Source organism: Spinacia oleracea, chromosome 1 (genome assembly GCF_020520425.1).
Source record: "Spinacia oleracea cultivar Varoflay chromosome 1, BTI_SOV_V1, whole genome shotgun sequence".
Classification (NCBI taxonomy): domain Eukaryota; kingdom Viridiplantae; phylum Streptophyta; class Magnoliopsida; order Caryophyllales; family Amaranthaceae; genus Spinacia; species Spinacia oleracea.
In genome coordinates, this window is record NC_079487.1 from 80,625,483 (window position 1) to 80,686,430 (window position 60,948).

Consider the following 60,948-nt stretch of genomic DNA (forward strand, 5'->3'; position numbering starts at 1 on the left):
GGAAATATTGCCGGAAACGGAAATATTGTCAGAATCGGAAATATTATCGGAATCGGAAAATAATTCCGGAAACGGAAATATTAAATATTTGTTCGAAACGGAAATTAATTCCGGAATCGGAAATATTAAATATTGTTCGTATCGAAAATGAATTCCGGAATCGGGAATTTAATCGGAAGCATATCGTACGAATTAGCATCGGACGAGGCTCGCTAGACGTGTTAGGTTATGATACATATGAAAAAACATAAATCATGCGGAAAAACCATAAAGCCAGGAAACATATTATTCACACATAATCATTTAGCATAATTCAGATGCATACACTTTGTTGCGTGCCCTCCCTAGCTGCGCCCGAACCGAACAAGAACAAGTCTTTAGGACTCCAAGTGTCGTCCCTCTATAGATAGTCCACAGCACGTCCGGATCCGCCTTAAGCTTGACCAACTAGAATCGCCCTTAAGGTTACTAGGATTTTCGGCTAATAGGTTGCAAGTGTTTGGCTGATTTTTGTTTCAAAATCTTACCTTTAGAATACTTCAACTGTCCATGTAAATATGTGACCCTAGGCACCTATTTATAGAGTTTATGAAAAGGAATTATAAATCTACTAGCATATGGATTTATTAATTAGAATCCTATTAGAACTCTAAATAATAAATTTAATCTTTTAGGATTAGGATTTAATCAATGCACGAATTCCGATAGGATTAGGATTCGTTACGAACACGAGCGTCGCACGACTACGAGCATCGCACCACCCGCGCAGGCCTTGCGGCCCACACGAGCAGTCGCTGCTCGCAGCCCACGAGCACCTGCTCCGCGCGCGCCTTGCTGGGCCTGGCGAGGCTGTGGCCTTCGTGTTGGGCGCTTGGCTTGCTGGGCGCGGGCCTGGCTTCGTGCTGGGCCTACGTCTAGCAAGCCTCGTCCGATGCTAATTCGTACGATGCGCTTCCGATTAAATTCCCGGTTCCGGAATTCATTTCCGATACGAACAATGTTTAATATTTCCGATTCCGGAATTAATTTCCGTTTCGAACAAAATATTTAATATTTCCGTTTCAGGAATTATTTTCCGATTCCGATAATATTTCCGATTCTGACAATATTTCCGTTTCCGGCAATATTTCCGATTCCGGCAATATTTCCATTTCTGATAATATTTTCCGATACGTACCATGTTTCCGTTTCCGGCAACATCTACGACTTGGATAATATTTATATTTCCGATACGATCCATATTTTCGTTTCCGGCAATATCATCGTTTCCGGAGTATTCATTTCTTGCTTGTGACGATCTCAGCTCCCACTGAAACCAAGATCCGTCGATTCCGAATATCCATAGATGGAGTATTTAATGCCATTAAATACTTGATCCGTTTACGTACTATTTGTGTGACCCTACGGGTTCAGTCAAGAGTAAGCTGTGGATTAATATCATTAATTCCACTTGAACTGAAGCGACCTCTAGCTAGGCATTAAGCTCACTTGATCTCACTGAATTATTAACTTGTTAATTAATACTGAACCGCATTTATTAGACTTAACATTAAATGCATACTTGGACCAAGGGCATTATTTCCTTCAGTCTCCCACTTGTCCTTAGGGACAAGTGTGCATTTCCTACTTCCTTCGTCACTCGATGCTTGCTCTTGAACATAAGGTAAGAGTTTTCATCCTTATTATGTTCAGAGGTGTTTCTCGGTTTCAGAGTTCAACAGATCAAATAAACAGATAATCATAGCCTATGATTCATCTAAGCACGGCCATGCATTTTACAGTTTCTAGCTCTCCGAGTGGCCTTGTACAACTTTTAAGCATCTCATCCCGATTTATGGGAGGACAATCCCAATCTTGTGACCTTGAGATTAGACTTCGTTTGATAGGTGATTACCGGAGCGTTGCCTTTATAGCCTCCTTTTACGGTGCGACGGTTGGTCAACGTCAAAGCAACCAGTTCTCAAACAAGTAATCTCAAATCACTCAGGTATTGAGGATTTAGTGTCTAATAATTTTAATGAAATTTACATATGACAGATTTTCATCTCTTACAGTAAAGTTTCATAGGTCTGTCCCAAAGTAAGTATCTATGCAAATGATTACGACATTGCCATGTCCACATAGTTCAAGAAACAGAACTACTAGTCAGCTTGCATTCCAGTCGTCTAACGTTTTCTATGCGTCCAATTTTATAGAAAACTCCGACCAGGGACCATTTTCAACCTTTGACATTCAAGTTCACTTGATAGACATTTCTTAGTCACAGGACTGGTCCTGACAGTCTATCTTGAATATGTCGTCAAATTGAAGGGACTCATCATTTAATAAACCACAAATTAAATGGAAAAAATGAATTCTATTCATTTATTGTGAATGATTAACCAATAATGTTTTACAAATAATTAAACTCTAAAACTTTAAAACATTAAATAAGGACATCAAAGCCATTCTCCAATATGCTTGATTCCCATAGCTGCAGTGTGCGAGTTGTGCTTCGCCTGCGGCAGAGGTTTAGTCAATGGATCAGAGATGTTGTCATCAGTTCCAATCTTGCTTATCTCGACTTCTTTTCTTTCAACGAACTCTCGTAGAAGGTGAAATCTACGAAGTACATGCTTGACTCTTTGGTGGTGTCTAGGCTCCTTTGCCTGTGAAATAGCTCCGTTATTATCACAATACAGGGCTATTGGTCCTTTAATGGAGGGGACTACACCAAGTTCACCTATGAACTTCCTTAGCCATATAACTTCCTTTGCTGCTTCATGTGCAGCAATGTACTCCGCTTCAGTTGTAGAATCCGCAATGGTGCTTTGCTTAGCACTTTTCCAGTTTACTGCACCTCCGTTGAGGCAGAAGACAAACCTAGACTGTGATCTGAAATCATCTTTGTCGGTTTGGAAACTTGCGTCCATATAGCCTTTAACAATTAATTCATCATCTCCACCATAGACAAGGAAGTCATCTTTGTGCCTTTTCAGGTACTTCAGAATATTCTTGGCAGCAGTCCAATGTGCCTCTCCTGGGTCTGACTGGTATCTGCTCGTAGCACTGAGTGCGTACGCAACATCCGGGCGTGTATATATCATAGCATACATTATTGAACCAATCAATGATGCATACGGAATCCCATTCATTCGTCTACGCTCATCAAGTGTTTTTGGGCACTGAGTCTTGCTTAGAGTCATTCCATGAGACATGGGTAGGTAGCCTCGCTTGGAGTCTGCCATCTTGAACCTATCAAGTACTTTATTGATATAAGTGCTTTGACTAAGTCCAATCATCCTTTTAGATATATCTCTGTAAATCTTGATGCCCAATATGTACTGTGCTTCTCCTAGATCCTTCATCGAAATACATTTCCCAAGCCAAATCTTGACAGAGTTCAACATAGGAATGTCATTTCCGATAAGTAATATGTCGTCGACATATAATACTAGAAAAGCAATTTTTCTCCCACTGACCTTCTTGTACACACAAGATTCGTCTGCGTTCTTGATGAAACCAAAGTCACTGACTGCTTCATCAAAACGTATATTCCAGCTCCTGGATGCCTGCTTCAATCCGTAGATTGATTTCTTTAGCTTGCATACCTTTTTAGCATTCTTTGGATCCTCAAAACCCTCAGGCTGTGTCACAAACACAGTTTCTGTTAATACGCCGTTTAAGAAAGCGGTTTTGACATCCATCTGCCATATTTCGTAATCGTAATATGCAGCGATTGCTAACATTATCCGAATAGACTTTAGCATTGCAACTGGTGAAAAGGTTTCATCGTAATCAACACCGTGGACTTTCCTGTAACCTTTTGCAACCAATCTAGCTTTGAAAACTTCAAGTTTCCCATCCTTGTCTTTTTCAGTTTGAAAACCCATTTGCTTCCAATGGCTTGGTAGCCATCTGGCAAATCGACCAAATCCCATACTTGGTTTTCAGACATGGAGTCTAATTCAGATTGCATGGATTCTTGCCATTTCTTGGAGCTAGGGCTCGTCATAGCTTGCTTGTAAGTCGCAGGTTCATCACTTTCAAGTAATAGAACATCATAGCTCTCGTTGTCAAAGTACCTAAGTACCTTTCCGGTTGAGATCTATATCTCTGCGATCTACGCGGGGTTACATCTCTGGATTGACCATGATTCTCACCAGATACTTCTAAAGATCTCTGAGTTTCATCTTGAATGTCATCTTCAGCATTCTCTAGAGTTTGTTTTTCGACTCGAATTTCTTCGAGGTCTACTTTCTTTTCAACAGCTTTAGACGGAGCTCTATTTATAGTGAGTGCAGCTGAATTTAGTGCATGTCCCCAAAATTCTATTGGAAGTTCGGCCTGACCCATCATTGACCTAACCATGTCTAGTAAGGTTCTGTTCCTCCGTTCCGACACACCGTTCCATTGTGGTGTTTCAGATGGTCATCAAATTCATAGCTCAGATATTCACCACCTCTATCAGACCGCAGTGCTTTAATCTTCTTGCCTAATTGATTCTCTACTTCACTCTGAAATTCCTTGAATTTGTCAAAGGATTCAGACTTATGCTTCATTAGGTAGACATAACCATATCTACTGAAGTCATCAGTGAAAGTGATAAAGTAGCTGAAACCACCTCTAGCATTTGTACTCATTGGTCCACATACATCTGTATGGATTAAACCCAATAGCTCATTTTCTCTTTCTCCAACTTTAGAGAAAGGTTGCTTTGTCATTTTGCCAAGTAAACATGATTCGCACTTACCATAATCCTCTAGGTCAAATGGTTCTAGAATTCCTTCCTTTTGAAGTCTTTCTATGTGTTTCAGGTTACTATGGCCTAGTCGACAATGCCACAGATAGGTGAGATCTGAATCATCCTTTTTGGCCTTTTTGGTATTTATGTTATAAACTTGTTTGTCGTGATCTAATAAATAAAGTCCATTGACTAATCTAGCAGATCCATAAAACATCTCTTTAAAATAAAACGAACAACTATTGTCTTTTATTAAAAAGGAAAATCCCTTAGCATCTAAGCAAGAAACAGAAATGATGTTTTTAGTAAGACTTGGAACATGGAAACACTCTTCCAGTTCCAAAACTAGCCTAGAGGGCAACGACAAATAATAAGTTCCTACAGCTAATGTAGCAATCCGTGCTCCATTTCCCACTCGTAGGTCGACTTCACCCTTGCTTAACTTTCTACTTCTTCTTAGTCCCTGTGGATTGGAACATAAGTGTGAGCCACAACCTGTATCTAATACCCAAGAAGTTGAATTAGAAAGTATACAGTCTATAACGAAAATACCTGAAGATGGAACGACTGTTCCGTTGTTCTGATCTTCCTTTAGCTTTGGACATTCTCTTTTGTAATGGCCTATTCCATCACAATAAAGACAACTTGATGTGGACTTGTCCTGCTTTGATTTAGAATTGCCCTTGGACTTTCCACTTTTCTTGAACGGTCTCCCTTTAGCCTTGAGTAAATCTTTGGCTTCGCAGTCCAGTATTATTTCAGCCTTTCTGACAAGGTGAACAAATTCTGCAACTGTTTCTTCTCTTGGTTCACTTAGGTATAGTTGCTTGAAGCGACCAAACCCACTGTGCAGTGAATTTAGCAAGATAGAGACTGCCATCCTTTCGCTTATTGGTGTTCCTAGCAGACTTAGGCGATCGAAATATGAAAGCATAAGATCCACATGGAACCTTAGTGGGACGCCTACCCTTTGTTTAGTGCGAAGGAGCTGAACATGTGTTTCTTGGACTTCCATCCTATAACACCTGTTGGGAGAACTAACCTTTAGACCAGACATTGATTCAATCAACTCATGTACGTTCAAGTCCCTGTCCTCCATGCTTCCACGACAGATATCCCTCAGATTCTAGATGAGCGTAAAAGGTTCATAAGCTACAAACCTTCTAGCCCATTCATCAGGGATATTGTTCAGCATGAGACTCATAACCTTTTTGAGATCCGCATCCCAGGCGGAAAATCTTTCAGGGGTCATGTCTCTGGCATAGTAGCTTGGCATGGGATGTAACAGTACATACTCAAGTCCATTGAGTCTGACTATTTCAACTAGCTTAGCTTCCCATTCAAGAAAATTTGTTAGGTTCAGCTTGACCATAAGCTCAGAACCCGTGATGATGTTTTGATTGTTGTTTGCCATAGTTAAAACTACAATTGAAAAGAATAAACAAATAAATAATCATTCACAGTTTATCTTAATAAACTTAAATTCTAGCATACATGCATAATTCAATGTTCATTAAGCATTTTATTCAAGTTATGTGTTCCGGCAGGTGTGAATAAAATGATTCCAAGATCCTAAAACCCATTGAAGAATTAAGCACATTATGTATTTAGACTCAATTCTAAAATCTTTTAGGTAAGCAAAAGCCTTTTGCTAATAGTCTAGAAACTACTCTTGGTTGATAGGTACGTCTAAGAACTTATTAGGTAAACCTATCGATTTTGCCACGACATAAAAGGACTCCTTACTTATATCGTTGAGTTTCACCAAAACTAACATGTACTCACAATTATTTGTGTACCTTACCCCTTTAGGACCAATAAGTAACACCTCGCTGAGCGAAAACTATTACTAGATTGATGTAAAGGATATCCAAGTAAGTGTTTATTTTGGCATGGCACCTTTTAACTCAATTTTTAAGTTTGGAACTTAAGACTCTTACTATGTTGGTTAGATTTTAAGTGAACTAAAATCCTTAATCATGCAACATAATCAAGCCACAATCTCATGCATAATTAAGACATATTTAAAGCAATAAATAACTTAAAGCATGCATAAGATAAATGTGATCTAGTACGGCCCGACTTCATCTTGAAGCTTCAACTTCAAAGTCCGTCATGAAAATGGATTGAAAACTCCGTCTTGAGAGGCGCCATTTTCTTCAAATAGGATAAGCTATAATTAAAATAATTATAACTATTTGATGGTACGCAGACCATATTTAAATTGAAAAACAAATTTGGTGCATTAGACCAATTACATTCAAATAAATGGTACGCAGACCATATTTTCTATCCTATTTGGGCCATACTAGTCACTCCATAACCTGCAAAACAGTACATATACAATATATACCATTCATCCATTCATTATCATGAATGGCCCACATAGTTGGTTAGTAAAACACTTTATGCATCATATAAATATTTGCAACAATTAATCAAGGGCACCAATAATCTACCAATTATTCAGTCCTTATTAATTCTAATCAAGTTGTTTAACCTAAAGGATTTGTAGACCTAATCAAGAGTTTATGACTAAAAGGCTCCCACTTAAACCAATAAATTCATATGCTTTACTAATTTTAAACATAAAAATGTATTTCTAGTCTAACCGGGAACATACAAATTTAATTAAAATTTAAAGCTCATATAAAATTTATAATCGAATCCATTAATTTAATTTATTTCAATTGAATTAAACGAATTTAAATTAATTCAAGGTTTAGTAAACTAATTAGTATAAATAAAATTTATAATAATTATAATATTCAAAATTAAAATCCGAGAAAACAATTTAAATTATTAATTTTAAAATTAATTAAAATTATTTCCGAACTGAAAATTCAAAATTACATTTGAAACGACTCAATCGAGACATGACAAGGCACTTGGGCTTGCGCCCCAAGCCCCATCGAGTGCACGAGGCTTAGCGCCCCTTGATTGTTCGTACAGCAACACGCCATCAACCACACGCAATGCAGCACTGCAGGCCACGCTGCGCGCGCGCTTGCTCGCTCGTCGCGCCTGCAGGCGACACGCAACGCAGCACTGCAGGCCACGCTGCGCGCGCTCGCTTGCTCGTCGCCTTGCGTCTTCTTGCTTGCTGGGCGTGGCAGCACATGCTATGGCGCATCACGCTTGCTGCCCACACGCGTCTGCCACTGGCTTGCGCCTTGCCCTTCGCCCTTGCCCACTCGCCCACATGCGCACAACACTCGACACAGGGCAGCGTGCTGCCTTGTGCTCGTGTGCCATGGCCCTTGCTCGTTGTATCGTACCGCATGGGCGACGAGCTCCCTTGCTCGTCGTCGCATGCCCGTACTATACAACACCCCTTAAGGGTAACACGTAGCGTCCATTGCTTTGTGCGTGCAAGTTTTATGAGCGAATTGCATAAAAATTTAAACTTTTATTTCCAAAATTAATGACAAATTAATAACTCATATTAATTTCATAATTTTAGGGCGAAAAATCGAAAATTCATTAATCAATTAATTTCCGATTAACATGGATTCAAATCTAGGTCATAAAAATTTAAAATTTAACACAAATTAACAATTTTTATGGTGGTTTTTAATCATTGGTACCTAATTAAATTATTAATTAATTATGAAAATCAAATCAATTCTAAATTATTCGAATTTCAACAAATTAATCATAATTACAAATTAGGTTGTATAATTAACAAGGCTAGGCATTCAAACTTGTTAAACATATACAGTAGGTCAATCAAAGATTCAAGATTTATCAACAAGAATCGCAAATATTCAATTTAACATCTTAAATTTACAAACTTTTGCGTTCGAAAAACTAAAACCTCCGAAAAGTCATAGTTAGGCTTCGAATTTGGGAATTCTAGTTATTCAAAAGGTAAGATTTTCAAGCAAAAATCAGCCAAACACTTGCAACCCAAATAGCCGAAAATCCTAGTAACCTTAAGGGCGATTCTAGTTGGTCAAGCTTAAGGCGGATCCGGACGTGCTGTGGACTATCTACGGAGGGACGACACTTGGAGTCCTAAAGACTTGTTCTTGTTCGGTTCGGGCGCAGCTAGGGAGGGCCCGCTACAAAGTGTATGCATCTGAATTATGCTAAATGATTATGTGTAAATAATATGTTTCCTGGCTTTATGGTTTTTCCGCATGATTTATGTGTATTCATATGTATCATAACCTAACAGGATTTTATACGAGGTTTTTCAGCACTCAACGCATAGTTAGCATGACAAAGATAACTCAAACTCAACAATGGAAGGATGAGACGGTCCTTAAGTACATCAACCTTTGGCGCGCGTTGAGTCTGGAATACAAAGATCGTCTGACTGGAACTTCTGTTGTCGAGATGTGCATCAATGGAATGGACTGGGATCTTCTTTATATGTTGCAAGGTATAAAGCCAAGATCATTTCAAGAGCTGGCAACAAGGGCTCATGATATGGAGATTTCAATCAACAACAAGAAAAAGGGGACTGTGAGGGGGTCGAAAAACACGACGGGGCACCTCTTAAGGAGAGTGTACGACCCGCATGACTTTTTCCCTCTGGATGTGGCAAGCATATTAAGTAAACAGGGACTAACTATGGGCGTTAGCCTCTTTTTACTAGTCTTTAAGAGTCACCATTCAGTTTTTGAAAACTGACAAAACCCGGTTATCGTGATATGCCTGGAGTGCAAACATATTTGATTCACGACGGCCATATATTCCCTTGTGATCCCTGGTATGGAGATCCCTCAACGTACATCCAGCGGAGCAGAGATTGAGAGTTCGGGGGACGTTTCCTAATACGGGGAGTGCCCAGCATTAGCCCACGCGGCGCGGTCCTTACTAGTTCAATTGTGACGATGATGGGACATGCGTTATGCCACATTACTACTCTTGATTGCTTTTAATGCACAAATATTACTAAACAGATGTCAAAACTCTGATTTAGGTTGATTTAAGGATACTCAACAATAAACCGGTTGTCTAAGTATTATCTGATTTATGCGTGAGCTATATAACAGATTAAAGTTAGTAGATTTATATGGTGAGGAAAGCAATAAAAATATAGATTCACGTTACAACATATCGTAGGCTTTCCTGCGGTTTTCAGGTTCACTTAGCACTCTGTAGACACCTACTTTTGTCCCCATTCCCGAAAGGGAAGGTTCGATGATGAGAACATAAATCTCCATTTGGCAACGCATCTCCTATAAAATAACGAATCTCAATCACCCTTTCATTTCAGCCAAAACTGCTATTTATAGAAACCTGCTAAGAATAGTAACTGCCGTAAGAAGTAGTTGTTAAAAGTGGCAAAGTCATAAAAGATAGAAATCTGTCAGAATTAGGTGTTGCACTCCAACATAAGTCCTAAAAGAGATAGAATTGGCAAAAGGAATTCTATTCCTGCTATAATTCGAAAATAAGAGTTACGTATTAATTAAATTCCTAACGAACCTAGAGTTCGTAACGGGCCCAGACGCATTCCGTCATAATTTATTACGCACTAAAAACTCGGATAAGTCTCAAAAGCTCCGTGTTTAAGAGTCCAGATCTGACAAAAGGCTCGGCCCAGATCCTATTTTCAACGCCTGGGTCTGGGCGCCGAAATCTTCGGCGCCCAGCCCTGGGCGCTGAAAATACCTGGGGCTGTGTCGTCTCCGAATTCTTTTTGGATTCGAATTCTAAAGATCTATCTTTCCACAAACTCTTTCCCTATAAATACATCCTAAAAACCGACGTGAACACAACACACAATTCCATAACATGAGTATTGACTCTAGCCTTAAGCCTAGCCTCACGCTGCAAAATTGATCCGTCGTTCTGTCGCAATCGACCCAAAAATCGAACAGAACGCATCCTGTCCCTTGTAGCTGATGAATTAAGCCTAAATACTGGAACATTGCTTGGAAACCCGAGATTTGTTAAATAAAAGGAGAAATAGCAAAGCCAAGTGGTTAGTTTTCTGAGAACCGTGACGCACCTCTCAAGGGTGCGTCGTAATGTGTCCCTCATATGATTTAATCGCTTTCATCACCCTTTTATAAAATTGTCAAACTATTAACTTGATTGATATATCACGCCTAATAAGATAATACCCTGGACAATTGAATTATCATGCTAGGTACCTTAAATCAATTTAAATAAGATAATCACGATCGATTTAGTATTATGTGTTGCATATTGCTAAAATCAATTCAGAATAGTTTAATAGTTTAATAGTTTAACGCATGTCCCTTCAATTCTTTATGCTGAGCTAGTAAGGATAACCTGCCTCTGGAGTTATCGATGAGCACTCCTCTCGGTAGTTACAGTCCCCCGAACTCTCAATCTCTGCCCTGCCGGTGTACGTTGAGAGATCCCCACACCAGGGATCACAAGGGAACCTATGGCCGTCGTGGTCGAACATAATTGCACTCCCTTTATGTCACGATAACCGGGTTTTGTCAGTTTTTCTCATTGTCGTTAAAAACTGAATGGCGACTCCTATATTACTAGTCGATCGGGTGTAAAATCACAAGAAATCTAACTACACTTGATCTGACGACGTCACGCCCACGAGGGACGAGGTCATGCATTAGCCTCGTGCTTTTTCGACCCCCTCACAGTGGCGACTTCACTGGGGATCGTTAATGAAATACTCGTGCTCGTAGGTAATCAAAATAGCCGAAGGCTGAAACGATCCTACTCCGCGTTTATTTACTTATCAAGTTGGGACAACCTGAAAATCAGCATATTAATGTGAACGGACAGAACCGCATAACGAATCTCGGCTCCCTTGGCATGTTTCATCTCGGGAGTTGGGACTAAGGATACCCATCGCCAACCGGGGGGTGCATACGCTTCGATTGTTGTCCACTCGGCACTTTTCGCTAGTAGTACACCCGTCCCAAACCCAATCGCTCGCCCACTAAGGTCCCTCTCATTGGTGCATGCCCCCTTAGCTTACATCGTGATTGGCCTCTTGGGACGAAATTCGTCTGTTGAATGCACTACCTCGACCGGGGCATGTGTTGGATCTACGATAGAAGCGGTACCAAGCCAGGCGCAAATATTACCCATATAAGCCTATCATAAACTACGTGACATATTATTTTGGCTTCATGTTGTAATGTTAGTTATGTGTAGCGAATTACGTGATTATGTTGTTATTGCGTGTGACAAATAACGCTAGAAAACCAACGACCCTAAAAGTTGCCCAAACATTCATAAACACCAATTAGCCAAAGAGTTATACCTAAATACGTGTTCCGCAGTCCCGGGCGATCGCCACAAAAATAAGCGACGCCCAGGACGGCCTGTAACGGATCCCACGACGCTGCATAACGCGCAAAGGACGTTATTGGGCAAGCACGCAAAATTAAGTCGTATGTACGGAAGAAAATATAGAAGAACAGAATACGAGTTCCAGTCAGGGACGCATTTTCAGCGCCCTTGGCTGGGCGCCAATTATTTCATCGCCCCTGGTGGGCGCTGAAGTTGCTGTTTGGCCTTTTGGCCAGGCACCGCAGCCTCGGTGCCCGCGCACAAAATATACGTAGCAATAAAAATTCGTAACAAATTTGCTACGAGGGCGTATGGAAAAGGCACTTAATTCTAAAAACGACTTATAAAATAAATAACTCCTTGCGTCGTCATTAGGCCTCCTATGACGACAATGTTCGGTACCAAAACCAAGCATGCCAATTAATGTAACTTTGAATGTCACGCGGGCAAGTGTTTCGAAAATCTAAAGAATGACCAAAAGAAAAGCCAAAATATACCAACAAGAGAGAGAATAGAAAACCGATAGGAAGAGTCAAAAGTCTAGACTAACTAATGCTTAACTTTGGGCCTAAACTTTAGCTTGTCTTATGCATAGGGCTGGTTCTGCCACTTGGCGTCGATCTGAAAATCAAAGGTTAGTACGTCTCGAAGATACATCACCAACACAAGGTTTAGCAACTCCAAGCTCCATTCGTCACTCCCCCTTTCAAGGATCTCCGATTCCCCAACCTCGATTCGCACCCTCAAACATGTCCATAGAAGAGCTGCGGGACCAAATGGCCCAAATGACCCTACTTATGAATCAACTGAAAATGTAAAACAAATCCTTAGCGGCTGCGCAAGCCAAACATGACCTCGATAACGAGAAGAAGATCGAAAAAATGGTTCTGCAGCAAACTATGGGGAGCAAGTATTTCTCCCTCGATCCTGAACCTTTTCCCGGCAAACTACCAGAAAAGTTTAGTTCATCCGACTTATAGAAGTTCAAAGCCACGGACAATCCCCGTGATCATCTCTTGAGCTTTGTGAATGCCATGAACTTGAAAGGTGTGGACAAGTCCATGTATCTCCCTGCCTTTCCTTTGTCCTTGGAACCTGTGCCACTAAAATGGTACTACCACCAGGACCCTAAGCTCTTCCCCACTTGGGAGGACTTTGTCAATGTCTTCATCAAGCAATACTCGTCGAACATGGATTTTCAAGTCACCATGCGCGAGCAGGAAGTCCTCTTCCAAAAGAAAAATGAAGGTTTCACGACCTACTTCGCTAGATGGAGGGACCAAGCGGCCCAACTAATCAATAGGCCTCCTGAAACAGAATTTGTCCAAAAATTCATTGACAACCTAGACCCAGCTTATAAACAACATCTTAGATAATTGGGCCTTGATACCTTCAAGAGGGTTTATGATGTAGGAATAAAGATCGAAGATGACCTCACAAAAACAGTACAAAGCAAGCCTGCATACAAAGGTAATACCTACAACAGGGGCCACACGCCTCAAGCCCAAGAGGTCCACGCCGTAGAAGAAACCCCAACCCGAAGGAGCCCCGGAAGGTGGACCCGAGACCGAAAGTTTGCCTCACTCGAGTCGACTCTAGTACAAGCCTTCCAAAGACTAACCAACCAAGGAAAACTAAGGCCCATAGGCCCCACACCCGACCCTCCATTCAAAAATAAATACTGGGTCGAGGGCGCCCGCTGCGAGTTCCATCAAGGAAATGGGCATGATACTGAAGACTGCTGGAATCTAAAAAACACGATCCAGGATATGATAGAGGATGAAATAATACCTCTCCCTAACGTTGGCAAACCCAACAACAATAAGAGCCCACTCGGCTCTTGTCACATCTCTCTCGATCAACCAGAAAATATGAACTTTGACCCTACGGTGTATATTACGCCCCAAGGTGCACCACTCGCCATGGTCCCTATGGATCAAATCGAGAGAGAAGTGTACGGTGTGTGGGATGATGATGCTGAAGATATCTACCTGTCCCAAGTATCGGGCCAGGACCTCTTTACTGAAACTTGGCCCGGGCATGCTCCCATTGACACCACCCCTCAAGAGCCCGAAGTTGACAATCTCACTCGGTCCGGAAGGGTATACCAACAGGATATTCGCCCACCTCCCGTGGATGACATCCCAGTCAGACAGACTCCTGAAAACGTGCGGTACACCACCGTCGCAGAAGTCATCGAAAATCCTCTCTTGAAGCAACTTAAAAGAACCAAAGCCGAGATTACCATCTGGGATCTCATGTGCACTTCAAAGGAACATCATGAAAAACTTATTCGCTCACTTGACCTCATCTCAGTCCCTACGGACATCACACCTGACTCGTTGGTTAGCCACGTCACGAGAGATGTTGAGGAAAAAACAATAGTATTTACTGACAAAGACTTACCTAAAGAAGGAGGAGCCCACAATAAGGCTCTCTATCTAGTGGTTGGATGCAAAGGACAAAACATCCCCCTAGCACTCGTTGATAACGGTTCAGCGGTAAATGTTTGCCCATTGCGAACCGCCCATTGCTTGGGGCTAGGAAATGATGACTTCCAAACCTCCACGCAAGGGGTGCGAGCCTATGATAACTCTCGAAGGCCTGTGTTGGGAAAAATCAACCTCACAATACAAACCAGGCCTGTGACACGCACCACGGAGTTTCAGATAATTGACATCAAGCCCACTTTCAACCTCCTCTTAGGGCGCCCTTGGCTCCATGATTTAGGAGGTGTGGCTTCTACCTTGCACCTGATGGTTAAACTTAACCATAACAGGGTAATTCTGGAAATACGCGCCCCTCCACTCGACGTCAGTTGTACTATGGTCGGAACGACTGATGCTGCAGAAGACCTTTACGGTTTTCAAGTGGATGAAGTCATCCAAGTCATTGAGGACTACAATTTAGCATTTCTAGATCCGCGAGCGTCCCTGGTCATCCCTAAAATATTGCTAGCTCAAGGCTATTTCCCGGGAACCCCATTGGGCATAAGGAAGAAGAACAACATGTTCCATCCCCCACCCAACAAAACTACTCCCTTTGGTCTAGGCTATACACCAACGGAGGAAGATATTTCTGACCACTTGTCTAGGCTACGCCTTAAGCCAGCCAAGATGAAACAAACCACCCTTCTTCCCCCATACCAAAGAACCCTTAACGGTATGTTTGTCCGAGAAGGAGAAGAACACCCATGCTGCGACTTCCCTGAACCCTTTGTTCAGAATGGCCTGCTAAAACCCGGATTTGAGATTTTCCATGACTGTCATACTATGGATGAGGCACCCAACCTCACCAAGACTGAAACAACTGAAATATTAGACAACCAAGCTCTATGGATATTGTTTAACGAATCGAGGCCTATGGAGGTTGAGACTATAATAACCACCCTAGCCTTGCAAGATGAAGGTTTCAATCCAACCCGGTTAATCACTCCTACATCAACACCATAAGGGACCGAGAACGGATGGGTGAAGACATATCAGTGGGTCAATGCAAAGGGAATAGAATTCAAGATGAGTACAGGCGAAGGACCAAAGTTCTACGAGACTAAACCCAAGGCTTGAGCCATAGAGAGCACTTTAGCAAAACGCCTAGTAGTTCTTTAGATGATAGAAATAATAAAACTCTAGAGATGGTCCTAAGACCCGTTAGAATATAGGCTAATTTATTTCAGTGTGTTTTCCTTACTTTCCAAATTAATAAAGGCGTAAGATTTCTCTTTAAAAAAAAAATTGCTCTAACACAACAAGCACTAATCATATTTGCAAAAACAAAATCAAAAAATATAAGGAAGAGGCCCACTTTAGGCCCAATAGCAAGGCCCACTCGGTCTTGAATCGTGACATCAAAACCAATTCTCGAAATCCACAAAATAAACCGTACCTCCAAGACATAAAGGTCAATCCGTGCAATCATAAAAGTCAACCCATGCAACCCAAAGAAATCAAATCCAAACGATGCAAATGTTGCTCAAAAAAAAAAAACATAACCCCCATTATCCACATCATTAGCAACACGCACCTCAACCCACCCAAAAGCCCTACACAAAGATCTTCACATCTTTCGCACCCTAACTCCATTTTCAAAGCCGTTTTGAGTCACGAATAGATAAAATTAATCTGGACGAAAATGCATCTCACGCTTACAGTCCAAAAAGCTTCCAAAATAGCGTCAAAATTGATTTCTGACGAATAAAAAGTAAAATAAAACAAAGAAAAAAGAAATAAAAGCAAGAAACATGTGAAAGAAAAGAAGCAACATGCCAAAAATCACCCCAGAAATCATTATCAGCGCCCAGAGCTGGGCGCCGAAATCATTAACGCCCCAGTATGGGCGTTGAAACTCTCTGCTTGCCGAAATTTACCCAGAAGTGCTCGTCATTTTATCCGCACATACACGGAAAAATAACCAACACTTGGGGGGTACAGCACGTGTTCACGTATTTAGATATACATACCACAAAAAAAAAACGATGCGCAAAATACATGTACTCAAAAAAAATCATAAAGCAAATTTTGACTTACGGCAAAGCAGCAGATTAAAATAAACTTCGCCTCGCCTATTCTACCGTTTCAAATAATTTGTTTCCATCTCAGAACATACTTATCAAATTCGGCATCCCAGAATTCATTCTAGCTAGAACTACGCGCGATCTAATTCTAAGTTAAAGTTATTTAACAAGGATACGTAGGCAATCCTATTTATGGATTCGGTCCAATCAAAAAAATATATAATGTGCATAAGTGTTGGAAATGAGCGAATAAAAAAAGAGAAGCAAAGTGAGAACCAGAAAGCAAAAAACCAGAAAAATAAAATCACGCCTTTATTAATATTTAGAAATAAATAAGAAGGAAAACAAAAGTGCTAAGGAATGAAAAACAAACACAACTGAAATAAATAAAGGGCACCTACACCCTAACAAGAACTACACTACTCGAGTTCTTCCGGATCATCAACCAAAGTTTTGTAGAGGGTAATGTTCGCAGGGTCCACCTCCACAGGCTTCTGCGCTGCCCCTATATCAATCTCCATAAGAACAGGCTCCTTGACACTAACTTCCAAGGATGCCAAGGCCTCAGAAACATTTTCAGTTTGAACAGCTATAGCCCGCTCAGCCTCAAGGGCACAAACAATAGTAGGGGAAGAATTATCGACATCAATTCGATCAGCCACTGGTTCTACTGGGGGCTGAACTTTCGTAACCCATACATTATTCCGGCGACGATCTTCGCGAGAGCTTGCATTTCTTTTGGGAACAACAGGCCCCTTCATGTTAGGTACCTTTTTAGGCGTAGAACTGGAACGGGGAGGAATTTCCTTTCGCTTTCGATCAGGGCGAGCTTTCACAGTCTTAATGCCATTTTCGCGAGGGTTAGCAGGATTACGGTTTTCATACTTAGCCCTACCTCGAGGCATCAATAGTTTAGCCGGCTCTTCATTTCGAGCCTTAGTTCTCACATCCTTATCATCGGAACTCATCCACAACTTATAATTCTCGGAAAGACCCACAAAACCATATGTAGTCACGGTCCAACGCGGGAGGCCACCATAATACTTAGCCCACGCTTGAACCCGTGCTCGTGAAAAAACCGCTACTTTAGGTGGTACCGTATCAGCAAATGGGATAGTCTGCCTTAAGCCGTATTGTCGCATGACTCGGTAAGGAAACATGTAAACAGGCCGAGATAATCCCAACAAAGAAACATGAACTAACGTCTCAGAACCCCCCGTCATATTAGTCAAACCCCACCGCGGTACCACCCACTTAATAGAGCATATGCCATGAGTAAAATAGGAGGCCCATTCGGCCTCGTCCTGGCCTTGGTGCATATACTTTCGGTTGCCTAAAGCTATAGGGCGATAATGTTTAAGATCGGCAGGAGCCTCTAGAAGCCTAAGTCGTTCCATGAGCCAAGTCTGCGAAAAAAAAACGGGTACGATCAGAAAAATAATAAGGCTTGGGACGCATTTTCAACGCCCATGACCAGGCGCCAGAAATACCGACGCCCATCCCTGGGCGCTGAAAATCAGCTCCAGGCAGAGGAAAACAAAGAAAAAAAATAATTATATGCGCGCTAATAAACGATCAATTACCTGCAGCAATAGGGGGCTTCCCTTAAAATTTTCAGACTTGGCATCCTTCTTTAACTCATCCGCACCCAACAAGGTCTCGGCAACAATCAACAGCATAATAGAATAGCAACTCTCCATCTGACTGATCAGGGGAATCAACCTTATGTCACCAAACTCACCATTGTTATTCGACAGTAAATAGTGGTTCAACAAGCAGAATACAAGTGCCCGAATATTCAATTTCTGTTCAGTGATATTTTTACTAGGCCTAAAGTGATGTTTTGCAAGCTTCGCCAAATTAACTTTATCACCCAAAATAATCTCAGCAAGCGTGTCATCATCTAGTCCTAGGAAAGCCCCTATAGTTGTTTTACCCTCTTCAATAGTGCCAGGGGTAGCAGGAGTAGCATTGGTAGGATAACCCAGGATTGCGGCAAATTCATCTGGTAAAGGGCATACCTCATTGCCCCGAAAAACAAAAACATGGTGATCAGAATCCCAAAAGTTTAGGGCGGCATACAGAAAGTTATAATCAATGTTAATTTGTTGTAAGCCTAAAAGTGCCTCTAAGTGGTATCCTTTCAACAAAACCTTTTCTGTGGAATTAAGGGTTCTAAGCCAGCGCCTAACAACTCGTTGGAGGGAGAAAGGAGGAATCGACATGGCAAGAGTAGAAAAAAAAATTACAGCTAGATAATTGTAGGAGAGAAGAAGTTGGCAGTGGTGAAAAAGAAAGACGTACTTAACCCCCTATATATACACAAAATCATCCTGATCCCATTCGGAAACGCGTTGAGAAATCTGGAAAAATAAAAAAGGCTGCTAAGGTAGCATTTTCAGCGCCCGAGGCTGGGCGCCGAAATATCTAACGCCTGGCCTGGGGCGATGAAAATGCAGCCCAAGGCCCAACTCTTCCAAAACGCGAACCAGGAAAATGCCTAAAACCATGTTAGTAGACACGGGGCCCTGTTGTAATCAAGATCAAGCCCAAAGCACTTTTAGAGCCCAAATAGTGAAAGCAAATGTCGAAACTTAGACTCGTCTCAAAAAATAAGTGTACATTTTTCAAAGCAATAAAAAAAACATATAATAATCAAGGTCATTCTTCGGAACAAAAAAATTACGTCGTTGGTTTCTCAAAATAAAAGCGTTTATTTGTCAAAAAGATCAATCCGGGCCGAAGTAAGCTCGATGTATTAATCATTGAAAAATGAAGCAAACTTTGTCGCCCGGAAAATGAAGTCGCACTCCACGATTTCATCAAAGTAGCATACCACTACCAAGGTCGCTCGCACTTACGAGCACGATCCCAAACACAATCAAGGACGTTATAAAATACGCACTTTTCTTGGCAAAGAGCGACCACCAAGTACGAATGCTAGGGGGCTCGAAAGAAAGAAAATACACGATGCAAGTTGAAACAACGCTTCTAGGCTGCGTCCCGTGCTTGGACAAATTCAAAAACAGACTCGACCTCAAAGCAAAGGTCTCCGTTAACATTCGCATATGGTCCCACCAGTCATTTCGCAAGGACCCAAGTAATGGCATAACTAGGCCAGTTCTAAACGGTGACATACATCCTATGGGCCGCAAAGACTTGTTCAAAACCATGAAAGGCAGACGACCACGAAACGATGGTCCGTTTAGACACGTTGCCAACCCACATTCAAGTTACAACTAAACCCGAGCATTTCTCGAGAGAACTCGCACTTACAAGAATGAATAAAAAATTCTCAAAATATATCCCAAGGATAAATGAAATAGGTTCTGGCCCACCTCGATCAAGCAGGATCGCGTCAGAACCATGCGAGTCCCAAATCAAGAAAAACGAATTCAGGTTCGCCCACCTTCAGCGGGCGGGGTCTGTGTCACTAAAACGCGCAGGTCCTCAGTTTTCGAAAAAAAAAAATCTTCATAAATCAGGCTCGCCATCTTCAGCCGGCGGGGTCTACGTCACAAACCGCGTAGGTCCTTATTTTCAAAACATCAAAGCAGATTCGTCCACTTCTATCGGACGGGGCGTCCACCCTCAGCAGGATAGGCTCGCCCACCTTCAGCGGGCGGGGTCTGCGTCACTAACCGCGCAGGTCCTTAGTCGCTGCAGCGATAACTTTTCCTGGTTTCCCTTTTCCGAAAATCAAAGGATGGTTTATCTTTTTCCAAAAATCAGAAGATGGTTTCCCTTTTCCAAAAATCAAAGGATTGGTTTTCCGCTTTTCCAGAAAAGAGCGATGTGCTGGATTTTCCTTCGTTTTATGTCCTATAAAAACAAGGGGGATTTCTCGTTTAGCTAACCCTGAAAATGAGAATCTTTAAAAACTTTTTTACCTCGTGATCGGGCTTGGCCAGGCCTGGTTACACTTTATAGCTTTGATTTCGAAACGTCTGTAGATACTTCCAATGACAAAGTGAGGGAGTTTCTATACATCTGTAGGTACTTCCAATGACAAAGTGAGGGAGTTTCTATACTTAACAAATTCCAATGACACGTGAGGAATGTGTTAACACTTCAAGTGATGACCCTTAAGTCAAATGTTATCACTCGGGGGCTCATGAGACCCTCGCAAAACAGGTCACATACACCATGGCTTGTATGACGCACTCCGTCTGATACTTTGACCATCGTCTTACTCCAAGACTCGGTCAAAGTGGGGGCTAACTGTAGACACTTGCTTTTGTCCCCATTCCCGAAAGGGAAGGTTCGATGATGAGAACATAAATCTCCACTTGGCAACGCATCTCCTATAAAATAACGAATCTCAATCACCCTTTCATTTTAGCCAAAACTGCTATTTATAGAAACCTGCTAAGAATAGTAACTGCCGTAAGAAGTAGTTGTTAAAAGTGGCGAAGTCATAAAAGATAGAAATCTGTCAGAATTAGGTGTTGCACTCCAATATAAGTCCTAAAAGAGATAGAATTGTCAAAAGGAATTCTATTCCTGCTATTATTCGAAAATAAGAGTTACGTATTAATTAAATTCCTAACGAACCTAGAGTTCGTAACGGGTCAAGACGCATTCCGTCATAATTTAATACGCACTAAGAAACTCGGATAAGTCTCAAAAGCTCCGTGTTTAAGAGTCCAGATCTGACAAAAGGCTCGGCCCAGATCCTATTTTCAACGCCTGGGTCTGGGCGCCAAAATCTTCGGCGCCCAGCCCTGGGCGCTGAAAATACCTGGGGCCATGTCGTCTCCGAATTCTTTTTGGATTCGAATTCTAAAGGTCTATCTTTCCACAAACTCTTTCCCTATAAATACAGCCTAAAAACCGACGTGAACACAACACACAATTCCATAACCTGAGTATTGACTCTAGCCTAATAAGATATATCACGCCTAATAAGATAATACCCTGGACAATTGAATTATCATGCTAGGTACCTTAAATCAATTTAAATAAGATAATCACGATCGATTTAGTATTATGTGTTGCATATTGCTAAAATCAATTCAGAATAGTTTAATAGTTTAACGCATGTCCCTTCAATTCTTTATGTTGAGCTAGTAAGGATAACCTGCCTCTGGAGTTATCGATGAGCACTCCTCTCGGTAGTTACAGTCCCCCGAACTCTCAATCTCTGCCCTGCCGGTGTACGTTGAGCGATCCCCACACCAGGGATCACAAGGGAACCTATGGCCGTCGTGGTAGAACATAATTGCACTCCCTTTATGTCACGATAACCGGGTTTTGTCAGTTTTTCTCATTGTCGTTAAAAACTGAATGACGACTCCTATATTACTAGATTGGGTATAAACTCACAGGAAATCTAACTACACTTGATCTGACGACGTCACGTCCACGAGGGACGAGGTCATGCATTATCCTCGTGCTTTTTCAACCCCCTCACACACTCGCTTTAGCAGAGCCTCCTTTTAGCTTTTAGAACAACCTTTATACTGACTTTTCGATTTTTATCCTTCCTTTAATTCCGGCAGAGTTTCCTCTTAGATTACTTGGTTTTGGCTTATGAATTGGATAGAACTTCGGTAGTAATTGAGATAGTTTGAATACTTGTATGGAAAGAGTTCTGCTTAACAAGAGTTAATACGACAGAACTGTTACGAATACGGGGCGGGACGTCAACAAAATTTTAGTATACTAGAGAGGGAAGAGAGATATCAGAATATCAAAGGAGTGAGACTGAATTGATGATTGAAAACGGGGTGCAGAAGGGCTGTATTTATAGTGTAGGTAGTCGAAATAAGATAGATATTTGAAAAGTTCGAGCGCCGGAAAAAAGTAGCGCTCAATTTGTAAGCTTTCAGCACTCAAAACTGTAGCGCTAGAATATTATAGCGCTTCATAAGATAGGATTTGAAGAGTTTCAGAATCGATTTGCAGCGCTGGAAAAAAACATCGCTTGAATTGGGAGCGCTGGAATTTTCCAACGCACGAAATGGCAGCGCTAGAAAATTCAAGCGCATGCAGATATGCAGATTTCTAGAAAACTCAATCTTTAACAGCTCATAACTTCTTCATACAAACTCGGATTCTTGCAAACAATATCTTGTTGGAAAGCTACGGAATGCAGATTTCCAATGCCGCTGGTCTCGCATCAATGGGCTTCGTAAATCTCGAGTTATGGCCCAAAGAGTGGAGGTTGGTTTGTTTCAACGAAGCCCAAGTAAAAGCCTTATAACTTATTCGTTTTAAATCGGATTTGGGCTTATGATAAGTCTATGAAAAGCTTATTCCAAGGCCTATGGAATCATGTGATGTGCATGATCCAAATCAAAATTTATAAGCCAGACTTTGACTTTGTAAGGACGTATCATTTGCTAAACGGGCTAACGAGCGTATTATAGGCACTCGTGATCATTTAAGTAATTTGGGTTAACATTTACATGTATTGTGCCCAATAAGTATGAGTTAGAGAAGTGTTATGGTTTAAGCTATGTTATTCTAAAGCCTGAAGGCAAGCACTAGAACATTGTGGCACGTACAGGTGTGCCGTAATGCGGACAATCATATTCTATCTTTCTATCGATGCAACCACATATTAAGCCGTATCGAAATGCGAATGCGACTAAATATTTGTCCAGTCTATTTCAGGAAGCTTTCTATTTATTAAGGAAAATTTGGTAATATTAATCCAACCTTTGGCCGGTTTTCTTTTATTAATCCCACCTACGACATATTTTTTAATAATCCCACCTTTACTACCCAACGACTTTTATTGGGCTTAGGTGACCGATAACTGGTGAAAAAATCATCGAGATGGTGATGAATTGATGATGATGACTGAATACATCTAGAGAGAGTACTTCCACGTAGTGATATATTACCGCCGACAATAGGTTTATGACGTGTTGGGCCCAATAAAAGACGTTGGGTGGTAAAGGTGGGATTATTAAAAAATATGTCGTAGGTGGGCTTAATAAAAGAAAATCGGCAAAAGGTTGGATTAATATTACCAAATTTTCCATTTATTAAATTTTACTATATTTAATAGGTTCTGCTCTGGATGGTCTCTTCAGTCAGTCCAGGGTCGTTCTTTAGCTAATCAGAGTGCATTGTTGGCGAGCGGGTTATAGTTTCATCATCGAACACACCGTGCCGAGCCTAGGGACAAATGCATGCGTCTACAGGGACTTCTTCAGAAGTAAAGTGTAACGCCCCGACTTTTCGGCTCCTTAATTATCGGTAATAAACCGTATATTAGCAGAGGAATTAGGCATAAAATAATCCTGGGACCTGTGTGTTAGTTTAGATGAACAACACAAGAGGGGGGGTGAATTAGTGTTTGTAGATGTTGGATCTACTTTTTCGCGGAATTAAAAACATTAAGAGATTGCAGGAGAGATTTTAGCGTGGAAACCTCTCTACCCTAATAGAGAGGAAAAACCACGGCCCCGTAGGGACTTAAACCCTTTTACTAATTAGGAAAATCACAGTTCCCTAAACTCAACTCCCTTATGAACAGTCCCTCAACCGTTCCTTCTCAACGATCTCTCTAGAGATCTTCTCTCTCAACTCTTCAGCTCGACTCAAGCTGATTCTCTCAATTACAAGGTTCACTCAAACCCCTTCCCAACTCTCAAGTATAAAAGATAGAATAACAAATAGAATCTGAAATTCTGCTGGAGCAGGAACTACGTATGTGGAACAGGAACTGACGGTACTGACGTGGGTTATAATGTAGATTTAACTTAAGCACGTAACACCACTAAGTCAGACAATTTTTCCTAGACTTATGAATGCAGTATATATAGTGATGCATGTTACCTATTAACCCTAGAAGATATATTTTATGTTTATCTTTTATTTAGGAATCCTAGACCTAATAGAACTCTATCATGATAGACTTTTATCCTAAGACTCTAACAAACATATGATCGAATAATAACTCTTTATGCAGTAGATATATTAATGAAAACTCTATCTAAACGACACTCCTTTCCTATCATGACTCTTAAATAAGATAAACATTATTTAACCATTAACTAATGCAATCCTAATTACTATCAAACACATAATCCTAACTATACTAAAACTCCTTAGTACATGACTTAGTATTATTATGTTTCGACTTCTATTAGGACATAAACTCTAAGGTAACGTGATCTAAATACTATACTCATGCAATCCTATATACTATGTGCAGACTAGGACCAGTACCCTCGTCATTGACACTGTTTCACGTACGTTGTTCCACCAGCTCCGAACTTTCAGTTTCTAAAACAAATCTATTAAGCACACTAATGCTACTAGATTTTCTTCTCTTCTCTTTCTCTGTACTTGTACTCTTAATTCTCCTCGAGTCCAAGTTCCTCTTCTCTTGGATTCTCTAACTCGTGAATCCTCGTTCTTCCTGTAAGTCTTTGGGTCTTCTTCAAAGTCTTACCTACACACGTCATTTATCATTTATTTGCATGCATAATAAACCACGTTAGATATTGAGTCAAGTATGATAAATATGCATAAATCATATATTATAATATTTGCTTAACTAAAATACACATAGGATAATATGGAATATAATATACTAGTGGATAAATACTATTCCTATCCTAATATGAACTTAATATTTACGGCAAGTATTATGTGACTCAAACTCCTAAAATACATTGAATCTAGACAGTCCTATATTATGCATAATACTAATTATAAAAGCTTAAACTCTAAATATTTAATCTTTCCTAACATGCTTATGCAAACTAAAACTCTTAGACTCCTACATCGTCTACAATGCACCATAATATATGATAAATGAGACCAGCTATGATATGCATTCCTAGAAGACTCCTAATGCATATATAACTATATGAAGAGTCCTAATCACACACAACTATATGTACTTATGATAGGATATTATAAGAGACCTAAACTAATGCAAAGTCCTAAGTCTAATAAACAACTTATCCCAATATGGACTCTTAATTACACATGCATATAACGAACATATTAGGATGCAAATATGAAAGAACTATATGCACTCCTAAACTCTATTGATGCACGCATTCGTATCTCGTACAGGTGACTGGGAACAGGAACAGTCAGACAACTAGGAACTCTGTTAAACTGTTTGTGATCTCTTTCTTGTTGTTCCTGCTGGACCATATAAAGTATCATTTCGTTCCTCCTTTGCCACTTTACTTACCACATGAAGTTTACCAATGTAAATGCTAATTTACATATAAACAACATGTATAACGTAGCCATCTCCTCTCTCGTCAACAATAGCTTATCATTGCTCATGTCCCTTGTCTCTTGGTTTAATCATAGCTTGTTCTTCCTATGCACATCTTAGCACACATGTTAATTAGATAATCATCATTTGTTTATAATCATCAAAGTCCCACAAAAAAATAATCCTTAATAACATTCCATAAATAATACAATATTCCAAAATATAATTATAATTCAATATTCTCATAATCAACTCAATAGCTGGATTTCCATGATAAATAATTTCCGATCTCGATATCTCCAAAATAAAATATTGACTCCAATAATAACTTTCCTCTTGAGCGAGCTCCTTAATCGAACTTGTACATCATCCAAAAATGAGGGGAAAACTCAGTAATATTACTCCAGCCCGTCAAAACGGTTTTATTTTCGAAAATCATTTGGCACATATCAATCATTAGCATTTATTATTAGGAAATAACTCAATCTCGTTATCTGGAAAACATGTGTCGACAATGAATCATTTCCTTACAGCTCATTGGCAAGTACAGGCTTTGGCGGGACTTTTCTTTCATCATTCAGGGGAAATTTATCCCATTTAGCTTTAACTTAACATGGCCTCCACCTGTAACTCACCCATTTACTAGTTCAATTCACTTTTCCATGTCAATAAAAGCATCATCGTCTTTCTTTTAAAATAACTTTATAAATATTATCAATATTTTCGAACAACGTCTTTAACATCATAACATATCATAAAATAATGAAGTACATTAACATACGATCGTAATACTTTAAATCATACATCACGCCGTTAGCACATAAATCATATAATAATCATATAGTCACACATAATACAAATACGGGCATATAAAGCTTAAATGTTGGACATAATAGGTATATACCACATACGAGGGCATGTAGGCTAAAATGCTAGACATAATAATTACCTCAGTCGCTTGATTCATTCGGCTTAATCCTTAAATATCAACATGGCATAATCTCAAAGCTAGCCCATTGGTCGAATCCCAATTGCATTTTCACGGTATTGCTTCATATCAATTATCAACCATAATTACCCAATTAGAAATAAATTACTCAATAGAAATCACCTATTAAATATCCTACTTAAAAAAATACTTACCTATCTTTAGCTTAGTTTGTGAGCAAAGCCCATAACATGATCCTTAACTTATAACCCATGGCCCACTTCCTTTAGGAAAAAGAAACCCATATAAACTTTAGTCAACTTTAGTGGAAGGAAATAATCAAATAGAGAAGGCTTAGTTGCATATCAACGAAAATAACAGAGGAGAAGGCAACAACTCCAATCTCACGATGGAGGACGACGCAAAACAGAAGCAGCACTTGCACAAATAAACTCTAGTGGCTGGCGAGGTGGCCTGAAAAGGAGGCGGCGGCAACGACCAAAAGGTGGTGTCGTCGCGGTGGTCAAAATAGAGGAGGGAGAAAATCGGTATAATTCAATTGATATCTCATTGAAGAATCGAAAGAAGGATGAAAATAGAGAGGGAAACAAATTAATACATTAGAAAGCTTATTTGGGTTTTAATCTTGCATAAAAATGGAGTTTGAAAGAGCAATTTATAGAACAAGATGCCATTTGATGAGTCATGGGAGGAGAAAAAGAAAATTAGACACTTTGTAACTAAGGTGTCACGCATGGAAGAAGGAGGAAGAAAACTTGATTTTTCCTTTGTACTTGGACTGATTAATGGGAAAAGTGAAGTCAAATAAATATTTTCCCATCAAGTTCTTCTTAGGGAAGTTGCACGTATAAAATGAAAGGAAGAATAGGAAAATGGGCTTTGGTATTTTATATGACCAAGGTCAAAATTATAAATTCCCACTTAAGAGAATAGAGAACATAATTTTCTCTAAGTAAGAATGGGCTTGAACGAGAAAATCACGAATGAAAAATGATAAATAATTGATATTATGTCAAAATACATAAAAAGGTAGACAAATTAAAATAGGATAATTAAAAATAGATCAGAAATAAATTAAGGACGTAATTACGTTAACAATCGTAATTACAGAATAATAAAAGAGGCTTAAAAATACTGGGTGTTACATCCTTACCCTCTTATAAAAAATTTCGTCATCGAAACTGGATATCTCCAAACTTAAGGTTAGTCTAAACTCAAATAATCATATTGACATATTCTTATTTAATAATCCCAAAATGCCTTTCACTTTTCTTAAAACTCCTTTTCTCATAACTTAATATCTAATATCCCAAATAGCAATTTAAACCACAAAACTTTCTCATATCCCAAAGATCATACCTAGGCAGTGCAGAGCACTTTCGGCTGGGCTCTACTCTGATACCATCTGTAACGCCCCGAATTTTCGGCTCCTTAATTATCGGTAATAAACCGTATATTAGCAGCGGAATTAGACATAAAATAATCCTTAATAACATTCCATAAATAATACAATATTCCAAAATATAATTATAATTCAATATTCTCATAATCAACTCAATAACATGATTTCCATGATAAATAATTTTTCATCTCGATATCTCCATAATAAAATATTGACTACTTCCCTCTTGAGAAACTCGAGCTCCTTAATCGAATCTGTACATCATCAAAAAAATAGAAAACAGAAAAAACGCAGAAAAATTCCAAAGATGAGTGGAAAACTCAGTAATATTACTCCAGGCGTCAAAACGGTTTTATTTTCGAAAATGATTTGGCACATATAAATCATTACCATTTATTGTTGGGATATAACCCAATCTCGTCATCACCTCCGAATCGTACCTCCACCTACCATCTCCGTTATCATATTCAAGCCAGTTTGGGGTACCGTCTGCCTGACACAGATCCTTAAACTTTTCCTTGAAGGATATGTAGGGAAACTTATAAGGCAAGCAGTAAATAATCATCTCCGAAATGACATCTCTATTCCTTAGATAAGGTAGGTTCTCCAATGTTGCAAAATAATTGCATGAAAACTCTATCTTCTTCACATAGAGGTGAGGTGGCTCGCTATCTAGCTTCTAGAGGTGACCTAAGTTAACTTTGAAGGCAACATATTCCCTGAAGCACATAGCTTAAGGTCTTACTACGCATTCCCAAAATTTAAACCCCAAAAGAAAGCAATTTAGGTTCGTGGAGTCAAACAATTTCAATGCACAAGTATATGCTTAATCATGAATCGTGATGCAATTAATCACATAAAGAAAAAAAAACATGATCAAAGCTTGAAACGTATTCACATGACAAATACTTAGCACATAAACACTTAATTAAAATGCATACTTATACTAAATATTCCCTTCTTAATCTACCATTTTATCACTTAAAAGAAATAATAATTGAGAAATAACTCCTAAATAGTCGAAATTATTTGAATTTAAATCGAAAATTATTATTGAATAATCGAATAATTTGAATAGTTAATCTCGAAAATATATGTTTTTCGAAAATTAAGTAATTGAGGGTCCGTTCGGTATCATTTTGGATTTTTAGTTTTTAAAAAACTAAAAACCGATTTTAGTTTAAGTTTCCAAAATGTTCAAAACTGAATAAAAACCTATAATCATTCTACTTTTGCTAACTCCGTAGTAATTCGTACTAATTGGATTTAAAAAAAATCATGTAGGTTTCTAAATCTATAATCATTGTACTTTTGCTAACTCCATAGTAATCTGTACTAATTTCGTAATCATTATATTTTATTCGTACTAACTCCATAGTAAAACTTATAATCATTCTACTGAACTTCTTCTCTTTCTGCCCCTCTTCTTCTCTTTCTTTTGTCCTACAAATGAAAATATTACTTTACATATACAAAACCACCTTGAATTGGGGTTTGATTGGATATTTGTATAATATAATTAAAAGAATATCCAACAATGGATGTTTTTCAACTGTAATTTTGTATATACAAAGAATTAATTTTGATTAAGTTGGTGCAAATGAGCATTATCATTATCAATTTACCACCATCAATTTGTGTTTGACGCCAACCTCATTAACATCCACCACCAATGCTCATTCGCAATTCAATGCTCGGAATTAAGAACATCAAACACAATTTTCTTCAGTTCTTCTTCAATTAAAATTATATCATCGATCATAAAACAAATAACAAATTAAAAATATTGAAACCCCAAACCCTGTACTCCGTATTCCTCAACCTTTGTTTCAAAAATCCTTTAATTTCAAGGATAAATATTGAAAACGTAGATACAAATTATCAGAGGAGAGGTAAAATTTCTTAGATGTATGGGATTAGAGAAAAGGAGCATGGATTTGTAACATTGAACAACCCAGAAAGAGGAAAGAACAATTTCCGGGTAAAGAAGACATGAGAGACCAGAGAGGAGAGAGAAGAGAGGAGAGAGGAGATAGCGTGGAAGATGATATAACACTCTTCCCAAAAACCAAAATCATGAAACCACTATAAGTGGTTTTCTATATTCCGTTTTAGTTTCCTGAAAAATAGATAATATTTGTTTTTTTATAACACTTTACCCGAACACTTGTGATTTTGTTTTTCATGGAAAAAAACGGAAAACCAAAAACTACAATAGTGCCGAACATGCCTTGAATAATTAGAATTTTCGGAAAATAAATCCGGAAAGAAATTCGAATCGAAATTCAAATTTAGATCGATTTTCAAAGATGATAATGGATGGTTAAATGATTTAGAAATTCGATTTGATTTCTAATAAATTCAAATTTTTGGTATTTGACTTTTCGAAATATTGAGTACTCAAAAATAACTTTGTAACTTTAGAAAAATAAAATTTCAAAACATCCTAAAGTTCCGCAAAACCTACTAATTGAGTGGTTTTTGAATTACCACTTTGTAGTATCACTTACCACAAAGTAGTGTCAAGTTCATGGATATCACTTTGACCTGAGGCATCTGATATTCACTTTGTAGTATTATTTACTACAAAGTAGGATTTAAACTAAGCTAATGATTACCATTTTGTAGTGTTAATTACTACAAAGTATGACTGAACTTAAGCTCTAGTATACCATTTTGTAGTATTAACTTACTACAAAATAGCACAGATTAGAGCTATGCTCTGCAATACCACTTTTTGCGTGATAACCTAAAGCGTATGATAACCACTTTGTAACACCCTAATAATTCCTTACTAGAATAAACCCTTTTTCCAATTCCAAATAAGGAATCACTAAAGCATTACCGCCAGGTAGAAATGGTTAAGGCTATTTACCAAAGTTACGCAGCGGAATAAATAATAAACTTTGAAAACAGTAAAAGATAATTAACGGTCACCATAAAAATTGGAACCATCTCGGCCCAAACCAAATATCGTAAAACCAAATATATTAACTAATAAAAACATTATAGTTTAGGCAATTGAAAGTAAATAGAGTTTTGAAACGGTTCAAGGGAAAAGAAACTCGCTCAATTATCCCCATGCAAGATAACTTCTCTTTCAAGTCATCTTTACCAACCTGTTATCAAATTTCTACTCCCCAACAATGCAGAAGCAATTGAAGGATCATCATAGGGTCATTAGGCATAGTCCATGACCAAACACAAAGCACGTAATCAGCAAAAGCTGAGTACAAACAAGCTACAATGAAATCCTATACTATCATGCTTCATTCCAACAATAAATAATCCACATGCAAAAGCCAATCAATAAACAGTTAATCATGATAACAAGACTCGACTCTTGACTTGTACATTAATTAGAATAAGCTTCAAACGGGCCTAAAGAAAATGTCTAAAGGACAGGTGTTGGGAGCTAACCACACACCTAAAATAATAATAGTTGTCGGGCCATACCTACGGAATTCCAGCGCATAAAAAGAATGAAACAACATCTTGTATCATTCATAGGAGTCAAGTTTTCCGGCAAGACCCCCCCCCATGTTCATACTCGAGGTTTATACGTTCCAAGAGTTTTGAAGCTTGTTCTGGTTGCACTTTACGTTTATTAGTATATTATTTACAAGGCCTACTCAAGAAACAGTCAAGCAAGACATTTAATAAACAGACAACCAAACAAGACCCCCTTTTTAATTCATTAGGACTTGTGATCAATCAATCAAGACGCTAGTGAATTTATTCCCATTGTTCCCTCTCAACACTTGTTGAGTATCCACGACATGCACATTAACATGCGGGTTGTGCACTGGACACGAAAGAATCCTCAATTCAGTTGACTCGAAAGTCTACCCTACATATATGGTGGATAACAAGAGTTATCCCTTCATATGTGGTAAATAACAATAGTGAAACTAGGCACAATAACTTAGCTCAAAACATGCTAGAAATTACGTACAATAGCATAAAACATTCCTTTCATGTGAATAAATCATACATGCATAACCATACTTGGACATTATGCTTGTTATTCAAATTCAACAAACATAATCGATCATAACATCCTTGCTTACTTCCATTCAACGAACATAAACAATCAGAATATGCTTGTTTACTTCAATTCGACAAACATAAACCATATCTATACATGCTTGTTCACACAATCAAACATGAATCCATACATAGCCCAAATACATGAATCACAATATAAATCATCACTTGAATCCTCATGGAAATAAGGTGGTCACCCTAGACTTGCACGTACTTTGAAGTTCTAAGAGTTGGGGCCACTTTGCAATTCAAGCTATTCTCTAGAAATCTCCACTTATCATTAAAATAGTGAAGCTTAATTATTATCCAAGTTCCTTAAATTTCCAGAAACTTTATTAAGTTTTAAAACGCTTGAATTAATTAGAAATTAATCGTTAATTGATAAAATAATAGTTCCAATTAATTCCTTAAAACCTTAGCATGACATTTGGTTAATTTCATGCTCAAAACCATTAAAGATTGACACTTTATGACTCAAAACAAATCTAAAAATTATAATTGATTACCATAATTAAGATTGTCATCTAATTATGTTAATCAATTAGCGATAAGGTTTAGGGAAAAACCCTAACTTTAAATCATCATTAAAATCATCATTAAATCATTAAAACTCATAAAGATTGAAACTTTATTTCGTAATCAAATCTGAAAATTACTACTATTCAATCAAAAATAATCCTCAACATTCTAATCATTAAAATCCTCAACTTTGGTGTTCATAACCAATCCCAAGTGCATAAATAATCACAATCCATCATCAAAATATAATGAAGATTCAAGCTTTAAACTAGGGAAGGCTCGGAAGAAGAGAAATATACCTAACCGGCCTATACCATGGTACGATTAATGGAAAGAAATATTTAATCGGGCGCAAATGGAAAGAAATACGAGTGATGCGGGAGTGCACGAAAAATCAGCAAGCTTGCGGCTTGCTTACGGGCTGGCGACAGAAGCAGGTGCAAGGAGTGCGCTGGCGCAACGACTGGGCGAGGAGTGCGCTGGGCGCGGGCGAGGGTCGTGCGCGGGGAAATGGGAAGCATCAGCGCCCATGAATCGAGTGAGGCACGCGAGGCAAACAGCTTGCAGGGAAGCACACACCAAAGAAGAAAAAGAAAGAAAGAGAAGAAGAAAGAGAAAGAAAAGAGGAAACTTGGAAGAGAAGAAAGAGAATAAAAGAAAGAGAGAAAGAGCTCTTCAAATGTGAGGGAAAATGAGGGATTCCCAAGGGTATTTAAAGTGTGAGAAATCTTAAGGATTGAGGTTGAAGAAGTTTCCTAGAAACTTAAATTAACTAAGGTTGAGTTTCCTTAATCCTAGTGAGGTGTCCTTGAGGATTAGATCAAGGAAGCTTCTTGGAAATTCCTACACTTTGAGTTGGGCTTTTGAATTGGGCTTGAGTTTCATTGTAATATGCTTCTTGAATTTTAATTTCAAAACCCAAATACTACTCAACTTGAAAACTAAATTCGCTTGATAATTAATTAAAATAATAAATACTTTTAATCCATTAAATACATTTAAATAGCTTATTTAAATGCGATTTAAATTCAAAAAATCCCCAAACTGCTTAATAAATATAATAAAATATATTATAATTACTTCAAATATACGAGGTATTACAGTCAGTTTCGTCCTGAAACTTGGTCACGTTAACTCAAATTTGAAGCTCAAAACTTGAGACTTTATTGATTACTTAGCAACATTTCAAGTTGTTGCATTCTTTAAATGATTAAACATAACAGAAAGCACTAAATCAAGCATAAAATAAGGGAAAATGAGGTAAAAAACCGCGAAATTTTACTGCACTCTACCCCCTTAAAAGACACGAGTTACGACCTCGTAACTCAACTAACCTTTGGGAAAAGCTCGGGATATTTCTTTCTCATTTCGTCCTCGGCTTCCCAGGTTGCTTCTTCTGATTCTTGATTAGACCATAACACCTTAACAATCTTAACATCCTAGGTTCGTGTACTACGAACTTTACTATTTAGGAATTTGACTGGTCTTTCCTTGAAAGATAAAATTTGGTCTAGTTCAATGGTCTCTGGTTGCAACACATGCCATTTACCTGGGACATACTTCCTCAATTTAGAAATGTGGAACACGCTATGCACTCTATGCAAGTCCATAGGTAAGCCTAGTCTATAAGCTGCCTTTCCTATCCGTTCTAGGATCTCATAAGAGCCTATGTACTTTGTGCTTAACTTTCCCTTCTTGCCAAATCTCATCACACCTTTCATTGGAGAAACTTTGAGTAACACCTTATCACCTATTTGGAATTCTTCATCCTCACTCTTCAAGTTTGCATAACTCTTTTGACGATCTTGCGCTGCTTGAATCTTGGATTGAGTAGTTCTAATTTTGTTCATGCTGTCCTCTATCATTTGAGGTCCTAACACAACTATCTCACTAATATCGCTCCAACATAGTGGACTTCTACATTTCCTTCCATACAAGGCCTCAAATTGTGCCATTCCTATAATGACATGATAGCTATTGTTATAAGAAAACTCAATCAAATCTAAGTTATCTTCCCAACTTCCTTGGAAGTAAATTACACATGCACAAAGCATATCCTCAAGTGTCTAAATGGTTCTCTCAGTCTGTCCATCTGTGGCTGGATGGAATATTGTACTCATTTTCAGTGTTGTACCAAAGTTCTTCTGCACACTTTTTCAGAAGTCCAAAACCTTGAATCCCTATCTGATACGATATCCTTAGGAACTCCATGTAGTCTCACAATGTTCTTGATGTAAGCCTTAGCAAGTTGCTCCATCCTCCGGGTTTCCTTCATTGGTATAAACACTACTGACTTGGTCAATCTATCTACCACAACCCAAATGGTATCATCATTTCTCAGCTTTTGACTTGGGTAAACAAGTAACAAAGTCCATTGAAATACAGTCCCATTTCCAACTCAGAATTTCTAATGGTTGAACCTTCCCTCGAGGTCTCCTATGCTCTATCTTGACTTTCTGACAAGTCAAGCATCTAGCAACAAACTCAGCTACTTCATTTTTCATCCTCGACCACCAACTTCAGATCCTTATACAACATGTCACCTCCTGGGCGAACAAAATATGGTGTGTTGTGACCTTCTCTCATAAGCTTCTCCTTTAGCTCTTCACAGTTTTAAGGCACACACCACCTTTTGTACCTCAAACTTCCATCATCATGGATCTTAAAATCTAATTCCTTTCCTTGCGAAATATTTTCCTTGATTTGCTCCAACTTCACATCACCAGTTTGGTTCTCCTTAATCTCGTCATATAGTGATGGTTGAGTGGTCAACGCATTCATCATTCCTTCTAGACATTCACTATACACAATCTCTAGATTCAATCGTTGCATATCCTTGTGTTAGGTTATGATACATATAAAGCATATATATTTCATGCGGAAAAACCATAAAGCCAGGAATCCAAATTAATTGCCACATAACAATTATCATAATTTAGGATACATACTTATGTAGCGTGCCCTCCCTAGCTGCTCCCGAACCGAACAAGAACAAGTTTAGGACTCCAAGTGTAGTCCCTCCGTAGATAGTCCACAACACGTTCGGATCCGCCTTAGATTTAATTAACTAGAATTCAACCTAAGGTTTTAAGTTATTCGAATAATTGTGGCAAATTATTATCTTAGCTTTAACCTTAAAACTATATGAATACTTGAATTGGGGTGTTTATAAGTTGTGAATGCCATCACCTATTTATAGGGTTGGAATAATAGAATTAGAAGTCTACTAGGTTTTAATTAATCTAATCCTATTAGAATTAGACATTAACTAAAACTGATAAGTTAATGTTTAATTCAACAACTAACTCTAGTAACTTCAGGAAATTATCTTTAATCTAATCCTAGTTGCTTAAGGATTCGATGCATGCACAAACTCAATGCACACACGCACGCACAGCCCACAAGGGGCGTTGGGCGCGCGCGCGCGGAGCAGGCTCGGCCCACAGCGCTGCTCGCAGCCCATTGCTTGGGCACGCCAGTTGCCTTGCTCGTTCGGCCTGGCCTTGCGTGCTGCTTGGCTGGGCCTGGGTGCCTTGGCGGGTTGCTGTGTTGCCTTGCGCGCAAGGGCTTGCTAGGCGCAGGCCTGGCTTCGTGTTGGGCCTTCCGATTCGAACAATATTTAATATTTCCGATTCCGGAATTAATTTCCGTTTCGAACAAATATTTAATATTTCCGATTCCGGAATTATTTTCCGATTCCGATAATATTTCCGATTCCGGCAATATTTCCATTTCCAGCAAATTTCCGATTCCGGCAATATTTCCATTTCCAATAATATTTTCCGATACGTACCATGTTTTCTTTTCCGGCAATATCTACGACTTGGATAATATTTATATTTCCGATACGATCCATATTTCCGTTTCCGGCAATATCATCGTTTCCGGAGTATTCATAATTTGCCTTTGACGATTTCAGCTCCCACTGGAACCGAGATCCGTCGATTCCGAATATCCATAAATGGAGTATTTAATTCACTTAAATACTTGATCCGTTCACGTACTATTTGTGTGACCCTACGGGTTCAGTCAAGAGTAAGATGTGGATTAATATTATTAATTCCACTTGAACTGAAGCGACCTCTAGCTAGGCATACAGTTCACTTGATCTCACTGAATTATTAACTTGTATAATTAATTAATACTGAACCGCATTTATTAGACTTATCATTGAATGCATACTTGGACTAAGGGCATTATTTCCTTCAGTCTCCCACTTGTCCTTAGGGACAAGTGTGCATTTCCTAATTCCTTTGTCGCTTGATCCTTGCTCATGAACATAAGGTAAGAGTTGTCATCCTTATTATGTCAAGAGGTATTTCTCGGTTTCAGAGTTCAACTGATCAAATAAACAGATAATCATAGCCTATGATTCATCTGAGCACGGCCATGCATTTTACAGTTTCTATCTCTCCGAGTGGCCTTGTACAACTTTCAGCATCTCATCCCGATTTATGGGAGGACAATCCCAATCTTGCAATCTTGAGATTAGACTTCATTTGATAGGTGATTACCCGAGCGTTGCCGTTATATCCTCCTTTTACGGTGCGACGGTTGACAACGTCAAAGTAACCAATTCCCAAACAAGTAATCTCAAATCACTCAGGTATTGACGATTAGTGTCTAATAATTTTAATGAAATTTACTTATGACAGATTTTCATCTCTTACAGTAAAGTTTCATAGGTTTGTCCGATACTAGTCTTCCCAAAGTAAGTATCTATGCAAATGATTTGCGACATTGCCATGTCCACATAGTTCAAGAAACAGAACTACTAGGCATCTTGCATTCTAGTCGTCTAGCGTTTTCTATGCGTCCATCTTTATAGAAAACTCCGACCAGGGACCATTTTCAACTTTTGACATTCAAGTTCACTTGATAGACATTTCTTAGTCACAAGACTGGTCCTGACAGTCTATCTTGAATATATCGTCAAATTAAAGGGACTCATCAGTTAATAAACCACAAATTAAATGGAAAAATGAATTCTATTAATTTATATGAATGGTTAACCAATAACGCTTTACAAAGTATTAAACTTTAAAACTTTAAAACATTAAATAAGGACATCAAAGCCATTCTCCAACATGCTTGATTCCCATAGCTGCAGTGTGCGAGTTGTGCTTCGCTTGCGGCAGAGGTTTAGTTAATGGATCTGAGATGTTGTCGTCAATTCCAATTTTGCTTATCTCGACTTCTTTTCTTTCAACGAACTCTCGTAGAAGGTGAAATCTACGAAGTACATTCTTGACTCTCTGGTGGTGTCTAGGCTCCTTTGCATGTGCAATAGCTCCGCTATTATCACAATATAGAGCTATCGGTCCTTTAATGGAGGGGACTACACCAAGTTCCCCTATGAACTTCCTTAGCCAAAGAGCTTCCTTTGCTGCTTCAGGTGGAGCAATGTACTCCACTTCAGTTGTAGAATCCGCAATGATGCTTTGCTTAGCACTTTTCCAGCTTACTGCTCCTCCGTTGAGGCAGAAGACAAACCCAGACTGTGATCTGAAATCATCCTTTTCGATTTGGAAACTTGCGTCCGTATAGCCTTTAACAATTAATTCATCATCTCCACCATAGACCAGGAAATCATCTTTGTTCCTTTTCAGGTACTTCAGAATATTCTTGGCAGCAGTCCAATGTGCCTCTCCTGGGTCTGACTGGTATCTGCTCGTAGCACTGAGTGCGTACGCAACATCCGGGCGTGTACATATCATAACATACATTATTGAACCAATCAATGATGCATATGGAATCCCACTCATTCGTCTACTCTCATCTAGTGTTTTTGGGCACTGAGTCTTGCTTAGAGTCATTCCATGAGTCATGGGTAGGTAGCCTCGCTTGGAGTTTGCCATATTGAACCTTTCAAGCACCTTATTGATATAAGTGCTTTGACAAAGTCCAATCATCTTCTTAGATCTATCTCTGTAAATCTTGATGCCCAGTATGTACTGTGCTTCTCCTAGATCCTTCATCGAAAAACATTTCCCAAGCCAAATCTTGACAGAGTTCAACATAGGAATGTCATTTTCGATAAGTAATATGTCGTCGACATATAATACTAAAAAAGAAATTTTGCTTCCACTAACCTTCTTGTATACACAAGATTCGTCTGCGTTCTTGATGAAACCAAAGTCACTGACTGCTTCATCAAAACGTATATTCCAGCTCCTTGATGCTTGCTTCAATCCGTAGATTGATTTCTTAAGCTTGCATACCTTTTTAGCATTCTTTGGATCCTCAAAACCCTCAGGCTGTGTCATAAACACAGTTTCTGTTAAAACGCCGTTTAAGAAAGCGGTTTTGACATCCATCTGCCATATTTCGTAATCGTAATATGCAGCTATTGCTAACATTATCCGAATAGACTTTAGCATTGCAACTGGTGAAAAGGTTTCATCGTAATCCACACCGTGGACTTGCCTGTAACCTTTTGCAACCAATCTAGCTTTGAAAACTTCTAGTTTCCCATTCTTGTCCTTTTTCAGTTTAAAAACCCATTTGCTTCCTATGGCTTGGTAGCCATCTGGCAAATCGACCAAATCCCAAACTTGGTTTTAAGACATGGAGTCTAATTCAGATTGCATGGCTTCTTGCCTTTGCTTGGAGCTAGGGCTCGTCATAGCTTGTTTGTAAGTCGCAGGTTCATCACTTTCAAGTAATAGAACTTCATAGCTCTCGTTCGTCAAAATACCTAAGTACCTTTCCGGTTGAGATCTATATCTCTGCGATCTACGTTACATTTCTAGATGGTCCTTGATTCTCACCAGATACTTCTAAAGATCTCTGAGTTTCATCCTGAATGTCATCTTGAGCATTCTCTAGAATTTTTTGTTCGACTCGAATTTCTTCGAGGTCTACTTTTCTCCCACTTGTCATTTTGGAAATGTGATCTCTTTCCAAAAAGATACCATCTCGACCAACAAACACCTTGTTCTCAGATGTATTGTAGAAGTAATAGCCCTTTGTTTCCTTTGGATAGCCCACAAGGATACATTTGTCAGATTTTGGTTGAAGTTTGTGAAATTAATCGTTTGACGTATACTTCACAACCCCAAATCTTAAGAAAAAACACTTTTGGAGGCTTTCCAAACCATAACTCATATGGAGTCTTTTCAACAGCTTTAGAGGAGCTCTATTTATAGTGAGTGCAGTTGTATTTAGTGCATGTCCCCAAAATTATATTGGAAGTTCGGCCTGACCCATCATTGATCTAACCATGTCTAGCAAGGTTCTATTCCTCCATTCTGACACACCGTTCCATTGAGGTGTTCCGGGAGGAGTCAATTCTGATAGAATTCCATATTCTTTCAGATGGTCATCAAATTCATAGCTCAGATATTCATCGCCTCTATCAGACCGCAGTGGCTTAATCTTCTTGCCTAATTGATTCTCTACTTCACTCTGAAATTCCTTGAATTTGTCAAAGGATTCAGACTTATGCTTCATTAGGTAGACATAACCATATCAACTGAAGTCATCAGTGAAAGTGATAAAGTAGCTGAAACCACCTCTAGCATTTGTACTCATTGGTCCACATACATCTGTATGGATTAAACCCAATAGTTCAGTTGCTCTTTCTCCAACTCTAGAGAAAGGTTGCTTTGTCATTTTGCCAAGTAAACATGATTCGCACTTACCATAATCCTATAAGTCAAATGGTTCTAGAATTCCTTCTTTTTGAAGTCTTTCTATGCGCTTTATGTTTATATGGCCTAATCGACAATGCCACAGATAGGTGAGATCTGAATCATTCTTTTTGGCCTTTTTGGTATTTATGTTATAAACTTGTTTGTTGTGATCTAATAAATAAAGTTCATTGATAATCTAGCAGATCCATAAAACATCTCTTTAAAATAAAACGAGCAACTGTTGTCTTTTATTAAAAAGGAAAATCCCTTAGCATCTAAGCAAGAAATATAAATGATGTTTTTAGTAAGACTTGGAACATGGAAACATTCTTCCAGTTCCAAAACTGGCCTAGAGGGAAACGACAAATAATAAGTTCCTACAGCTAATGCAGCAATCCGTGCTCCATTTCCCACTCGTAGGTCGTTTTCACCCTTGCTTAACCTTCTACTTCTTCTTAGTCCCTGCGAATTGGAACATAAGTGTGAGCCATAACCTGTATCTAATACCCAAGAAGTTGAATTAGCAAGTATACAGTCTATAACGAAAATACCTGAAGATGGAACGACTGTTCCGTTCTTCTGATCTTCCTTAAGCTCTAGACATTCTCTCTTGTAATAGCCAATTCCATCACAATAAAGACAGCTTGATGTGGACTTGTCCTGCTTTGTCTTCTTTTTTGACTCAGCATTGCCCTTGGACTTTCCACCTTTCTTGAAGGGTCTCCTTTTAGCCTTGAGTAAATCCTTGGCTTCACAGTCGAGTATTATCTCAGCCTTTTTGACCAGGTGAACCAACTCTGCAACTATTTCTTCTCTTGCTTCACTTAGGTATAGTTGCTTAAAGCGACCAAACCCACTGTGCAGTGAATTGAGCAAGATTGAGACTGCCATCCTTTCCCTGATTGGTGTTCCTAGCAGACTTAAGCGATCAAACAATGAAAGCATGTGGTCTACATGAAACCTTAGTGGAACGCCCACCCTTTTTTTATTGCGAAGGACCTGAACATGTGTTTCTTGGATTTCCATCCTAAAACATCTGTTATGAGAACTAACCTTCAGGCTTGACATTGATTCAATCAACTCATGGACATTTAGGTCTCTGTCCTCCGTGTTTCCACGACAGATATCCCTTAGATTCTTGATGAGCATAAAAGGTTCGTAAGCTACAAACCTCCTAGCCCATTCATCAGGGATATTGTTCAGAATGAGACTCATAACCTTTTTGAGATCCGCATCCCAGGCGGCATGTCTTTCAGGGGTCATGTATTTGGCATAGTAGCTTGGCATTAGATTGAACAGTACATACTCAAATCCATTGAGTCTGACTACTTCGACTAGCTTAGCTTCTCATTCAAGAAAATTTGTTAGGTTCAGCTTGACCATAAGCTCAGAACCCAAGATGATGTTTTGATTGTTGTTTGCCATAGTAAAAACTACAATTGAAAAAGAATAAATAAATAAATAACCATTCACAGTTTCTCTTAATAAACTTAAATTCTAGCATACATGCATAATTTATCATTTATTAAGCATTTTATTCAAGTTATGTGTTCCGGCAGGTGTGAATAAAATGATTCCAAGATCCTTAAATCATTGAAGAATTAAGCATATTATGTATTTAGACTCAATTCTAAAATATTTTACGTAAGCAAAGCCTTTGCTAATAGTCTAGAAACTACTCTTGGTTGATAGGTACGTCTAAGAACTTATTAGGTAAACCTATCTCATTTGCCACGACATAAAAGGACTCCTTACTTATATCGTTAAGTTTCACCAAAACTAACATGTACTCACAATTATTTGTGTACCTTACCCCTTTAGGATCAATAAGTAACACCTCGCTTAGGCGGAAAACTATTACTAAGATTGATGTAAAGGTTATCCAAGTAAGTGTTATTTTGGCATGGCACCTTTTAACTCAATTTTAAAGTTTGGAACTTAAGGCTCTTACTATGTTGGTTAGATTTTAGCCCATTCATCAGGGATATTGTTCAGAATGAGACTCATAACCTTTTTGAGATCCGCATCTCAGGCGGAAAGTCTTTCAGGGGTCATGTCTCTGGCATAGTAGCTTGGCATGGGATGTAACAGTACATACTCAAGTCCATTGAGTCTGATTATTTCAACTAGCTTAGCTTCCCATTCAAGAAAATTTGTTAGGTTCAGCTTGACCATAAGCTCAGAACCCATGATGATGTTTTGATTGTTGTTTGCCATAGTAAAACTACAATTTAAAAAGAATAAACAAATAAATAATCATTCACGGTTTCTCTTAATAAACTTAGGGGGCGTTTGGTTGGGGGTATTTAGGAAAGGGAATGGGAATGGGCTGTAATAATACCCTTTGTTATTGTTTTTTAGCCCATTTTCGTGATTCCCTTTACCCCTTTTTGTTTTTGGGTTCACCCAAAATTACTCTAGCCTGATTCCCCACCCCCCCCCCCCAGGGTTTCCCATTCTCATTCCCCACTTCATTTCCCCACTCTCTTCTCTCTCCTCTAGCCCTAGTTTACAGAAGCAGCACTTTTACAAACAGCTTGGGAAACTCACCTCGTCGGCGACACTCACCTCCGACCACTCCATTAACTCCGGCCGTCAAGGTAACTCTTTGTCCCTTTCTTTCTCTCTCATCTTTTTCTCTTTTTCTTTTTTGTATGATTTATATTATGGAGGCTTTTTTTTTAATTCGACCTCCGACCTTCGACCTTCCGACCTCCGACCTCCGTTCCTGGATATAGTTGTTTTCCGGTTTTATATGTTCCAGAATTTTTAACTTAAAATTTGTATGCGAATTAATTGATGTTTACCCAAATTTTTTACCCAGAATTAGTTGTTGCTTTGTATTCAAATTAAATATTTGTTGGTTGATTTGAAATGGTTGTTTGTTGGTTGATCTGAAATTGTTGGTGGTGGGTTGATTAGTACCTAAAATTGGTACTCATTGGTACTCCGTATTTATATGGCAGATGAGTTTATATGGAACATGAGTTTGGTAAATTCATGTGAGGTACTCCGTATTTTATTTGAAATGGGTATTCTTTGGTGTTTTTCTAGAAATTATTAGTAGCAAATTCATAGTTGAGGACCGAAAAATCTCAATTATTAGATTTTAATTTGGTAGATTAAGACTGGCTACTGTTAACTATGTTTAATGTTGATTTTTGTAGGATTTTTTTTTGAATTTAAAATAAATTTGGTACAGGGCATGAATGAATAAATTTTGAGTATAAGAGATAAGTTTGGTTGGGTGTGTTTTGTTTGCAATTTGTGTTTATATCTTGTACATATCAATATTATGATATGGTCTTGTTGGTGTTCTTTTCTACAGAAATGGCTCGAATGGGTACTTCTCTGAGAAGGAGAAGAAATTGGGACTTTATTCGTTTTATAGTTACCATGATAAATTGTGTTGTATTGCTACATTTGATGGTCTACTCAATTAGAAAAACATTATACAATTCTCAACTTATTCAATTAGATCAAAAAACTAGAAGAAAGAGGAGATTGTACAACTTAAATAGAATGGTTAGAGATAGTGATACTTTGTGTAGGAACTATCTTCGTATAAATCGACGCACATTTGGTATACTTTTGGAGATGGTAAGAGATATTGGTGGATTGAATGAAACAAGAAACACATGTTTGGAAGAGATTGTTGCGGGTTTCTTATATACATTAGCTCACCACAAAAAAAATAGAATGATTGGTGCACATTTTTATAGAAGTGGTGAAACTGTTAGTAGACAATTTCATGTTTGTTTATTAGCAATCTTGAAGTTACATACCGTGCTCCTTAAGAAACCAACTCCAATACAAGAAGATTCAGACGATGATAGGTGGAAGTATTTCAAGGTAAAAATGAAACAAATTCTAGTTTGACAAAGATGGTAGAAGTATTACATAATCTAAAGTGGTATTGTTTGTTTTGTAGAATTCTTTAGGTGCACTTGATGGTACAATGATTCTCGTAAATGTCCCTTCCGATGAACGATCTAAATATCGAACTAGAAAAGGTACCCTTACAATGAATGTACTAGGAGTATGTGCACCTGATATGGAATTTATATATGTCTTGCCTGGTTGGGAGGGATCGGCACATGATGGTCGCGTTCTTCGAGATGCTATTTCTAGGCCTAATGGTTTGAAAGTACCAAAAGGTAATTAAATTAATGAAAATATTGATTAAGTCCAACATAATAAGTAATAGAATAACAAAATAATTTTTTTTCTTTTAATCTTGTGTCAAGGTTGTTATTATCTTTGTGATGGTGGATATACCAATGGAGAGGGATTCCTTGCACCATATAGAGGACATCTTTACCATCTTAGAGAGTGGACTAACGGTAGACGTTCACCACAAACCGCTGAAGAATTGTTCAACTTAAAGCATGCAAAAGCTAGAAATGTGATTGAACGATGCTTTGGGTTACTCAAGGGAAGATGGGGAATCCTTAGAAGTCCTTCTTGGTTTAGTTTACAGACACATGGTCGTATTGTTCTTGCTTGTGCTTTATTACATAACTTGGTAAAGAGATATATGCTTCAAGAATTTGATGATGATGACTTGTATGAGGAGGTTGATAGTGAAGATGATGAAAGTGACGAAGATGATGAGGTGGAGTACATAACCTCTATTGCTGTATCTGATCCATGGACTAATTTCAGAAATCAAATGGCCCAAAACATGTTCAATGCTTGGAGGGCTAGAAATCGTATAACTACTTTATGATATGGGCATGTATGTTTTATTTAATTATTTGGGGTTGTTTTATTTAGATTTGGGACTTTTATGTTTATTTTGGTTTGTTTTATTTAGATTTGAGAATTGAATGTTCTTTTTGAAATATTTGGATTTATTTAGACTTTGATTTTTTATGGTTCTTTTTAATTATTATGACTAGCTTGTTTTGAATTATTTGGAATTAGTTTGATTATTTGGTTAATGATTTTAATAAATTTCTTTCTTTAAATAATGTTATTGCATGTTTATTTTATTTAAATTTCATAGTAGGATGGATGAAAGTAGTGCAAGCGGAGGTGGAAGGGGTAAAAACAAACGGTTTTGGACCGTTGGAGAGGATAAAGTTCTTGTAGCCGCTTTGTCCGAGTTAGCGGTTGATCCTCATTGGAAGTGTGACAATGGATTCAGAAGTGGCTACATGGTTCGTTTGGAGGAGGTAATAGGTAAGGCTCTTCCTGGTTGTGGTTTGAAGGCTGTGCCACACATCGATTCGAGGCTTAAAACACTTGCAACCAAATTCAGAGCTCTTTCTGAAATGCTAAATACAAGTGGGTTTGCTTGGGATGATGAGAGAAAAATGATTTCTGTGGAGCGCTCGGTTTATGATGAATATTGTAAGGTACGATTATTTTCTAATGTTTAATTTTATTTAACTATAATTTTAGTTTTACTTTACGTAATAAGGCAATAGTGGTTGCTTGCTTTTGTAAATCTGTGAGTTTTAGTTTTACTTTTCTTAGTTTTATCACTCCTACTTCTTTCACCATATCTTTATTGTTGTTGTAAATATCTGGTTATTGGTATGATTACTGATTGGTTTATTTGTTTTCCCTCTAGTCTCACCCTAATTGCAAAAACTTGTACGGAGTTCCTTTTCCACATTTTCATGAGCTCATGAGTATTTATGGCAAGGACTATGCCACTGGCATACCGGCTGAAGGTTATGTTGATGCGGTAACCCATATGGAGAAAGTTGCTCCTACTCAAGTTACACTTGATTCAAGTGATGAGGATGATGTTGTTGGTAGTGGTAATGTTGCTCAAACTATTGAATCTGCCCATGCTCCTTCATTGAAAAAAATCAAGACCGAAAATCTACCAAAAGAGGTAAGAGAAGAAGTGATGGTGTTGGAAGTAGTTCTAATGAGTTGGCTAGTTTACAAGCATTCATGAAAGATATGAATGTTCATCTTTCCACCATGGCTAATGTAATGGCACGTGCCGATGATCGAGAGCAACGCATCGATGATCGAGAGAAAGCAATAGCCGAGAAGAGTGAGCAAGTGCTAGGAGAACTACTCTCTTTGAATTTGGAAGGTATCACTCCAACTCAAGTTTTTGAAGTAGCCAACATTCTAACGGCACAACCAAATAAGCTCATGATTTTTTCGAAGTGTCCCGATACTTTGAAAGCTACTTATGTTAAGAGTCTTCTTGGTGGAAGTGGTGGTGCCAATGCTTAAGTCTTGTGGGTGCTTTATATATGAGTTTCAAATAGGTTGTTTCCATAACCTATTTCTTTTGGTATGAACTTTATGTAGCGATGTTTTATACTCTCTTGATGATATTTGGTGTTGGTAGTTGATTTTACTAGACATATATTTTGGAATGTTTTTGAAGGACAAGTATGTCCTACTAATGCTCTCTCATTTGTGGATGTTAAGGAGGTCTTATTTGATGTAATTTTTGGCAAAAAGCTCCTTTTATCTAGGCTTTATTTAGGGAGGTCTTGAGCTCTATTATGTATTCCCTAATATATTGGTGTACATGAATATTAATGGCTATGGCCTTATTGACGAACAATCCCTTGTTTTGTACTTGTTATCAATTAAGTTGAACAATTTGGATGGGTAAAAATATTGCTTATTGTTTTATTTATTTATTTATTTAAAATAAAGAAAAATTAAGGAATAAAATTTAATTATATTACATTTTTTAAACAGGTTATTCATATGTACATGTTTAGGGAAAAAAAAATAAACAGTTGATTCCCTGCTTTGAACCAAACAGCCACAAAGGGAATCAGGGTGCATTCCATTCCGTTTCTGGGACATACCCAAACAGGTAGGGGAATCAGGGTCATTCCATTCCTTTCTGCTTGATTCCCTTTCTGCATTCCATTCCGTTTACCCTGCGCGAACCAAACGCACCCTTAATTTTTAGCATACATGCATAATTCAATGTTCATTAAGCATTTTATTCAAGTTATGTGTTCCGGCAGGTGTGAATAAAATGATTCCAAGATCCTAAAACCCATTGAAGAATTAAGCACATTATGTATTTAGACTCAATCCTAAAATCTTTTAGGTAAGCAAAAGCCTTTTGCTAATAGTCTAGAAACTACTCTTGGTTGATAGGTACGTCTAAGAACTTATTAGGTAAACCTATCGATTTTGCCACGACATAAAAGGACTCCTTACTTATATCGTTGAGTTTCACCAAAACTAACATGTACTCACAATTATTTGTGTACCTTACCCCTTTAGTATCGATAAGTAACACCTCGCTATGGCGGAAAACTATTACTAAGATCGATGTAAAGGATATCCAAGTAAGTGTTATTTTGGCATGGCACCTTTTAACTCAATTTTAAAGTTTGGAACTTAAGGCTCTTACTATGTTGGTTAGATTTTAAGTGAACTAATATCCTTAATCATGCAACATAATCAAGCCATAATCTCATGCATAATTAAGACATATTTAAAGCAATAAATAACTTAAAACATGCATAAGATATAAATGTGATCTAGTATGGCCCGACTTCATCTTGAAGCTTCAACTTCAAACTCCGTCTTGAAATGGATTGGAAACTCCGTCTTGAATTTCACCATGGGAGGCGCCATTTTCTTCAAATAGGATAAGCTATAATTTAAACTAATTACAACTATTTGATGGTACTCGAACCATATTTAAAGCAATAAAATTTGGTACTTTGGACCAATATTACATTCAAAATTAATGGTACGCGGACCATATTTTCTATCCTATTTGGGCAATACTAGTCACTTTCCATAACCTGCAAAACAGTACATTTACAATATACCATTCACCCATTCATTAATCAATGAATGGCCCACATAGCTGGTTAGTAGAACATATTATGCATCACATAAATATTTGCAGCAATTAATCAAGGCCTCCAATAATCTACCAATTATTCAATCCTTATTAATTCTAATCAAGTTGTTTTAACCTTAAAGGAATGTAGACCTAATCAAGAGTTTATGACTAAAACGCTCCCACTTAAACCAAGAAATTTACATGCTTTACTAATTTTAAACATTAAATTGTATTTCCTGGTCTAATCGGAAACATACAAATTTAATTAAAGTTTAAAGCTCGTATAAAATTATTATTTGAATCCTTTAATTTATTTTCAGTTTATTAAATTAATTAATTTAAATTTAATCAAGGTTTTAATTTTAGTAAAATAATTAGTATATATAGAATTTATAATAATTAAATTATTCAAAATTAAATTCCGAGAAAAAAAAAATTACGAATTTTAAATTTAATTAAAATCGTTTTCCAACTGAAAATCAAAGTAAATTAAAGCGTATCAATCGGGTCAAGACGAGGCCATGGGCTTGCGCCCATGCCCCGTCGAGTCCACGAGGCAGCATCGCCCCTCTCGAGTGATCGCATAGCAAGGCACGAGAGCAGCCACACGCAAACGCAGCAAGCCAAGCAAGCCACGCTTGCGCGCAGCAGCTTGCTTGCTATGTCGTAGTGCAGGAGCTGGCTTGGCGAGGCATCCCTCGCTGGGCGAGGCAGCGCTTGCTGCAGCGAGGCATCCCTCGCTGCCGGCGCGCAGCCTGCCTACTCACTTGTGCCTTTCCTCTCACCCATCCGCCCATGCCTCATCGCAGCACTCGACTGAAGGCAGGGCTACTGCCTTGTGCTCGCGTGCCACTTCCTTGTTCGCTGCATACGTACCGCATGGGCGACGAGCTCCCTTCCTCGTCGTCGCATGCCCGCACTATACAACACCCTTAAGGGTAACACTTAGTGTCCATTGCTTTGTGCGCGCAAGATTCATGAGCGGATAACATAAAAATCAAAACTTTTTAATTTAAATTTATAGACGAATTAATAAATCATATTAATTTCATAAATTTAGGGCGAAAATCGAAAATTTATTATTCAAATTAATTTCCGATCAAGTTTATTTTCATGGATTCAAATCTAGGTCATAAAATTTAAAAATTTACCAAATTTAACAAATTTTTTGGTGGTTTTTAATCATGGATACCTAATTAAATTGTTAATTAATTATGAAAAACAAATCAAATTCTAAATTATTCGAATTTCAACAAATTAATTGCAATTACAAATTAGGTTGTATAATTAACAAGCTTAGGCATTAAAATTGTTAAACATAGACCAATCATACATTCAAGATTTACAAACAAGAATCGCAAATATTTAATTAACATCTTAAAAATTACAAATTTTGCGTTCGAAAAACTAAAACCTCCGAAAAGTCATAGTTAGGCTTCGAATTTGGGAATTCTGCGTTCGGCATCAAATCTTTGATTTTAGTCAAAATTTTAAAATGCCATTTACATGCGAAATTCACTACTCCCTCCGTCCCTTAATACTCGCACCGGTTTGACCGGTGCGGAGTTTAAGGCATTTGAATTGACGTATTAATTTAATGATTGGTAGTTGATAGTGAGGTATTTTTTAATATAATTAGTGGGAAATGTGTAAGGGGTGAGGAGTGATGAGTGAGGGATGTGGATTTTTAAATGATTTTTTATATGGAGTAGGGGTGTAGGTGGGGTAGTAGGTAAGTGAGAAATAATATAATATTGGTAAAGATTTTCATTTATAGAAGTGGTGCAAGTATTAAGGGAAGGCCCGGAAAGGAAAGCGGTGCAAGTATTAAGGGACGGAGGGAGTATAAAATTATACGATTCCGACCATTATTGACTAAACTGCCGAAAATTCTGCGAACATATAATTAAATAATCGCACGAATTTGCAATTAATTACAAAAAACAAAATTAATCACCCTTTTAATTCATTGCAAATTTATAAAATTTAACCATGTTAACTATAATTTATTATGGAATTAATTAGAGGTTCGTGATACCACTGTTAGGTTATGATACATATAAAGCATATATATTTCATGCGGAAAAACCATAAAGCCAGGAATCCAAATTAATTGCCACATAACAATTAGCATAATTAAGGATACATACTTATGTAGCGTGCCCTCCCTAGCTTCTCCCGAACCGAACAAGAACAAGTTTAGGACTCCAAGTGTAGTCCCTCCGTAGATAGTCCACAACACGTTCGGATCCGCCTTAGATTTAATTAACTAGAATTCAACCTAAGGTTTTAAGTTATTCGAATAATTGTGGCAAATTATTATCTTAGCTTTAACCTTAAAACTATATGAATACTTGAATTGGGGTGTTTATAAATTGTGAATGCCATCACCTATTTATAGGGTTGGAATAATGGAATTAGAAGTCTACTAGGTTTCAATTAATCTAATCCTATTAGAATTAGACATTAATTAAAACTGATAAGCTAATGTTTAATTCAACAACTAATTAACTCTAGTAACTTTAGGAAATTAATCTTTAATCTAATCCTAATTGCTTAAGGATTCGATGCATGCACGAAATCAACGCACAAACGCACGCACCACCCACAAGGGGAGTAAGGCGCGCGCGCGCGCGGAGCAGGCTCGGCCCACAGCGCTGCTCGCAGCCCATTGCTTGGGCGCGCCAGTTGCCTTGCTCGCTGGGCCTGGCCTTGCGTGCTGCTTGGCAGGGCCTGCGTGCCTTGGCGGGTTGCTGTGTTGCCTTTTGCGCATGGGCTTGCTAGGCGCAGGCCTGACTTCGTGTTGGGCCTTGCGTCAAGCTCGTCCGATGTTTATTTCGTACGACGCGCTTCTGATTAATTTTCCGATTCCGGAATTCATTTCCGATTCGAACAATATTTAATATTTCCGATTCCGGAATTAATTTCCGTTTCGAACAACTATTTAATATTTACGATTCCGGAATTATTTTCCGATTCCGATAATATTTCCGATTCCGACAATATTTCCGTTTCCGACAATATTTTCGATTCTGGCAATATTTCCATTTCCGATAATATTTTCCGATACGTACCATGTCTCCGTTTTTGGCAACATCTACGACTTGGATAATATTTAGATTTTCGATACGATCCATATTTCCGTTTCAGGCAATATCATCGTTTCCGGAGTATTCATAATTTGCCTTTGACGATTTCAGCTCCCACTGGAACCGAGTTCCGTCGATTCCGAATATCCATAAATGGAGCATTTAATTCACTTAAATACAAGATCCGTTCACGTACTATTTGTGTGACCCTACGGGTTCAGTCAAGAGTAAGCTGTGGATTAATATTATTAATTCCACTTGAACTGAAGCGGCCTCTAGCTAGGCATACAGTTCACTTGATCTCACTGAATTATTAACTTGTATAATTAATTAATACTGAACGGCACTTATTAGACTTATCATTGAATGCATACTTGGACCAAGGGAATTATTTCCTTCACCTTGCACAACTCGTTAGCAACTACTAACGCATTCACACTATGACTTGATTTCCTACTCAAGGCATCTGCAACTACATTGGCTTTTCCTTCGTGATATTGGATGTCTAAATCATAATCCTTAATCATTTCTAACCATCTTCTTTGATGCATATTCAATTTTTTTTTTGTGAAAATGTACTTCAAGCTCTTATGATCTTACACTTCACACCATACTGGTAATGTCTCCAAATCTTCAATGCATACACTATGGCTGCTAGCTCTAAGTTATAGTTAGGATAATTAGCTTCATACGACTTAAATTTCCTTGATGCATTAGCGATAACCTTCTCATTCTGCATCAATACACATCTTAAACCATTCTTTGACGCATCAATGTATACATCATAGGTATCACTCCCATCTGGTAAAGTTAACACTGGCGCAGTTGTCAATCGCGTCTTCAGAGTTTGGAATGCTTCCTCACACTTCTCATTCCACTCAAACCTAGCTTCCTTTTTCATAAAAGTAGTCATTGGCTTGACTGTTCTAGAGAAATCTCCCACAAAGTGTCTATAATATCCAGCTAAACCTAGAAAACTTCGAATATCCGTAACACTCTTGGGTGTTGGCCATTCACTAATAGCTTTAATCTTTTCAGGGTCCACTGCAACTCCTTCTTTTGACACAAAATTTCCTAAGAATGCAACTTTTTCCAACCAAAATTCACACTTCGAGAACTTAGCATACAACTAATTTTCTCAAAGAGTACACAACACGGACCTTAGATGTTTAGCATGATCCTCTTTGTTCCTCGAATACACTAAGATGTCATCTATGAAAACCACTACAAACTTGTCCAAAAATGCATGGAACACACGGTTCATCAAGTCCATAAATATCGCAGGTGCATTTGTCAACCCAAAAGGCAAAACTGTGAACTCGTAATGATCGTATCTAGTCCTAAATGCAGTCTTTGGCATATCGTTATCCGTGATTCTCAACTGATGATAACCCGAACGTAAACCGATTTTCGAGAAGATCCCTGCTCCTTTCAGTTGGTCAAGCAGGTCATCTATCCTAGGAAAAGGATACTTGATTTTTATTGTGACTTTATTGAGCTCCCTGTAGTCTATACAGAGTCTCATACTTCTATCCCTCTTCTTCACAAACAGAACTGGTGCTCCCCATGGCAAAGAACTTGGTCTAATATAACCCTTTTCTAACAATTCCTCCAATTGACCCTTCAACTCAGTCATCTCTGTTGGGGCCATCCGATACGGGGCTTTCAAAATAGGTGCATTTTCGGGTGTTAAATGTATAGTAAAATCAATTGGTCGGTAAGGAGGCATTCCCGGGATCTCTTTCGGAAACACATCTAAGAACTCATTCACAACTGCAATCTCCTCGGGTGTATCCTTAATTTCCTCATCTAGGTCTCTCACATTTCATAAGAGAACTGGATTCTCTTTGTTGACTAACTTCACGAGTTCCATTGCCGTGATGATTCCTACGTTTCTAGGCTTACCAAAACGACGATAGGACACTACTTTACATAAGCTAGACTTCAAATGAATCTTCTATTTCTCGCAGTCAATCTTGGATTTGAACAAAGTCAACCAATCCATACCCAGTATGACATCCAATTCTCCTAATTCAAACTCGATCAGGTGAGACAAGAATATGGACTTGGCTATGGTCAAAGACACATTCCTATGAATCTTGGTGCATTTCACTATGCTACCAATTGGTATAACTATGGGTACTTCAATTGTTTCAGATGTGCTCAAACCTACACTAGAGGAAAAAACCTTATAGGTTGCCCTTAAAATATGCTTATAGGTTGCCAATTGCAAGGGCAACATATGGGGGGGTCACTTTTGTGAAATTATCAAAGGTTGCCCTTAACAAGGGCAACTTATAATCTTATAAGTTGCCCTTGTTTGCAACAAGGGCAACTTATGTGAAACTTATAAGTTGCCCTTGTCGCATACAAGGGCAACTTATAAGCTTCACATAAGTTGCTCTTGTTGCAAACAAGGGCAACTTTTGAGTTATTTTTTTATTTTTTTTTAAAATCTGCAATATAATTCCTGATATTTTGCAATATAAAATTCTGCATTATAATTTATAGAATACTGTTTCACCAAACATCATCTTGACATTCCTCAAAAATGATATAAATTTCAAATTTCGAATAATATTTCCGAATTAATTCAAATGTAATTAATTAAATCGATAAATAACAAAATAATGTAAGAGTCACGAAAAACTACAAGCCTGCTCTAATTATTACACTGAGGATAATTCACAATCGTTGAAGTAAGTAGCCCACTTGTCTCGAACTTCATCCAACTCCTCTTTCGTGAAGGGCCCCTCCCTTGGAGTTGTGAAAACCTTTAAAAGAACAACGTACATGCAAACCAATAAATTAAATTAAGTTTCATATGCGAAAACAGAAATTATATTGGTCGCGAAAACAACTTTCTGAGTGTACTAAGATTCATTTCAAGTTCTTTATGCACATCTAAGGCTCACTTAGCTCGATATAGATCATATTTGGCCAAATATGGCATTTTCGATCCCAAATATCAAAAAATGAACCTAAGTACACTTTTTAAATCTTTTCCATGATTTATATGATTAGTTATATGATTATAAGACTCATTTCAAGTTCGTTATGCACGCTTATGGGTCATTTGGGGTCGATATAGGTCATTTATGGCCAAAAATGGCATTTTCGATCCCAACTACCAACAAACGAACTTTTTCCACATTCTAACCCTTTTTCATGATTCATATGATTAGTTATATGTTTATGAAACTCATTTCAAGTTCGTTATGCAAGCCTAAGGGTCATTTGGGTCGATATAGGCCATTTATGGCCAAAAATGTCATTTTCGAAACCAACTACCAACAAACAAACCTATTTCCACATTCTAACCCTTTTTCATGATTCATATGATTAGTTATATGATTATAAGACTCATTTCATGTTCTTTATGCATGCCTATGGGTCATTTGGGTCAATATAGATCATTTATGGCCAAAAATGGCATTTTCGATCCCAACTACCTACAAACGAACCTATTTCCATATTCTAAACGTTTTTCATGATTCATATGATTAGTTATATGTTTATAAGACTCATTTTAAGTTCGTTATGCACGCCTATGGGTCTTTTGGGTCGTTATAGGTCATTTATGGCCAAAAATGAAATTTTCGATCCCAACTACCAACAAACGAACCTATTTCCATATTCGAAACGTTTTTCATGATTCATATGATTAGTTATATGTTTATAAGACTCATTTCAAGTTCGTTATGCACGTCTATGGGTCATTTGGGTCGATGTAGGTTATTTATGGTCAAAAGTAGCATTTTCGATCCCAACTACTAGCAAACAAACCTATTTCCATATTCTAAACTTTTTTCATGATTCATATGATTAGTTATCTGTTTATGAAACTCATTTCAAGTTCGTTATGCACGCCTAAGGGTCATTTGGGTCGATATAGGTCATTTATGGCAAAAAATGGCATTTTCGATCCCAACTACCAACAAACGAACCTATTTCAATATTCTAAACATTTTTCATGATTCATATGATTAGTTATATGATTATTAGACTCATTTTAAGTTCGTTATGCACGCCTATGGGTCTTTTGGGTCGTTATAGGTCATTTATGGCCAAAAATGAAATTTTCGATCCCAACTACCAACAAACGAACCTATTTCCGTATTCTAAACGTTTTTCATGATTCATATGATTAGTTATATGTTTATAAAACTCATTTTAAGTTCGTTATGCACGCCTATGGGTCTTTTGGGTCGTTATAGGTCATTTATGGCCAAAAATGAAATTTTCGATCCCAACTACCAACAAACGAACCTATTTCCATATTCGAAACGTTTTTCATGATTCATATGATTAGTTATATGTTTATAAGACTCATTTCAAGTTCGTTATGCACGTCTATGGGTCATTTGGGTCGATGTAGGTTATTTATGGTCAAAAGTAGCATTTTCGATCCCAACTACTAACAAACAAACCTATTTCCATATTCTAAACGTTTTTCATGATTCATATGATTAGTTATAGGAAAAATTGATATTGACAGTTCCAACTATGGCCGTTTAACTTTTAAAGGTCCCAACTTTTGATTATTCTAGAGTGGTCCCAACTTTAAGGTGTGTTTTCCAAGAATGGTCCTTTGGTTTATTAAACTATTAATTAAGTTGATTTAAGCATATCATACTGTTCCATTTACTTCATTTAATTAAAAAATATGATTATTGCACGAGAGATATGAGTGTTAATTAAGTTATTTAGCACTTAATTTTAACTAAGGGACCATTTTTAGAAAACACTCTCTATAGTTGGGACCACCCTGACATAATCAAAAGTTGGGACCTTTTAAAGTAAATCGGCCATAGTTGGGACCGATAATATCAATTTTTCCTTAGTTATATGTTTATGAAACTCATTTCAAGTTCGTTATGCACGCCTAAGGGTCATTTGGGTCGATATAGGTCATTTATGGCCAAAAATGGCATTTTCGATCCCAACTACCAACAAACGAACCTATTTCAATATTCTAAACATTTTTCATGATTCATATGATTAGTTATATGTTTATAAGACTCATTTTAAGTTCGTTATGCACGCCTATGGGTCTTTTGGGTCGTTATAGGTCATTTATGGCCAAAAATGAAATTTTCGATCCCAACTACCAACAAACGAACCTATTTCCATATTCGAAACGTTTTTCATGATTCATATGATTAGTTATATGTTTATAAGACTCATTTCAAGTTCGTTATGCACGTCTATGGGTCATTTGGGTCGATGTAGGTTATTTATCGTCAAAAGTAGCATTTTCGATCCCAACTATTAACAAACAAACCTATTTCCATATTCTAAACGTTTTTCATGATTCATATGATTAGGTATATGTTTATGAAACTCATTTCAAGTTCGTTATGCACGCCTAAGGGTCATTTGGGTCGATATAGGTCATTTATGGCCAAAAATGGCATTTTCGATCCCAACTACCAATAAACGAACCTATTTCAATATTCTAAACATTTTTCATGATTCATATGATTAGTTATATGATTATTAGACTCATTTTAAGTTCGTTTTGCACGCCTATGGGTCATTTGGGTCGACATAGGTCATTTATGGCCAAAAATGGCATTTTCGATCCCAACTACCAACAAACGAACCTATTTCCAATCCCACCGACCATAGAAATCCTAAAGAAACAATGACGACAGCGTTTGAAACACTAATCTCCAGGCATTTACAAACCCTACTCAAGATTACCTAGACAACTAATTTCCATAGAGCTCATAAATAATTAACTGACATCCATTTTGAAAACTACAGAGAAACAAAATATAATTTTCATACAAAGATGAGCAGATATACAAAGAAACTAAATGCTTCAAGATGGGATAGGCCATTATAAACAAGAGAAACCACAAAGTTCATGAAAAAAGAAAAAGTTCTGAGAACTTTACATATTTGCAGAAATGAAAATGGGAAAACACAAGCTCAAGCATGTCATTGACAACGATATTTTCTGTTCTACAGGGAGGGGAGGATTACTAACCTTTGAACAAAGGCAAGAAGAGTTTGATGCCAGATCACTGGCATAACCTTTGAGTCTTCTACAAATCTCATGAAATGAGCAACCAAGGCATCCAGCACCCGATAAGGCAAAGCATACTTTTTCTCAATAAAAATCTTGATTATAAAAATCGGGTAATAGCAGTTTGTTGTTGCTCCATACTGGTGGCAAGAACTGATTGCATGACAAAAGAGGTTGGCCAAAAATGCTAAATAAGTCCTTTATAAAAAAAAAACAACTCTAAATAAAAATGAGGTGTCTAAAAATTAATTGAAGAAATTTCTTTGGGGATACCACAGCAATTTCAGTATACACTTTAAGGATTATACACTCTCTCAGTAGTCCCTTTAACTATTCACAGAATCTCTCTTCCTGAACTTCCAGCTACAGGGATTTCATTTATAAAAACATTCTTACAAACAATAAACAAAACGTACTTTTGCAATAAAGGCAGTCAAAAAGTTGATGAAGACTAGTATCAAGAAAAAGGATGTGAATGCACACAATATCACTCTTAGGGTGCTAAAGATCCCTTGCTCTCTTGGCCAGAAGAAACTGGATATGTACCAATCCAGTCTTGCAAATTATAAGGTCGAAATCCCCAATTTGAAATTGGTTCTTTTAACCTTCAGACATGGAAAATCATAGGAAGAATGACGCATGATTGAGTATCTGAAATACAGCAGGGAAGATGAAATGATTGACACAAACTAGTTTCATCGAACATCGAAAGTAAATTAGTTAATCCAGGAAGCTCTGTCAGTTTGTACATCAGAATTGCAGATCTGAACCACTAATAATATCAATAAAATTAGGTTGATAATTTATGCTTGTGTAAGTACTAAGTATGTATGTATATCAGCAGCATATACAAAATTCAAACAAGAAATCACCACAAGCTACAGAAAACACGCAACTTTAATGGTCAAAAGATACTTAATATACCTTGAATGATCTGGAGGAATGGACATTCTTCCAATGATGACTTCTTTGGTGGTAATAACATAATCTGTAGTAGTGCAGGTCTGTCAAGGATATTTTCCTGCTATGATTCTTCTTGCATCAACCTTTTATTAATTGAAAAAACAAAAGCAAATAAGTAAAACACAAACATCAAAAATAAACGGTTAATGAAGTTAAAAATATAAAGGAAGGATTTCTACTTGCAGATTAACATCAGAATCAACAACAACAGGGCATTTTCCGTTGAAGCTCTAATATAACAACAACAGGGCATGTTTGGTTCATTGGCAACAAACAGAAGATATGAATACTTTTCCTTGAAATCTTCAAGAGTCCAAGTGGAAGATAAGGCAACCTTAAGTAAAGATAAACTTTAGCTACTGCGGAACAAAAAAGTATGTAGAGAGAATATAGTTGTTTATAGATGTTAACCTTTCCACACTTCACAACATCCTTAATCCGTATTCTATCTTCTTCATACTGCAGAATACAAAGGTTCACACTTTATAAACAATGTATATCAATCAAGTCGGAAAAATAAAAACTAGAGAAAAATTATCCACTGCACCCTTGAGGTTCTTGGTTTAGTAAAATCTCTAATATATTATAACCTTGATAAAAATAACCCTGACATTTTAGAATTAGTACTCTGATAATTATTCTTGATGACAAATGTTAAATCTATTAGCATATTGGTGATAGGCATGACTGACATCAATCGTAACACCCTCATACAAACAAAACCAAGTTTTTCCTCCTTTTCCTTCCCCTCTACTGGGGAAAGGGGACCATATACAGCTAAACAAAGTCAGAAGCACCTCTCAGAAAATAATCTGTACAACAAAATGACAGCCTGACTTTCAGGGTTCATAGGAGAGCTTGATTAATTATACCAAGTAGTTCAAAGTATTCAAACACATAAGCTTTTACTCAGATTCAGACAACCACGGAGTAGTTCTGAAACGAAGAGCAGAAAATACCAACAAGTTCCCCACTGTATTTGAAGTTGCCAAACAAATGAATCAAATACCGATTTCACATCAACCAGGGGAGATAGAAAATCAAATTAGGGTTTTATAATTTGGGGAAACAAAATCCCGAAATTGAAATCAATTAAATCAATTAAGAGAGGAAGATTGAGTAATTTACCGGATAGATGATGAAACATCAACGGTTTGAACCAGAGGCCACCGACAACGGCGGCGACGTGGCGGAGAAGAACAACACAACCGACAATAAAGAGGAAAGAGAAGAGGAAAGCAGCGACCCCAACCGCCGTCACGACAGGGCGGTGTGGGAGCGGTGGTCACAGCGCGGCGGCGCTGAAGAGAAGAGAGGAGAGGAGATCGAGTGAACAGAGGGAGACAAGAGGGAGATGAGTGAGTGAAATTCAGTGATGAAGGAAGGAGGGAGCAGCTGGGAGGAGGGAGCAGCAAATGTTTTGTTTAGGATGCGCTTTTTCAAAATGGAGGGAAGATTTTTTTGTTTTAAATTTTTTTGTTTTTTTTAACCATTAAAGGTTGCACTTGTAATACAAGGGCAACCTTTGATGAGCCACCAATAAGGATTTTTCCTCTAGTGCTAATTTTCCCATAGCATCTACTCAGATAAAAGAATAAGTTGCACCAGAATTAAATAATACTTTAACTAAAATGGAGTTAATAGAAAAAGTACCAGCTATGACATCAGAAAAAGTCTATGCTTCTTGCCTAGAAATCACATTCAGCTTTCCTGGGATAATTCCTTTGTTGTTGCCACCTCCATTGGCATTTCCATTGTTGCCTATATTCCCATTCTGTTGTTGGTTTCCCCCAGGTTTTGCATTGTTCTGATTATTGTTGTGATTGTTATTTCCTTTGTAACCCTTATGGTTCCCTCCATTGTTACCAGTATATCCTCCATTCCTGTTCTGGTTGTTTCGGTTGTTCTGATTACTATTCTGGTTAGGCTTCTCATTCTTGGCATAACACTCGTATTCTCTATGGCCTAACCTTTCATAAAACCTACAAGTCACTAGGTTGCCATTATAGTCTTTTCCATGGTGATTCATACTACAACACCTACAGTCATATGTCCTCTCTCCATTCTTTCCAGACTGGTTTCCATTACCCTAGTAGTGATTATGGTTGTTGTTGCGATTTCCTCTGTGGTTTGCCTTGAATTGGTGATGGTTATTCCCTTTGTTCTTCTTAAAATTCCCCTAGTTTTGTTGGTTACCTCTTGGCCTTGGTTTCCAACATCCTTCCTTTTCTCACCAGCGCTCTTCCTCAACTGTAGTCCATACAGATGAGCAGCTTTTCCATACAGGGTATCTAGAGAAGTAAAGGTTTCTCCAGACAACAGTAATTGCAGTTCCATTGACAATCCATTCTCAAATCTCTGAGCCCTAAGCTCCTCAGTTGCCACCACTTCAAGTGCGAACCTAGACAGTTCTATAAACTTGGAGTAATATTCAGTCATAGGCATTCCCTCCATCTTTAGTTCAATGAACTCCCGAGCCTTCTGCTTTTTAAGGTATGGCGGGTAAAACTTATTCCTTAAAGAAAACTTGAATGATTCCCATCCAAAATTAGGTGTATATATCTCTCAAAGCATTCTCACACCTTTTCCACCATAGGTCTACTTCTCCTCTAAGGTAATATACAACACTATTAACCCTTAGATTCTCAAGACAGTTTACAGCTGCTATCAGCTTATCAAATTCCCTCAACCAATTTTCCAGTATGCTTGGGTCAGACTCTCCCTGGTATAGAGGAATCTTACTTTGAGCCACCTTCTTAAACATTTCCCCAGCCGGATCATGCACTGGGTTATGCCTAGCTCCTGCTATATTTTGAACAATTTCAGCTAT

The 60,948-nt window shown here is 38.0% G+C and overlaps 3 protein-coding genes across 5 annotated transcripts; 2 read left to right on the top strand and 1 right to left on the bottom strand.

Moving 5' to 3' along the window:
* Positions 1–43,561: 43,561 nt before the first annotated feature.
* LOC110775010 (protein ALP1-like) lies at positions 43,562–44,960 on the top strand. The gene is made up of 3 exons (XM_021979615.2): positions 43,562–44,083; positions 44,163–44,388; positions 44,479–44,960. Exons 1-3 carry the CDS (start codon positions 43,562–43,564, stop codon positions 44,958–44,960), a joined length of 1,230 nt encoding a protein of 409 aa, XP_021835307.2.
* Positions 44,961–45,243: 283 nt separating this feature from the next.
* On the top strand, positions 45,244–46,145 carry LOC110775009 (uncharacterized). The gene is made up of 2 exons (XM_021979614.2): positions 45,244–45,591; positions 45,810–46,145. The coding sequence occupies exons 1-2, from the start codon at positions 45,244–45,246 to the stop codon at positions 46,143–46,145; spliced, it is 684 nt and encodes a 227-aa protein (XP_021835306.2).
* Positions 46,146–53,639: 7,494 nt separating this feature from the next.
* LOC110775006 (bystin) lies at positions 53,640–59,785 on the bottom strand. Of its 3 annotated transcripts, XR_008926270.1 has the most exons (6): positions 59,247–59,785; positions 58,530–58,577; positions 58,080–58,201; positions 57,572–57,806; positions 57,117–57,308; positions 53,640–53,895 (listed from the first exon to the last, which is right to left on the bottom strand). XR_008926270.1 is itself a non-coding variant. In XM_056834959.1 (4 exons), the coding sequence occupies exons 2-4, from the start codon at positions 58,103–58,105 to the stop codon at positions 53,784–53,786; spliced, it is 330 nt and encodes a 109-aa protein (XP_056690937.1). In that variant the 5' UTR covers positions 58,106–58,201; positions 59,247–59,736; the 3' UTR covers positions 53,640–53,783. The 3 variants fall into 3 exon arrangements, 1 of the variants encoding a protein (XP_056690937.1); XR_008926269.1 differs by lacking the exon at positions 57,572–57,806 and having other exon boundaries at positions 59,247–59,750; XM_056834959.1 differs by lacking the exons at positions 57,572–57,806; positions 58,530–58,577 and having other exon boundaries at positions 59,247–59,736.
* Positions 59,786–60,948: the final 1,163 nt, after the last annotated feature.

Excerpts from the sequence above, each read along its gene's own strand:
- LOC110775010 (XM_021979615.2), top strand. The coding sequence starts at position 43,562 with ATGGCTCGAATGGGTACTTCTCTGAGAAGGAGAAGAAATTGGGACTTT. Across the intron at positions 44,084-44,162 it reads ATAGGTGGAAGTATTTCAAG|AATTCTTTAGGTGCACTTGA; the intron begins GTAAAAATGAAA and ends TTTGTTTTGTAG. Across the intron at positions 44,389-44,478 it reads TGGTTTGAAAGTACCAAAAG|GTTGTTATTATCTTTGTGAT; the intron begins GTAATTAAATTA and ends TCTTGTGTCAAG.
- LOC110775009 (XM_021979614.2), top strand. The coding sequence starts at position 45,244 with ATGGATGAAAGTAGTGCAAGCGGAGGTGGAAGGGGTAAAAACAAACGG. Across the intron at positions 45,592-45,809 it reads TTTATGATGAATATTGTAAG|TCTCACCCTAATTGCAAAAA; the intron begins GTACGATTATTT and ends TTTTCCCTCTAG.
- LOC110775006 (XM_056834959.1), bottom strand. The coding sequence starts at position 58,105 with ATGTCCATTCCTCCAGATCATTCAAG. Across the intron at positions 57,309-58,079 it reads ATTCCTCCAGATCATTCAAG|TTCTTGCCACCAGTATGGAG; the intron begins GTATATTAAGTA and ends TCATGCAATCAG. Across the intron at positions 53,896-57,116 it reads CTTCTTGCCTTTGTTCAAAG|GTTTTCACAACTCCAAGGGA; the intron begins GTTAGTAATCCT and ends GTTCTTTTAAAG.